Consider the following 72089-nt stretch of genomic DNA (forward strand, 5'->3'; position numbering starts at 1 on the left):
TAGAAGTTTGAAGTGGAATAGCCACCTGGGAGAGCAATCTGTTAGTGAAGAGTGGGTATATCTGCAGAGCAACTGCTGTATAGGTTTATGAGGTCTTGTCCACAGCAACACTGCTTGTGGTAGGAGCTCACTAGAGGCACCCAAGAGTCCACCATTACAGGAATGGAGAAGTAAAAAGTGATGCACAGAATGCATAATTCAGAAGCTCAGAACCAGATATACCTATACGACAAGGGTAAACTGTTTAAACTTGTGCTTCATAAGGGCAGAAAGTAGATCAGTGGTTTCCAGGGCCTGGGAAAAGGGGAATGGGGAGTAACTACTAATGGGTTTGAGGTTTACTTCTGGGATGATGAAACTATTCTGGAATCAGATAATGGTGATTGTTGCACAATGTTTTGAACATACTAAAACCCACTAAATTACACACTTAAAAAAACACTAAAAAAAAAAAATCAGGGCTTCCCTGGTGGTGCAGTGGTTAAGAATCCGCCTGCCAATGCAGGGGACACGGGTTAAAGCCCTCGTCCGGGAAGATCCCACATGCTGTGAAGCAACTAAACCCATGCACCACAACTACTGAGCCTGCGCTCTAGAGCCCGCGAACCACAACTACTGAGCCCATGTGCCTAGATCCCGTGCTCCGCAAAAAGAGAAGCCACAATGAGAAGCCCACACGCAACAACGAAGACCCAACACAGCCAAAAATAAAAACAAATAAAAGTTTTTTTAAAAATCAGTGAACATATCCACTGTAGAAAATACAGATAAGCAAAAAAATTTCCAAAAAGTGAAAAAAAAAAGAAACAAACTGAGTCTATATCTAGGATGACATGTGTAAATTAAAAAACAAATACATGTATACACAAAACATTGTATATCACTAAATGGTACATATATAACCGAGGTTCCATTAAGTATTTTAAAGGGGATGGGGGCTTCCCTGGTGGTACAGTGGTTAAGAATCCATCTGCCAATGCAGGGGACACAGGTTCGAGCCCTGGTCCGGGAAGATCCCACATGCCGCAGAGCAACTAAGCCCCTGTGTCACAACTACTGAGCCTGCGCTCTAGAGCCTGTGAGCTACAACTACTGAGCCTGAGTGCCACAACTACTGAAGCCTGTGCACCTAGAGCCTGTGCTCTGCAACAAGAGATGCCACTGCAATGAGAAGCCCGTGCACTGCAACAAAGAGTAGCCTCTGCTCCCTGCAACTAGAGAAAGTCCACATGCAGCAACAAAGACCCAACACAGCCAAAAATAAATATATAAATTAATAAATTTATTTAAAAAATAATAAAGTGGGTGCCTGGGGGATGGAGGTGAGGGAGAGTAGAACTGGAATGGGAATAGAAATGGTGAATGAAGAAGTGTCATAAAAAAATGACATGATATGACATGACATAAAATAAAATAGGAATGAGGACTGCAGCAGGTAGAATAATAGCACCTCCAAAGATGTCCATGTCCTAATCCTAGGAATGAGTGAATGTTTTACCTTATATGACAAAAGAGATTCTGCAAATGTGATTAGGGATTTTAAAATAGTGAGACTATTCTAGATTATCTGGGTGGGTCCAATGTAATCACAAGGTTATGTAAAAGATGGAAAGGGAAATAAATGAGCCAGAGAAGATGAGGTAGTGATGGAAGCAGGGTCGGAGCGATCCAGCTGTTAGCTTTGAAGATAGAAGAGGTTCATGAGCCAGGAAATGTGGGCAGCCTCTAGAAAGAGGAAAAGTTAAGGAATGGATTCTTTCCTAGAGCCTCCAGAAAGAATGCAGCCTTCATGACATCTTGGTTTTAGTCCCATGTGGCCCATTTCGAAATTCTTACCTAAAGAACTATGTATGTGTTGTTTTAAGCCACTACATTTGTGGTGATTTGCTACAACAGCAATAGGGAACTAATACAGGGACTTGTACAAACCAAAAATAATAATCTGCTGGTCTATGGAAAACAGTTAACTCAATTCTCTGCACTGAAAGCCTCCCCACCAAAGTCTATCTTCCCCCATAAACAATTAGCACTTGGTTCATTCTATGTCTGTTCTAAGAATTACCGTGGCACCTATAATATGAAATTTCTAAAATGTAAGTTCAATTAAACTCATAATTTTTAAAAGATAAAAATACACCTTTTCCACTAATTTCCATGGATATTTGGTTCCTGTTTGTATTAATCTGCTTAGGCTGCCCTAACAAAATACCACAAACTGCCTTGCTTAAACAACAGACATTTATTTTCTCACAATTATGGAGGCTGAAAGTGCCAGATCAACATCCGGTAGAGGTGGTTCCTGGTAAGAGCTCTCTTCTCGGCTTGCAGATGGTCATCTTTTCACTATGTCCACATATGGACTTTCCTCAGTGTGTTTTTGAGGTGATTATAGGAATGGAAAGAGTTCTCAGGTGTCTCTTCTCATAAAGATACTAATCCTGTCAGTTCAGGACCTCACCATTATGACCTCATTTAACCTTAATTACTTCCTTAGAGATCCCATCTCTAAATATAGGCACACTGTGGGTGGGGGTGTAGGGTTTCAGCACAGAAATTTGGGGGGCCTCAAACATTCTGTCCACAACATTGTTTTATTCGATTCATTTTAAGTAACCTTCTTTGAGGACACTGTTGTGACCCTGAACAGTTTTGGTATGAATTTAAAATTTCTCTTAAAAACGTAAGTTGTGTAAGGGAAGAGGAATCATTTGTCTTATTCTCTGTTATATTCCTAGTGCCTAGCACAGAGCTTGTCACATTCTAGGGGTTCAGTAAATATTTATGGAATGAATAAATCAGTCAGTCAGTGAATGGAAATTCTCCTCTAAGCCTTCCTTAGTCAATGGAAAAGAACCAATCCCAGAACTTTCTGTAACACATTACCTATTAAGAAAAGAAAATGGAATATATTAGTTTCCAAGGGCTGTTATAACAAAGTATCACAAACTAGGTGGCTTAAAACAACAGACATTTATTCTCTCACAGTTCTGGAGACTAGCACATTCAAATCAAGACTGATTCCTTCTGGAAGCTCTGAGGGAAAATCTGTTCAATGCCTCTTCCTAGCTACTGGTGGCTCTCAGCAATCCTTGGCATTTCTTGGCTTGTAAATGCATCCCTCCAATCTCTGCCTCCATCTTTATATCATCTTCTCTGTGTCCTCTCCTCTTCTTATGACACTAGTCATTGGATTTAAGGTTCACCCAAATCCAGTATGATTTCGTCTCACTTGTTAAGTAATTACATCTCCAAAGACCGTATTTCCAAATAAGGTCACATTGTGAAGTTCTGAACACTACAAGGAATCTGATGGCGGATAGATTTCCATCATTAAGTAAATAAATAAATAACACTTCGTGCTATGCCTTATATAAACTGTCAAGGAACCAACTACTGAAATTAATATTTTATGTTATTTGACAATTATTATTGATGCCCTTCCATGAGAGATAAGAGAAGAGAGCAAGAGTCTATCAGATCCATTAGCAAATCAAAAGATAGCTTTCTGTGAATAGAAACTTACTGTATGTGAGTGGGATTCAGATATTGAATTTAGCAGGTAAAAACTTCAAAGGAGCTGTTAAGAATATGTTCAAAGAATTATCGAAAAGTATGATAATAAATAGGAAATCAACAACTAGAAGTTATTAAAATTTGGAATTCTAGAGTTAAAAAGTACTACAATTAAAATGAAAATTTCACTGGACACCTCAAAAGTAGAATTGAGATGGCTGAAGGAAGAATCAGCAAGCCTGAAGATTAGATTAGATCAATAGAAATGATCTAATCCAAAGAATACAGATAAAAAGGACTGAAGAAAAATGAACAGAGCATCAGAGACTTACAGGATAATGGTAAGGGTCCCAACATGTGTTAATGGGAGTCCTCAAAGGAGAAGAGAAAGCCAATGGGTAGAAAAAAAATACATGAAGAAATAATGGTTAAAACTTTTCCAAATATCATTTAAGAGAAAACAAAACATACAATCCAAATGTCAACAAATCCCAAGTAGGATAAAAATAAAGAGAACCACACCTAAACTTACTACAGTCAGACTCCTGAAAACCAAAAACAAAGAGAAAACTGTGAAAGCTGCAAAAGAAAAATGACTCACTATGTATGGAAAAAACAAAAGTATAATTACTGGCTGACTTCTCAGAAACAGGAGCATAGTGGAATGACATATTCAAGGTGTTGAAAGAAAAACAAGTCAACCATGAATTCTACATCCAATTAAACTAGCCTTCAAAGATGAAGGTGAAATAAAAATATTTGCAGATAAACAAAAATGAGAGAAGTTGTTGCTAGCACACCTGCCTTCCAAAAAATACTAAAGGAAATGATGCTTGACAATAACTTGGATCTGTGGGAAGGAAAGAAGAACGTGGGAAATAGTAAATGTGTGGGTAAATATAAAAGACTACATAATTTTTCTCTTATTTTCTTTGAAAACCACAAGTTTGTTTAAGGCAATAAATATATTACTCTATTATTTGGTTTATAATATATATTATAATAGCATAAAGGAAGGAGGAGGAAATGGAGTTCTACTGGTGAAATAGTGCAATATTTTATCAGAATCAAGTCAGTATAGGAAGACTGTAGAAGACTCTGATAGGTTAAAGATGAATATTGTAATCTAAAGAGCATGCACATTTGTGTGCACACATATACTCTCATACACACACACTAATCCTCATAAACTCATCTAAAAAAATCAACAGAGGAATTAAAATTGTAAGCTAAAAATATTTAACCAAAGGAAAGCAGTATAGGAGAAACCAAAGAACAAAAAGCACAGAGAAAACAAATCCAGAACAACACACACAATTCTAAGCATATCAATAATTACATTAAATTGTACTGGACTAAAACCTCCAATTAATAGGCAGAACAATCAGATGGGATTAAAAAGCATATTCTGTTTACAGGAGAAATACTTTATATTTAAAATACAACACATCAAATGTAATAGGATGGGAAAAGGTATACCAAGCAAACAGTAACCATAAGAAAACTGGAGAGGCTATATTAGAATAGATTTTAATAACAAAAATATCGCTACAGACAGAGAGGGATATTTCATAATGACAAAAAGGTTAATTCATCAAAAAGTTACAACAATTACAAATATACTTGCACCTAACAAGAGAGCCCCAAAATATGTGAAGCAAAATTTGACAAAATCAAAGGAGAAATAGACCATTCAGTAACTATAGTTGATATTTCAATATTTCTCTCTCAATAATTGATAATACTAATAGATACGACAAGAAGCAAATCAGAAAGGATACAGAATACTTGAATATTATTAAACAGCTAGAATACTCTACCCAACAACAGTAGAATATACATTCTTCTCAAGTACACATGAAACATTCTATAGAATAGACCATATGCAAGGTGATAGAACAAGTCACAATACATTTATAAGGACTGAAATCATACAAAGAACATTCTTTGACCACAGTAGAATTAAATTAGAAATAAAGAGCAGAAGGAAATCTGGAACGTCTCCATAGAGTTGGAAATTAAACAGTACACTTCTAAATAAATCATAGGTCAAAGAAGAAATCACCAGAGATATTAGAAAATATCTTCTACTGAATGAACACAAAATCATGCCATAGCAAAAGTAATGGAAAGCAGGTAAAGCGGTGCATAGAGAGAAACTTATAGCTTTAAATGCTTCTATTAGAAAAGAAATGATTTAAAATCAATAACTTAAGAAATCAACTAACTAAGCTTTCATCTTCAGAAATTAGAAAAAGAAGAGCAAATCAAACCCCAAGTAAGTAGAATGAACAAAATAATAGTGCCCACAGCAGAAATTAAAAGAAAAAAACTAGCAGAACAATAGAGAAAATTCAGTGAAACTGATGGTTGGTTCTTTGAAAAGACCTATGGAATTGACAAAACTTTAGTAAAATGACCAAGAAAAAAGAGAAAAGATACAGATTACCAAAATTAGGAATGAAAAGGAAACATCCTGAACTCTATAGAAATTTAAAAGATTATGAAGAAATATTATGAACAACCTTATGCCAACAATTTGACAACTTAGCTGAAATGGCCAAATTCATAGATAGAAATTATCAAATTGACTCGAGAAGAAATATAAAATCTGAATAGACCTATATCAAAGACATTAAATTATCTGACTTACTAAAAAATCTTCCTACAAAGGAAAGTCCAGGCCCAGATGGCTTTACTGGTGAACTCTATCAACATTTAAGGAATTGATGATACCAATACAACACAAATCCTTTCAAAACTAGAAGCGAATGGAACACTTTCCAGCTCATTTTACTGATACCAAAGTTTCAAAGATATCACAAGAAAACTACAGACCAATATCCATCATGAATATAAATGCTAAAATTCTTAGAATAGTAACTGTGTATAATACTGTATAAAAAAGGTTATACATTATGACCAAATAGGTGTATCCACTAAGGCAGGCTAGTTTAACATCTGACTATCAATTAATGTAATACATGTAGTAGTAACAGACTAAAGCAGGTGTCAGCAAACCACAGCTCAGAGACCAAATCTGGCATGACTTTTGTTCTTTTAAATAAAGTTTGATTGGGAAACAATCAGGCCCACTCATTTACACGTGCTCTATAATTGCTTCCATTCTACAATAAAACAGAGTTGATCGGTTGCAACAAAGATCATATAGCTCACAAAACCAAAAATATTTACTATATGGCCGTTTCTGGAAAATGTTGCTGACCCCTAGACTAAAGGGGAGTATGACAATCTCAAAATATGTAGAAAAAGCTTTCGATAAAGTATCAATATTTACAATACATCAGAAATCAAATCATTTGCAACTGTGTAAATTTAAAATGAAAAAATTTAGATGTGAATTTAAAAAAAGAAAAAGCATTTGATAAAATGCAACAAACATTCATGATAAAGCTCTCAACAAACTAGGAAAGAGAGAAAGAAACATCTTTAATTTGATAAAAGGCAGCTACATAAAACCTACAACTAACATCACGCTTAAAGATAAAAGACATTGCTTTTCCCCTGACACTAGGTACAAAGCAAAGATGTTCACTCTCACTACTTGTATTCCACACTAGACTGGAGCTTCTAGCCAGTGCAGTAAGGCAATGAATACAAAATCAGTACATAACCAACTAGAAATGAAATTAAGAAAACAATTACATTCATAATAGCATCAAAAATTAAAGTATTTAGAATGAAGTTAACAAAAGAAGTGCAGAACTGTACACTGAATATTATACATTGTCAAGAAAAATTAAAGACTGAAATAAATGGACATATATCCCATGCCTGCAAACTGAAGACTCAATATTGCTTAGAAGTCCACTTTTCCGAAATTGATATATAGATCCAGTGCAGGCTACCTAAATCAGCAGGCTTGTTTTTGGTGAAAATTGATAAGCTGAAACTAAAATTTATATGAAAATCTAAAGGATCAAGACTAGCCAATATGATTTTGAAAAAGAGCTAAGTTTGAAAACTTATATGACATAATCCCCAAATTTACCATAAAGATATAGTAATCAAGACAATGTGGTATTAGCATAAAGACAGACATAGATCAGAGGAACCGAACAGAGTTCAGAAATAAAGTCATGCATATATTGTCAATTAATTTTCAACAAAAGAAAGTAATTCAATGGGAAAAGGATAGTTTTTTCAACAAATGATACTGAAACAACTGTAGAGTGTTAGGTAACGAACTAGTTCTTTCTTTGCATAAAAATTAACTTGAAATGGATCATAGTGCTAAATGTAAGAACTAAAACTAAACTCTTCTAGAGAAAATCACGAGAGAAAAATCTTTAATCTTAGGTTAGGCAATGATTTCTTAAATATAATCAATGGCATATTGACAAATTAGACTTCATCAAAGGTAAAAATGTTGCTCTTCAGAAGACACTACTAGGAATGAAAAAAAAAAACAGAACAAAAAGACAAGCCACAGACTGAAAGAAAATATTTGCAAAACATATATCTAATAAAGAACTTATATCCAGAATATATTAAGAATCCTTAAAAATCAAAAATAAGAAAATCAACAACACAATCTAAATAGGCAAAAGAAACTTTAACAGAACTAGGCAATAAAGATATATGAATAGCAACTAAGCACATGAAGAGATGCTCAACATTATTATTCACTGTGAATTATTATTCACTGTTTTAAAACACAATTATTTACTATTATATACTACTACTATAATATATTCTATATATACTATATAGAATGGATAAAATTTTAAAGGCTTTTGACACCAAATATTGGAGAAGAGGTAGAGAAACTGGGACCCTCACATGTTGTAGGTGGAAATGTAAGATGATACATTTTACAAAGCAGTTTGGCAGTTTTGTAAAATGTTATACATAAACTTACCACATAACCTAGTAAGTCTGCTCCTAGGTGCCTACCCAAGTGAGATGCAAACCTATGTCCCCACACATATTTATACATGAATGGGCATCATATTGATAGCAGCCAAAACCTAGAAATAATCCAAATGCTCATCAGCCAGTCAGTGGATAAACAAAATGAGTGGGAGACATCTTACAATAAAATATCCCTGAATAATTAGGTATTTCCATACTATGGAATACTACGCTGTAATAAAATAATTACTGATACATTAAACTTGGATGAACCTCAAAAACATTACGCTAAGTTAAAGAAGCCAGACATATAAGCCTATACATTATTTGATTCTATTTATATGAAATTTCTAGAAAAGGCAAAATTATACAGACAGAAAGCATACAAGCGGTTGTTTGGGGTTGAAGGTGGGAGCATATATTGGCTGCAAATGGGAACAAGAGGACTTTTAGAGTTAACTTACCCCAACTTTTTTGAGTTTATGAAAATGTTCTGAAACTGGATTGTAGTGATGGTTACACAACTTTAAATATTTATTAAAACACATCAAATTGTACATTTAATTGTAAACATTATATATAAATCAAACCTCAGTAAAACAGTTTTTTGTTTTTTAAAAAGATTGCTTTCTGCTTAAAATATACTCCCCATATACTATTTGCACTGCTACCACAGAGGACTGACACATCACGTGCTTTGAATTACTAATTCAGATTGGAATATGTATTAGTCTTGCACAAAATCAACACTAACATGATTTATTCCTTTGCCTCTTTCACTAGCCTTTGTTTTGTCAGTGGTTCTCAAAGTATGGTTCAGGGACTGACTCAGAGTGTCTGCTAGGTTAACAGTACTTTCATAATAATTCTAAGACAATATTTGCCTTTTTTACTTCATACTCTCATGAGTGTACAGTGAAGCTTTCTAGAGCCTATATGGCATGAATTACAACAAACTGAATGCAGAAGCAGCCGTGAGAATCCAACTTTTTTTTTCCACTAAGACAGTAGATTCACAATTCCACTCTTCTAATTTTGGGGAAAACATAGTTTTATCATGATAATGTGTTATGTTAATATGTAATGGGTTTATTATAGATACTTAAAATGAATTGATAACTATTCATTAATGAATGAATTAAAATGAATTGATAACTAGTCCTCAGTTTTTATTTATAATATGGCAAATATTGACAGATAAAACCACATAAATAAAAGCTCTTTGGAATCTTCAATCATTTTTGTGGATATAAGGGGTTCCTGAGATAAAAATTTGAGAACCACTGCCCTTGACTACCTGCCAGTTGTAAGAACTCCTATTTGCCACATTTGACAACAGGGCATTAGAAAGAGAGTTGGGTCAGGTCTTCTTTGAGAGCTAACTTGTTCTGGTGGCAAAAAATTATCTGCTTCAAGATAAATTTATAGCTTTTAATCAGGACATCACTTAGAAATGTAACAAATGTTAATACAAGATTTCTTTCTCTTGGTGATATTTAATGGAAACAAACACAATACAGTACTAGTAAAAGGAGAGGCATAAGCACGCGAAGGACTTGAAGCAATGCCTAGCATAAAAGTAAGCCCTTAATATAGGTAGTGATTATTACTATTTTATTATCAGACTACGACAGTCTTTATTCATTCAACAGGTATTTACTGAATGTCTACTATACGCCAGGCTCTATGATTGGCATTGGAGATTTACAAAACACAGTCGGCCCTCAAGGAGTATAAGTAAAGTGGAGGAGGCAGCAGAATAATGCCATAAAGAAATATGTAATTACAAATTGTGGTAAGAACTTTAAAAGAGGTGATAGAGGTACGAGTCCATAAAGGAGATTTGACCTGATTTTCAGAGTCAGAGAACACGACTTTGAGGAAGTACTAGTTGAGGTGCAATTCGGAATAGGAGCAGGAGGTGTTAAGGAGACACAAGGGAGAAATACAAGTGAAGGCATATTCAAACATCTTTGAAGTAGGAGAAAGAATGAGGAGAGGCAGTGTAGCTAAAGCTGGGGCTAGAGTGGTAAATAGGAGAACTACAGCCCAAGCCATTGGGGCCTTACGGACCTTGCCAAGACTTTAAACCTTTACTGAGTGGCCTGAGAAGATTTGTTTTTGGAGAGAGGGTGTGGGAGGACTAGATTTGTATTTTTCAAAGATTCTTGGCAGCTGGAGCGTAGTGAGACAAAAGCGAAAAGCAGGGAGACTATTTACAGAGCTATAGCAGTATCCAGGTGAAAGATCCAGGTGAAAGGTGAAAAAAAGATACTGCTATAGCAGTATCCAGATGTAAGAGCAGAACAGAGTAATGGTGGGAGAAACCGAAAGAGGTGGATGAATTTGGGATGTATTTTGCAAGCAGGGCCCACAAGAGTGGTGATATATATAAAGTTTAACTAGCACAGTAATGGCCAAGTCGAACACTCTTCCCAGCAAGATCAGCTAAGGGGATTATTGAGAAGTTGCAAAATTTGCCTTCTTTTCCCTTGGCACAAATCCAAAGACCCCGGTGAGAGTCAGGGCCCACGAGGTATTCTGGAATTGCAAACCGCGTGTACAAGGCAGGTATGTCCAGCTCTTGTGCAGAACTCACACGGCTTTATCTCCTGGAGGTCAGTGGCGTGGAACCGCTCTGTTTCCTGGGCAACGCCATTGTCGGGCCCTCCGGACTGGGGAGAGGTAACTAAGGACAACGGACTGAAGAGAACACCGGAAGAGAGGGAGAGTCACAGGGGGAAAATGGGCAGCACGTGCCGCGGCCCGGCCGTAGCGGGCGATTCGAGGGCTCGGTACCAGGGGTGCGTGGAGGGCGGGAGGAGGCGGAGAACGTGCCTGTGATTGGCGGACCGCGGGTGGGGGGGTACCAAGACACTTGTGGTTGGGCGAGGCCAAGACCAAGGGCTGCTTTTTGAACCGCGTAGGGTTCTGGGTAGCAAAGGCCGTGGAAGGGTCTTAACTGAAAGGGGGAGGGGAGAAAGTCGCCAACAAACGTTTGAGCTTACAATCCGGGCCGGGAGTAGGCCGGGGCGTCCCCCTCCCCCCATGGAGAGAGCCAGGCCGGAGCCGCCGCCTCAGCCGCGCCAACTGCCGCGGGCGACCGCGCTGCGCCCCGCTCCGCCCCCGGTGGCTGTCGAGGGTGCCTTCTTTCGGGCAGCGGCCGCGGAGCCCTCTGCGTCGCCGCTCGCCCCGTGCGCGGCCGCCATTGTGACGTTAGGCTCGTCGTGCGGGGAGGCTCCGGCGTCGGGCGTACAGTCCGCGGCACGGCGGGTACTGCAGGTGAACCCGGAGCAGGTGTTACTGCTGCCGCCTGGGCCACCACTGCTTCAGGCCCGGGAGGAAGGCGCAGCCGCCTCTCCCGCGCAGGCGCGGCTGCTGCAGCTGAGGCCCGACCTGCTACTGCTGCCGCCGCCGCCGCCACCCGAGGGCTCCCCCTGCAGGCCTCAGGGGCTGGGGCAGCCCCTGCCGGTGCACGTTAAGGCAGAGAAGCAGGAGCTGGACCCCAGCTTGGATCCGTCAGTGGGACCTCGGAGGGCCGTCAAGGCGGGCCCTAAGGCCTCCAAGGCGGCGAAGGCAGGAGGCCCCGGGCCGGCCATCGACAGCCCCCGAGGGGACGAGAAGGGCAAGATGGAGGAAGAGGAGGAGGTCATGAGCTACACGGCGGCGAAAGGAGGGGAAGGCAAAAGCCTGGCGGCTATCAGCGAAGGAGTCATCAAAACGGAGGAGCCTGAGAGACTCCGCGAGGACTCCAGGCTCGGCACAGAGCCCGCGTCCAGTGGCCTGGTCCATGGCAGCAAGGATGTCATCTTGACCCAGCCGTCCATTGCCTTTGGGCCGCACCAGCAAGACCTCAGGATCCCTTTGACTCTTCCTACCGTGCCCCCTGGAGCCCGGATCCAGTTTCAGGGACCTCCACCTTCAGAGCTGATAGGATTGACCAAGGTCCCCTTGACACCAGTGCCTATTAAAATGCAGTCCTTACTGGAGCCTTCTGTAAAAATTGAAACCAAAGATGTCCCACTCACCGTGCTTCCCTCAGATGCAGGTATTAGACGGCAGGGGAAACAATCTGGTTTTTTAAACTTCGGCTGTTGCCCCGTAGCTGACATGTCAGCTGTTGAGAAGCATAAACTAGAAAAATAAAATCATGGGTTCAGGGCAAAGTCTGCAAAGATCACTTCTGACTTGTACATATACCAGTAAAATACGCTAACACGTTCAGGATTCCCAAACATTAAAAATAATTATTTTTTTTAAGGCCCAGTGGAGGATGAGATTTAGATGTGACTAATGTTTATACACAAAAATAGAAATATTCTTGCTAGATAACACAAAGCCCTCAGTTTATATGCTACAGATAATCAACATTTTAAAATATTGTATTATAGTAGCTCAGTATTTTTACATGTATCAAGAAACAAGAAAAAATAGTGTTTAATGAAAAAATAAACAGGAACGTTTATACTGGATATAGAGGTGATTTATCTTCTTTAAAAATGAAGAGTAAACATTTTCTAGGCGAGAACAGTACATAATTAATTGTAATGGTATTCTAAAAGCTAAGGACTTACAGAAATATAGAAAATGGAAACACTGTAGAATAAGTTGTTTTCAAAGAAATGACCACAGTTACAGTAGTAACAATTACAAGTAGATATTTTATTTCTATCCGTTATTTCCAAATATATAGCTAGAAAATTCTTATTTTAAGATGTAATTCAGACAGAATACTATGGCAGTAAATGTCAATGGAAAGTCATATTATCTTCAGTTCATATCTTCATTGACTTTTATCTTCATTGTTTTCTTATTTTCTTTACTGATTCTTCCTCCCCACCCCACCCTCTTGCTTTTTTTTTTTTCTAAAATTTTATTAGAGTATAGTTGCTTTACAATGTTGTGTTAGTTTCTGCTGTACAACAAAGTGAATCAGCTATACGTATACATATACCCCCTTTTTTGGATTTCCTTCCTATTTAGGTCACCACAGAGCATTGAGTAGAGTTCCCTGTGCTATACAGTAGATTCTCATCAGTTATCTATTTTACACATAGTAGTGTGTATATGTCAATCCCAATCTCCCAATTCATCCCACCCTCCCCTTCCCCCCCGTGGTACCCGTATGTTTGTTCTCTCTACATCTGTGTCTCTATTTCTGCTTTGCAAATAAGTTCATCTGTACCCCATACTCTTGCTTTTTATCGTCAGTAATTTTTAAACTTTGTTTTCATTTTCTAAAGGAGAGAAAGGGGAAGCTTTCTTTGTAATACTTATTTCATCCTTTGTGCATTTTAAAATTTTATATATCAAGTAACCCTAAAATAAAGAGAAACAGTATATGAAGTGTATAGGCAGTGGTTTTTGATGAATTATGTAAGAGATGTGAATTTAAACAACTTCCTTTATTGTAATTTCAGCTGTCTCTGTGATTTTCAAAAAGTCACCTTTCTTATTTTCCTCTTATTTTTTCTCCTGGGACATGGAACTAGTGTTAGTGACCCACCTTGGCAGGTGCTTCACCTTCATAACAAAATATAAATAATATAGTATATTAATATTATAAGTATTTTTGCTTGAATGGGCACTCCAGTGGCATGTAAATGAATTCCTTTAAACATTTAGGGTACACCCACCTAGCGCTGGGATTATAGTCATTAATAAGTCCTAATTCCTGTCCCCCAGTACTAGAATATTTTAATGGGAAATAAACTAAATGTTAATTATTGTTAGAGATATTAATATAGCTCAAAGAAGTAGTAAGCCAGCAGTTTACTGTGTCTTCAACATTATTACTTCCACAGTATCTTCAACAATATTATTCTTTTTGAGGAAGAGAAGAGTCTTTCTAAGCCACAGTTTAGAATGTAGAGTTCAGGGGTTATGAGGAATTCTGGAACACTGGCAGTTCCTTGGCTATATTGAAGTGTATATTTTCTCCAGATATTTAAAAAGTAAATATAGGTGGAAGTGCACTTCACTTTAAAATTGTGTGTGTGTGTGGCACATTAATTTAGTCTCTTAATTTTTGTCATGTAGGAATACCAGACACTCCCTTCAGTAAGGACAGAAATGGTCATGTGAAGCGACCCATGAATGCATTTATGGTTTGGGCAAGGATCCACCGGCCAGCACTAGCCAAAGCTAACCCAGCAGCCAACAATGCAGAAATCAGTGTCCAGCTCGGGTTAGAGTGGAACAAACTTAGTGAAGAACAAAAGAAACCCTATTATGATGAAGCACAAAAGATTAAAGAAAAGCACAGAGAGGAATTTCCTGGTAATCAAATGAAATGAACAAAGCCTCTTTCTAATTTCTTTAAATTTATTTAGGTAAAGAATAGGTTAGTTTGAGACTGAAATACAAAAATGTAATTTTTTTCTAATCTGATATGTACAATAGAGAAAATACTGGCTAATATTACAGTAATGATTTAATTGATACTGGGCATAAGTTTCTTTAAACAGCACAAAGTAGAGGGATATCTGGTCTCATATTTGCCAACTAATGCAAACCTGAGGACAAACAGTTTTACTGTCGTTTTGATTAAATATATAAATATAAACGTAATGAAGGTAAAGCTCCAGAGTTCTAGGCTATAATTTTTCAAATATGCTAGAAAATGAAGTTCAGATCAGAGCAACAGAGAAAATATGCAGCGCATGCTACAGGCATTAACACCATGCTCCATTTTAATATTATATGATTATCAGAATATAGTGCTGCCTTCTGATTGATAAATTTATCCTCATCATGATGTAGTTTGAAATAAATTCTGATTCTCTCCCCAGCAGTGAGGAAATTGATATTAAGCTTGGTAAAAGCACAGTGTATGGCCAACATATTGTGCATGGTGGGAAAAGAATAACTATTTTTCTAAAGTAGTAGGAGAAAGGTTCTAGGGGGGAATCATCAGAGCAGTGGTTACAGGGAACCAGTGATTCTCTTGGTTATGCAGTGGCTACAACTGCCCTAACTCCACTTTTCTAAGTTTGGAAGGAAATTGGGTGGTTTGTGGACTTGGAGACTGCCAAGTCTAAGAGAGTGACTCTTTCTGAAGAAGGCATAAAAATAGTGACTGGTCATTAGTAACCACTTCATCGTAAGATATAGATAATTGTGTCTTATAGAAAGTGAGGAAACAGGAGGAGACAAATAGTATCTTACTGGGGCATTGTTTTATGGGTAGAGGAAAAGCTTTGGGATTCAAACTCAGTGCCTTTAATGTTGATTTTACTATAAATTCATTATGTGTCTTTGGATAAAAGACATTTGCCCTTCCTCTTCCTTTGTATTATGGGTTACAACATTGGCCACTACTTAGGAGCCATATGGATATATATGCTAAAATGCACAGAAATGGTATCATAGAGCTGGAAAAGATACTTTAGACAATGAAGACTTAGAAGTGTTTTGGACTTTTAATGTGCAAAGAACTATTTAAAGGCTAAATAGGATCTATATGTTCAAATTAAAAATAGTTTATCTTCTCTAGGTTGGATTTATCAGCCTCGTCCAGGGAAGCGAAAACGCTTCCCTCTAAGCGTTTCCAATGTACTTTCTGGTACCACACAGAATATCATCTCTACAAATTCAACAACAGTTTATCCTTATTGCTCACCTACCTACTCTGTGGTAATTCCCAGCCTACAGAACCCCATCACTCATTCACTTGGTGAGTTGATTTTATTGTAGATTACAAATTTTTTAATGGCTGTGTGATCATTTTACCTCTTAACTTGAAATTTTGTTTCTGTTAGCTTAAGAGTTTAGGACAACAATGTTAAGAAAAAATCAAAAATAGAGTGAAAACATTAAATCAGGGAAAGAAAGATTTCAGTAGACATCAAAACCCTTGGTTTGCTAGAGTAGCAAATATTCTGTGTCAGACCTTTTAAGCAAATCAGGATGAGTCCATAGATTATGCAGATAATGCAGGAAATGACTGAGGTAATTCAATAGGAAATAGGAATATGTTTTTACTATTAGCATAAAAGAATGCCTTGCTGATGGGGTATGAGGCATCCTGTCCTGGAATATAGTAGTAGTGACTGATCTCTTAAGACCATTTTTTTTTTTGCTGCCCTAGAAAAGCAATGGAAGTTATCTTCTACCAGATATTTCGTTCATTACATTGTCTTTCCCTAAATTTCTCCTCTGTTATCAGTTCTTCACAACATTCCTGTCTTTTGCTTTTAAGAACCCAAAATTGAGAATCTAGTATCTTAAGAACTTGTTATAGGTCTATCCATCATTAGTTTGTTCTTCCAGAGCCTATTTTAGTCATCTCTTAGGCAGAGCTTTGTACGTTCACTACTTGCTATCACTTGTCCTGAAACTACTGTTCTTTCCAGTTTCTGCCTCCTCATATCTATGTGATGAGAGGTTTAGATATCTCGAAAATTAACTTATTAGGATCTTAGACATTTTCAGGTTTTTTCCTGTGTATCATTGTAGCAATGGATACCAACAAAGCCACTTTCAGGGTATCTAGGCTCAAGGCAAAGAAAGCTGATCCTATCACCCTGTCCTCTCCCAGAACAGGCAGGCACTTTCACCCTTTGCTATTTGGTAGTATCTCTTTTAATCCTGTATTTCAATCTAGGCTTAATTGTGCTTTTTTTAAAAACTTACCTTGTTTTATCTGTTATTTATGATTTACACTTTTATCATCTGTTTCTTCTTTTTACCCCTTTTTCTAAGACCCCTCTTCCATGTCATTCTATCCACAGTTAAATGCTGTATGTTTTCTCTCCCCAGAAATATATTTATCAGTGTTCTTACTTGAGACAGCTGACAGTTTTATACAATATATTAATTTTATGCAATTCTGAGCAAAGATTTGGGGAGATAGAAAGTGGTAGAGCTCTCGCATCCATGATGTTTTATTTAAGTATGAGAAGCAGAATTATAGGAAGCATTTCAGAGCCATATACAAAGTAATCAAATCTAAGGAAAATGATCTTTTGTTTGCTCTTTTCTTTTTAAATTTCTCTTATTTCTAGTAATATGTAGTGTCAGTAAAGATTTAATTGGATCTCAAATGATTAAAAAAACCATTATCTTTTAAGTATAAAATTTGGGAATTATTTTCCCAGATAGATAAAGTTATATGTATAATAATTATGATATATATATATATTTAATAGTTATATAATAGTTATGATGAGATTTATTGGCTACTCTGCTGCCCAATCATACAACTTTTGAAATATGTTCTTTTAGTTTGTACTCATCAGTGTGGCATTATATTACTTGGAGGAGTTGTTATCAGTTGCAAATTTGGAAATTTCACTATATATTTTATATTCTAAATCATTTATAAAATTGTTAAGAACAAATTATAGCACAAATCCCTAAGAGAATCTACTTTTAATCGCTTATTACCTACAGATACAAATTTTTACACCACCCCTTTTTTTGTTTCTTTCAATTAATTTTATATTATATTCTAAACATAAAGTCATGGTAATTGTGTTTTTCAAACTTGTTTTGTTTATTCCCATGGAAGAAAGATATCAAGTTAGTGAGGAGTGAGGTATAATTTATCTCTTATCAGAAAAAATTTGCTCTCTTTTTTCCTAGCAACCTTTATACACTAATACATTGTATAGATTTCATCAGCTTTTTAAGTGTAGAAAATAGACTTACCAAACTATAGTTCTCAAGTTCACTACTTCCAATAACAAGTTCACTACTTCCAATAACTTGGAAAATGCTCTGGCATAGCATTTTTGGCAGAGAGACCATTTGTATTTACTTCATCTAATATTTTCTCAGCTCTAACTTTGAGTTTCTCTAAAGTTCTTCAGTGAATGCTACCTAAGATCTTGTGATATTTTGATCTTGTGAGCTTGTCTCCTGTTTCTAGTTTCTGGAAGTACTTACAGCCAGATAGTCCAGAATGCTTTTTAGATACTTTCTTTTATCATATGTCTTTGATGCCAGTTATGCCAGCATTTTCATTTTACATTAAGTGGTCAAATTTATTTTAAAGGATTCTGGAAGTTTGGTAGAAGCTATATTTATTTTAGCCTGGCTTTTAAATGTCAGTTTTATATATTTAGGAATTTTCTGGTGAGATTATTTCATTTTCTACATTTTATTTCTCAAACCTGAAATGGGTTTTCCTTATTACATACAAACTCAGTTGACATCTTTCATTCTTCTGAATTCATACATTTTCTCTAAATTTTTACTTTAAAAATGTTTACTACTATTTTAATTTTTTGGTAGTAAACATGTGATGTGATTTTGGTTTACCCATCTGTTCTTATTTAACAGAAACAGAACAAAAAAAACCCTCCAATGTTCTGATACTGTTATTATAATGCAAAAAAATCTGGTCTTGTCCCTGACTTAAGATCAGTTCTAGCAAAGTTTTTTTTTTTTTTTTTGCGGTACGCGGGCCTCTCACTGTTGTGGCCTCTCCCGTTGCGGAGCACAGGCTCCGGACGCGCAGGCTCAGCGGTCATGGCTCACGGGCCCAGCCGCACCGCGGCATGTGGGATCTTCCCGCACCGGAGCACGAACCCATGTCCCCTGCATCGGCAGGTGGACTCTCAACCACTGCGCCACCAGGGAAGTCCCCTAGCAAAGTTTTATATCCATAAGAAACAAAGATATGGCTTGAAAATTCCTTGAAAAGTGATGTAGCTCATTATTGTAGGTTTTCTTATGAGGCAAGGAAGATGGAATCTTATGGTTCAAACTATAGTAAGTCTTCTTAGGTTCCTCATTACCATTTCTGTCCCCAAAGTCCCATCTTTCTTAGCAGTTGTCTAACTGTTCTTCCCAAGTCTCCATTTCCCATCTCTGTGTCTATGTCTCTGCTCTTACTCTATTTCTCTCTGTCCTCTCCTCCTCTCTCTGCCTCTGTTTCTCTCTCCTCAGCCATATGCTCGTCCTCCTGTTCTTCTTTCTACCTCTATACAACTTTTTCTTGTAGAGAAATTTGGTCTGTCCTCAGTTTATGCCATTCTCTACTCCTTCCTGTTTATCCCAGTCACACAACAAAAGCCTGGTTGCATCCTTCATCCATTCAACACAGGCAGTAGAGTCTTCCTCTTTAGGAGTGGGTGGGAGAGATTTGCCAGAATTGTTGAAAGTTATTAATAACTTTAAATTTTTTCTTTTCTTCTCATATTGTACTATAGATCTAAAATTCTGCTCTGTACCTCATGTAACAATTAGATAATGCTAGCTGCTTCAACACTCATCTAAACATAACGGTTTAAACAGAATCATGGTTTACTTTTTTACGCATGTAAAGTGCAAAATAAGTATTTCTGGCTTTCTTCCAAGGGATTCATGGACACAGTTTTCTTCTAACCTATGGCTTTTCCATCTTTGATATGTACATTCCAAGTGTGCATGACCTGCGGAAGGGAAAAGAGCATGGAGGATCATGCATGAGAGTTTTTTATGGGCCAGTTTCAGAAGTGGTGCATATCACTTCTTCTTACATTCCATTGGTCAGCCTGAGCCACAGGACCACTCCTAACTGCAAGGGAGGCTGAGAAATGTAACCTAGCTCTATGCTAGAAGGAGAGAAACCAGGTGACTGGCTGGTCTTTTCCATACTTTATCTACAGCGTGATACATTAGATCTCTGCCCGTTCCACAAGTCTTCCCTATTCACTGACAGTTTATCAGTGATGACTAGGTGTTGCAGACTTTAACCTCTTGTTTAGCAACATGAATTTTGACATTTAGGACATCTTCATTATACTACCATATAACTCTCTATGCACCTGATTTATCTGATTTTTTACCTCAGGCCAAAATGGTGCTTGACACATGTTAGTTGCTTAGTGAATATTTGTTTAGTTAAATAGATGCATGATTTTATCACCTCATCCCTCACCGGTACCCCTTATTTTATAAAAATATCTTTGGTAGAAAAGAACATTTGTATCAGCTAAAGGATGAGTCCCTTCCTTCTTCAATAACTGAAATAATATCATTGTTCTCTATGGCTCCTATAATTTGTGTTTCCTTTGCCTAAAATGACCATACTTCTTTTCTGAGGACTAAGAGCCTCTTGTACTGTACAGGGAAAAGAAATCTGCATCAGAGTAGATTTTAGGAGCAGATGTCTTGAGTGCAGTGATAATTCAGTGAATAAAACTGAGAGATTTTACAGGTCAGCCTGGCTTCATAGTTGCATAGAGGAGGAGATTTTCCTTATACCAGATGAATGGTAGAGGTTCTGTCAGCTATAGGTTTACTTGTTAGTTTGTTTTTTCTTTCATCTAGTCATACCTTTCTTAACTATTATTAACCAAGTTCTGTGCCAGGTAATGGGGATACAAACATGAATTAAACTGTTCCTGCTCTTGAGCTCCCAGTTTTGTGATTGTGGTAAGGGTGGCAGACCTGCAAATTTACACTATTTTGTGATGTTTGATAGATTTATAGGTTCTGAGGGAACCTGAAGAGGGAAATTATGTTTGATTAATCAGGAAAGGCCTAAGGCCTGTGCCTCACAGATTGGAGGGCTAGTCCATGTAACCCCATTAACTGAGAATCAGTACCGCTTCATCTACACCCTGCTCCTGTGTTGCCTCTACTTCACTGGGTCAGAGTCCAACTTGAAACAGATATACCCCTTAATTCCCTACCTCCAGGTTTAAAGGGGAGGAGGGGTAGTTATTTGACTTATCTGGAGAGAAGGAAGGAGAGGAAGGTGTTATCTGGCCAAGGCTGAGAGAAGATTCACAGTCCTTTTGGCCTCTGACAGAAACATTTCTAACCACAGGGTCTGTTCTTGGACTGCATCTTCTATATTAATAGAGACCTAACTGCATGGAAATAAACTAGATCATGAATCTATTGCTTTGGCTTCTCTCTGTATTTCTGTGGAAAACTTGAGTTAAATTTAGGCTAAGTGTGTCATTTGGATAACTCAGCAACTCGGTCAGCAGTCCTCTCTTCTTCAGGATCAAAAAGATCAAATACATGATTATTTCACTTGCCTCTAAAAATTCTGCTATATCCAGCATGCCCTGCTGCGATAATATTCCTTTCTTATCTGTCACAAATTGCTGACCTATGGCAAGTCTTAGTCTCACTTGGGAATTTCCTTATATATTCATATTGAATGCAATAAAGCAAAATAATTTTACTGATTGTTTCTTTAGTTGTTTCCAATTAAAAAATTAAATGTCAATTATAATTTAGTTTAATATAGAGAAGTATACAAAATAAAAGAAAAATGACCCATACCACTAGGATGAAACCTCTATTAATATGTAAAATAAAATTGATATATTTAGAGAATAGAAAGTTCAAATAGTACCAATAGGTATAAAATGAAAGTCTGGCGTCCCACGGCCCTGTCTCCTCTTCCAGATGACCACCTTTTAAAAGTAACCACTATCAGTAGTTTCATATTATTTCTTTTAGAAACATTTTTATATATGTGCCAGCATTTGTGTGTATTTGTCTTTCACTCAATCATTTTATTCATTTATTTATTAATCCAAAAAATATTTTTTAAGGGCCTATTCTGTGCCAGGCAGAATTTTGAGGCCTGGGGATACAGTAGTGAGCAAAACAGAAAAGGTCTCTCCTCTTATGGCACTTAGAATCTAGGTGGGAAAGAGAGACAAGAATGTAAAATAAATGAACAAGACGGCTTCAGTTTGTTCAAGATGGTAAAATAGAGTGGTGATGTTCTTAGGTAAGGTGGTTAGTGAAGGCTTCTGGTTGTATAGTTTATTAAGTTCTGCTGAAAAAAGAAAAATATGGAGTGACTCAGTTCATGCCTGACCCATGCTATTTTTATTTCCAAAGATGAAGTTCCACCTGCCATCCAGCTGCCCACACCTGCAGTCCAGCGCCCAAGCCCCATCACAGTTTTCCAGCCAAGCATCTCCAGTACTGCCCAGGTGGCTGTCCAGGCTCCAAGTTTGCCCCTCTGTCCACCACTCCTACCCCAGTGCTTTGCTGGGCCCTCTGAAACGGACACTCATCAGCTGCATTCTGGAGCCAGTCACTCTGTGAAGAGACCCACTCCTGTCTTTCTGGAGAGCACCAGCAGGATTCCAACTAGTGCAAGTACTGCCCACGCCAGATTTGCAGCCTCTACCATCCAGCCTCCCGAAGAGTATCCCAGCATCTCCACTTGTCCCAGAAGTGCTCCAATCCCCCAAGCTCCTCCTATTCCACACTCACATGTCTGCCAGCCCCCTCCCCTTGGCCATGCAGCCACATTATTTGGGACGCCACCGCGATTCGCTTTTCATCACCCTTACTTCCTACCTGGACCTCACTACTTCCCATCAAGGTAAATGAACAATTTATTTCCTTTCACCTAAAACTACTTATAGCTAATGAATTTTTACCTCTGAAGGCCTCTCTTATTTACTGAAAAAGGAACTTCCTCATTACTGCTTGGGATCTATATAATTTAGATTAGTGGCTAAATAGGGGCCAAGCAGTTAATATAAATACATGGAGGGGCCAGATGAGGACTGGGGAAGCCAAGGAGAGTGCATGCCCCATCTTATGAGGCAGCTGCTACTCAGTTCCAGCCTACTGTTGCCGCATGAGAATACAGGCGCCAGTGTTGTCAGATCTGATTTTTCTCTTGAAAAAATAATCAGTTATACGTGACCTTAATTTAAGATCATTTAGTCAAACCCCCTGATTGTATAGAGGTGTGGTTCTGAAACTTTCATATATATATATATAAACCACATGTGATCTTGTTAAAATGAAGACTCTTGAGTCAGCAGGTCTGGGGTACAGTAGTTTCCTATACTGAGTTATAGTAAGCGTAATATTCTGCATGTCTAACAAGCTCCCAAGTGATGTCAGTTCTGCTGATTGTGGACCACACTTTGAGTAGCAGGGATATAGAGAGCACTTGATCTAAGAGGTTAAATGACTTGTCTGAAGTTATATACCCTCTCAGTGCCCTTTTTAACAAACCAAAACGTTTCTTACGTAAATTACCAGTAAAGGAATTTATTTTCACAGGGAAGTATCTAGGGAAAACAAATTTGTAACTTTTCATTTTGGAGTGATAGAATTTAACTTCTTTGCAAGCATTCTAATAAAGTGGCATTAACCTCTACTTTTCAGTTGCTGTTAAGTGTGTAGACAGAGATGGTTTCTGTTGAGAATGGAGTGTTACGTGTTTAACACAATCTTTTATGGTTACTTACTTAGAAAGTAAAACTACTCCCCACTTGGGTACCAAGGCCTCAAAGAACTTTTGAGGTATATATTATGTTGCTTCAATTCATAATGGGATTGCTTGCTTTCAAGTTCTTAGCCCAGAACTGGAAGAAAGTGGAACTAGGGGATCAGATCAGGAGAAAGGGAGATTTTGCTATTTGTTGTTTTGTTTTTCGCAAAAGGCTCTTCTTTAATAGCTTTCAGAAGTCTTTTAGTTCAAGAAATCAAACTTCGAGACTCCTAAGGACAGGGGTTGATAATCTCTTCTCATTGCTATTTCCTAGGATCTGAGATGTTGCAGGAATTTTAGAGAATTTTACAGTGTTTTTTTAGTTATAAGAAGAGTGCTAGGACATAGCTGGAATTTAATAAGTGAGTAGGTTTGAGAAGATCAGCCTTAGTTAGAACCTCGAGGTCCACAAACTAAAACTGCGGAAATTTTATCTTTGTTACATAATTCATTTTGTAATACAGGAAAGACTTAGACAGTATTTACTCACATTAAAGGAGAAAAAGAGGCATCTAGAACAGGTTGTGTACCACAATCTCACTCTAGTTGTTATTGTTTTTTTCTTTTTAGCATTTTGAGAACTTGGCATTTTTATCTATAATTCTCACAACAATCCTTTGTTTTAGGCATAGTAATCCCTTTACTTTTTCAGATAAAGAAACTGATCAGCTGTTAAATAGCTTTGTTAAGGTCACACAACTAGTAAATGGCAGAGCCAGTAGTCAAACTTAGATTTGCTGTCCGATTTTGAATTCCATGTTTGTTTTTTTCACTGTATCAGTAAAGGCTTCTCAATATAATGGCTTCTCTTGATTGGTAGCTGTTAGTTGCTAGCAGAGAATCACATGGAAAATACATACTGTATTTTTGAATGGAAAAATCATGTAGTCAAGTAGACTTTTGGGCAGGAAATGTTTCCTTATATAATAAATAGATAAAATCATAGGAAATTTCTCTTCCTTACTCATGACAAGACTTATGGGATTTAGTTGTTAATGTACAAATCATCTGATAGTTTAAAGAACATTTTGAAAAGAAACTCTGAAAAGTATGTCCTTAGAAGACAGAAACTATACCTTTATCTTTACTACCATTATTGCTAATTAATAATAATGCTATTGGGCTTCCCTGGTGGCGCAGTGGTTGAGAGTCCACCTGCCGATGCAGGAGACACGGGTTCGTGCCCCGGTCCGGGAGGATCCCACATGCCGCGGAGCGGCTGGGCCCATGAGCCATGGCCGCTGAGCCTGCGTGTCTGGAGCCTGTGCTCCGCAACGGGAGAGGCCACAACAGTGAGAGGCCTGCGTACCGCAAAAAAAAAAAAAAAACAACAACAACAAAAAAAAAACAATGCTATTAAAGGAACCAAATGAAGTGAGTTGGTAGTTTTATACTGAATTTTATTTCATGTAAGAATTTCAAACAAGTATGTCAGCTTTAAACATTAAGTTGCTCCTAACTTCTACCTGTATGTGAGTGATGATAATTTTCCCAAGGATATGGATGATCTTATTTATGCTTATTTAGATAGTATATTTCAGTAAAATCCAGCCTGGCTAAATAACAAAATTAATTGATTTCCTCTCAATTTTTCTATTGTCTCTTCTCCCAACTAATAATAGTCTTCTATAAAGAATATTTCCTCCCTAATCTATTCCATTTACGTGTGAATTATTCAACCATTTCAATACCATAATTGTAATGACTTTTGATATATATATTAAATATATACCAAATATACATATTTGATATTTTGCCCTGTGTATCTAGAGTAAAAATCAAGGAGGTTAGGCAGTTTAATCAAGGAGTCACTTTATGAAACAGATGGACACTTAGAAATGCTGATCCCTAGCTGTGAGGGCTAATATCCTCCTACCTTCAAATATTAACCATCTTCATACTGTGCTTATTGAGACACTCTCTTTCTGTACTATATTAATTTCTTAGTTATTCTTTTCACTCCCACCTTTTCTTCTTTTTATTTATTTATTTATTTATTTATTTATTTATTTATTTATTTATTTTTGGCTGTGTTGGGTCTTCGTTTCCGTGCAAGGGCTTTCTCTAGTTGCAGCGAGCAGGGGCCACTCTTCATCGCAGTGCGCGGGCCTCTCACTGTCACAGCCTCTCCTGTTGCGGAGCACAAGCTCCAGACGTGCAGGCTCAGTAGTTGTGGCTCATGGGCCTAGTTGCTAGTTGCATGTGGGATCTTCCCTGACCAGGGCTCGAACCTGTGTCCCCTGCATTGGCAGGCACACTCAGCTACTGCACCACCAGGGAAGCCCCACCTTTTCTTCTATACCTCCGCCTTCTTGTAGTATTTATACTTTCATATGCACAAGAGATATCTAGGATCTTCATTCTGTTGGCCATTGAGTAAATAAATGTGTTCAAAAAGTGTATTGCAGGGACTTCCCTGGTGGCACAGTGGTTAAGAATCTGCCTGCTAAGGCAGGGGACACGGGTTTGAGGCCTGGTCCAGGAAAATCCCACATGCCATGGAGCAACTAAGCCAGTGCGCCACAACTACTGAGCCTGCGCTCTTAGCTCGCGAGCCACAAGTACTGAGCCCACATGCCACAACTACTGGAGCCTGTGCCCTTAGAGCCTGTGCTCCGCAACAAGAGGAGCCACTGCAATGAGAAGCCCGCACACTGCAATGAAGAGTAGCCCCCGCTCGCCGCAACTAGAGAAAGCCCACGTGCAGCAACGAAGACCCAATGCAGCCAAAAATATAAACAAATTAATCAATTAATTTTAAAAAAGTGTATTGCAGTTAGGGATATAGAAAAGATACGAATGATAAATGGGAATTTATTAGCTTGAAATGTATAAAAAAATATAATCAGACATAGCTATATCTATGTATCTATTAGGGAAGGTAAGTCCAAAGAATTCTAAATTTGTGGGATTATATAGCATCTTAACTGTAAAATTTTAGACAAACAGATCTAAAGTTAAAAGCAATTATCCTTAACCCTTGTTTGGTTTGTAGACCTATTTAAGAATTTAATTGAAGTTTTGGACCTATTTTCTGTAATAATGCACATCTACATACATATACAATATTTTGCCTAAGCCTTATTGGAGGATAGAATTTATAGTCCCAAAACATGATAGATTTAGCTAATATGGAATACCTTCTGCTGTAACTATCTATAACTGTTGAATTTATATATGAACAATTTAATACCTAGCTGAAATCACAAGAAAGGAAAATAAATCCCCCTTCATCAAAATGACAAACGAGCTGAAAACTAGTACAGTGGTCTTGGGGGTAGTTTGCAGGTTCATATAGTCTCAGCATTTATAAACTTGGGTTTTAATGCCTACATAAGGAGAGGATATGAGGTCATGACTCTGCTCAAGGTGAGGAGCTGAAACTAAAACCTCTTCATAAAGCTAAGACCCTAGAGGACTTCCCTGGTGGCCCAGTGGTTAAGAATCCGCCTGGCAATGCAGGGGACATGGGTTTGACCCCTGGTCCGGGAAGAACCCACATGCTGCAGAGCAACTAAGCCCGTGCACCATAACTACTGAGCCTGCGTTCTAGAGCCCACAAGCCACAACTACTGAGCCCACACACCACATCTACTGAAGCCTGTGTGCCTAGAGCCCGTGCTCCATAACAAGAGAAGCCACCACAATGAGAAGCCCATGCACTGCAATGAAGAGTAGCCCCCGCTTGCTGCAGCTAGAGAAAGCCCACACACAGCAATGAAGACCCAGTGCAGCCTAAATAAATAAATAAATAACTTTTAAAAAAAGCTAAGACCCTAGAAAGGCCTCTCAACCTTGATAAAGTAATAGAAGATTTTTATCATTGACCCAGAGAAAGCACAAAGGAAACTTGTTTTTATTCAGGGCTATATATGGAAAAAAGTCTTCTGTTAGAAATCAAAACCCTAGATTATACTGCACACTGGTTGAGAATCTGAAATCAACCTATCCACTTGATAAACTGAGAAGTTAGGGATTTCCCTGGAGGTCCAGTTGTAAAGAATCCACCTTACAATGCAGGGGACATGGGTTCAATCCCTGGTCAGGGAACTAAGATCCCACATGCTGTGGGGCAACTAAGCCCACGTGCCACAACTACTGAGCTCACATGCCTCAACTAGAGAGCCCATGTGCCACAAAGTACAGAGCCCACATGCTCTGAAACCTGCGTGCCACAGCTACAGAGCCCACGTGCCCTGGAGCCTGTGCACTACAACTAGAAAAGAGAAAAAACCCACACGCCACAACTAGAGAGATGCCTGGGCACCACAACGAAAGATCCCTCATGCCTCAACAAAGATCCCACGTGCCACAACTAAGACCCGATGCAGCCCCCCCATAAAATAAATATTAAAAAATAATAAAAAAAATAAACTGAGAAATGAACATAGAAATTAGTTCTTGGATGACTTACCTGGGACAACTATTCTAGAGGAACATTTCCACCATTCAAGCCACTTGGAATTTCCAAAGGGAGAAAATTGTTATTAAAGGTGAACTTTAGAAAATTATGGAACACGAGGAAAGTATTCATTAAGAACAAGAGTCAGTAGATGGTACAAATAGGAGAATTAACGCCCCAAGAATTTGAAATAACTGAAAATCAGGGAGAGACTAAAAATCAATATTTCAAATGTTTAAAGAGGACTTCTGTACCAGCCAAGATGCAATATAAAGAACTGTATCTACCCTCATCTGAAATGATAAAAAACAGACAAAATATATGAAGATATGGTTTTCAAGACACTATTTACCAGGCAATGAATATGAAGATCCCTGAGAGACAGAAAATAAATGAGGTAAGCCTTGCAATCTAACCAGCTTACTGACCTGGAAACCGTGGCACAAGCAGATCCTTGCAGACACCCTGAGTTGAGGAGATGGAGCTGAGAGACCAGTGAAACCAAGTCAGTTAGAATTCTCAGGATAGAGTACTGGAGAGAAGAAGCTGCACAGTGCAAGAACTCTGGATCTCTACATAGGTTCCATCTTGAGTATTCAGCTGAATACTGATCAGTGTATGCCTGTGAGGAAAATTACCCAAGGCTAGTGGAAACACTACCTGAAAAATCAGAAACAACAGTTCCCAGCAATCACACCAGGCTGGAAATAGTTCCTGTTCTCACCAAACAGATTGGAAAACCTTGATGGGGTATTAAATACTTAGAGAGTCTTGTTTCAGCTAGGCCTAGACTAAAAATTTCTAATCAATTTTTATCTAAAAAATTTTATCTAAAAATTCGTAAGATCTGAAATGATCAAACTGTTTTCAAGTAATTAACTGCATCCAAAACAAAGCTCAAGGATATTAATAGAAATAGTATGATTAAAAAGATAAGTGAGAGGGAGTTTCATTTCTGAGGTGGCAGCATGAGGAGCTCTGTGAAGCTGCTCCCAAGCAAACAAGCATGACTCGTGAAAACTATTTTAAAAAACTAACCGCTTAAATTCTCTGGGCAGTGTCCTAAGGGCATACAGCAAATGAAGAAACATTTATTCAAGAAAACATCCTAAAACTTGGTGAGAACAGCAAGAGTCTATGACCCTTGAGCCATGACAAATACCATCCCTCACTCCCACCCTCAGTTCATCTGGATGGAATGCCAACTCTGGGTGGGTATGGCCAAGAACGTAGCTCTCACTCCCCTCAGCTCCTAATCAAGGGATACAATATCTTACAGAGAATGGTAGCATTTCTCATCCTCTCCAGCTCTTGAGTTAAAGAAACTAAGTTGATGGTGAGTGTGACCAAGAGGTTGTGGGTTCCTTTTCTTCGCTCAGCCCCTACTAACAGGATAGCCACTCAACTCTAAGGATGACAGGCAGAGAATACTGCAACCCTGAACACGCTTGACCCAGGTCACTTGTAGAAGAGATGTTCTATGCTGGCAGAGGCAAGCCAAGAAGACCAGAGATTTTGCCATAAGAACAGAGAGCTCAGAAGCTTTCCCCCAAAGGAATTTGACTTTATCTGAAACAGTGTGGGGAAGTTCAACCCTAAGGACACTCTTGAAAACAATGAGATTTTGGTGATAAGCAAATAAAAAGAGACTCCTCTTAATTGAGACCAAGCAGCTACTGTATGCCAGCTAGTACACCAAAGAGAACTAGGGAAAGAAACAGCTAAGAAGAGCCCTCCTGCAGTCAGAACAAACCTCAAAAACTCCTCAAAATTTACCCCTTCTGAATTTAATTGGATCAGACTGTGGAACAATCTCTGCCCCAAGGCATTTCGAAAATAGAGCAATCAACCAGCAATTAGTGGAATCTTAACAGCTGTATGTGATAACAAATGAGTCAGAGAGCTTAACACAAAAATCAGGGAAAGAGATAGTCAAAGAGAGTCCTGCTAAAACCAATATCATCCTAGGGTGACTGTATTCATGTCCAAGTCTGTGCCCTCTGAGGAGTGACACTCAAGGTTCACACTGCAGAGGAAATAGACTTCACTAAAATAGTCTGTCCCTGGTGGTCCATTGGGTAAGACCCTGTGCTCCCAATGCAGGGGGCCTGGGTTTGACCCCTGGTCTGGGAACTAGATCCCGCTTGCATGCCACAACTAAGAGTCTGCATGCTGCAACTAAGAAGTCTGCATGCCTCAACCAAGACCCGGTATAGCCAAAATAAATAAATAAATAAATAAATAAATAAATAAATAAATAATTTTAAAAATAAAAAATAAAATAGTCTAGTCAAGTCAGTAAACAAAAAACAAGCAAAAAAACCCAAAAAAAGTAGCCCTGGAGAAGTGAAAGAGTCATTGTCCAGAGTTCCTACAGTATATTACCTAAAACATCCAGACTTCAACCAAAAATTATGACATGCACAGAAACAGGAAAGCACGATTTGTACATGGGGGAGAAAAACAGGCAAAAGAAACTACCTGTGGTAGGGCCCAGATTTCAAATTTGACAAAGGCTTCCAAGCCATTATAAATATATTCAAACAATTAAAGGAAACCATTCTTAAAGAAGTAAAGGAAGTTATGATGATGATGTCTCTTCATAGAGATACTATCAATAAAGACATAGAAATTATAAAAATAGCCAAATGGAAATTCTGGAGTTGAAAAGTACGATAACCAAAATGAAAAATTCACTAGAGGGGCTCAACAGTAAAATTGAACGAACACAAGAATGAATCAGAAAACTTGAAAATAGACTGGTAGTGATTATACAATCTGAAGAATAGAGCGGAAAAAGAATGAAGAAAAATGAACAGAGCCTCAGAACACAGTAATCATTAAGTGTACCAGTGTATCTATAAAAGGAGTATCAGAAGGAGAGAGGAGAGAGAAAGAAGCAGAAAAAAGTACTTGAAGACCTAATAGCTGAAAACTTCCCAGATATGATGAAAAATATTACACATTTAAGAAATTTAATGAATTATGAGTAGTGTAAAAGCCAAGAGATCCACAGCGAGACACATCATAGTAAAATACTGAAATCCAAAGCCAAAGAGAAAATCAAAGTGAGAGAGACAGACAGACAGACAGACACTCATCATGTACAAGGAAACCCCAGTAAAATGAACACCTGACATCCCATGAGAAACAATGGAGGCCAGAATACATATTTAAAGTACTGAAAAAAACCTGTCAACTCACATTTAGTGAAGCCATGTTTCAAAAATGAAGCCAAAGTAAAGAGATTCTCAGATAATCCAAAACTGAGATTGCTAGCACACTTGCATTGTGAGAAATACTAAAGGGAGTTCTTCAGGCTGAAAGTAAGTGATCACTAATGGTAGTTGGAATACAAACAAACAAAATGCCAAAGAGCCCAGTAAAGGTAAAAATGCAATTATAAAAGATAGTATAGGAAATCTAAAAAAGAGTGGATATATGTAATGTATACGTATAACCAATTCACTTTACTGTACAGCAGAAACTAATACAACATTGTAAAGCAACTATACTCCAATAAAAATAAAAAAATAAATAAAAGATAGTATAAAAAAGACAGTATAAATCTTCTTTTGACTGGTTTTAAAAGCAGTTGTATAAAACAATATGCAAATAATTGTTTTGGGGGACCTATAACATATAGAAATGTAATATATTTGATAATAAAAGCATAAGGAAGTAGGTGGAGGCAAAGTTGTTTTAGAGTAGGGAAATGATGGCAGATGGTAACTTGAATCCACAGGAACAAATGAAGAGAACCAGCAGTAGTGAATAAAAAGGTTAATATAACAAACTTCAAAGTATATACTTGCTCTCCTTTCTCTTCTCAGCTTATTTAATAGGCATAAAATTATATAAATTAATAATCATACCAATAGATTGCTGGTTTTATAACATATAGCTATAATTTATATAACAATAGTAGTACAAAAAGGGGGAAGAAGGAGTAGAGCTATATACAAGCAACATTTCTATATTTTGGGACTTCCCTGGTGGTCCAGTGGGTAAGACTCCATGCTCCCAACGCAGGGGGCCTGGGTTCAATCCCTGGTCAGCGAACTAGATCCCGCATGCATGCCGCAACTAAAGATCTTGCATGCTGCAATGAAGATCCTGTATGCTGCAACTAAGACCCAGTGCAGCCAAAATAAATACATATTTTTTTTAAATTTCTATATTTTACTGGAATTAAGTTAGTAAAAATCTGAAGTTGATTCAGGTAAGGTAAGATTATATGATTAGCCCTAGAGCAACCACTAAGAAAATAACGAAAAAATAGTGGAAAAGTTGTTAAAGGAACTAAAAAGTTATTTAGAAAATATTTACTTCATGCAAAAGAAAGCAGTAAAGAAGGAATAGAAGGCCACAAGGAAAATACAAGACACATAGAAAACAAAAAATAAAATGGCAGACATAAATCCAGCTGTTTCAATAATCACATTAACTGTTAATGATTAAACAATCAAAAGGCAGATGTTGTATAACTGGATAAAAATCAAGATCTTAACTATATGTTGTCTACAGTAGACACACTTCATAGTCAGACTCTTCCGAAAAATGGGAGGGCCTCATTCCATGAGGCCAGTATTGCTCTGCTACCAAAACCAGAGAAAGACAACATAAGAAGTAAAAACTGCAGGTCAATATCTCTAATGAATACAGAGACAAAAATCCTCAACAAAATACTAGCAAACTGAATTCAGCAGCATAACAAAAAGATTATACACTGTAACCAACTTGGATTTATTCCAGGAATGTGAGTTGTTTAACATTTGAAAATCGATTAATGTAGTATAGGATAAGGGACAAAACCACACAATCATCTCAGTAAACCCAGAAAAAAAGCATTTGACAAAACTGAGCACTTCTTCATGTTGAACATGAAGTATTCCAGCAAACTAGGAATACAAAGAAACTTCCTCAACTAGTTAAAGGGCATCTAACAAAAAAACCCTAACTAACATTACACTTAATGGCAAAGACTGGAGATCAGCAAGACCCACTTAAGATCAAGAATAAGACACGGATGTACATTTTTACCACTTCTATTCAACATTTTACTGGAGGTTTAATCCAGGACAATTAGACATGAAAAGTAAATAAAAGGTATCTAGATTGTAAAGGAAGAAATAAAACTATATTTATATATTGCACAATCTTATATATAGAAAATCCTGAGGAATCCACAAAAAAAGCTATTATAAGTAACAAATGAATTCAGCAAGTTTTCAGGATATAAGACTAATATATATAAAACAGTTGCATTTCTGTACAGTAGCAGTGAATAAATAGAAAATGAAATTGAGAAAACAATTCCATCTACAATAAAATAGAATTTAAAACCTTAGGAATCAATTTAACAAAATAAGTGCAAAACTTATATTCTGAAAAGTACAAAACACCACTGAGGTAGAATGTCACTGAGACTTACAGAATAGGGAGCCCCAAGAATCTCTCTCTCCACTGAAGCAATAATTAAGCTGGCAAAACCTGTCAGAATCAGCTGGAGGGGTGTTTAATGAAGAAAGAAGCTGCTAAATTCTGATAAGAGAGCACTGTGGTATTTTTGCCACAGCCATCTCACATTTTCTACTTCAGTGATGGCCAAGGGGATGGTGACCCATGTTCCTGGTGTGACTTGTTGCTATTAGAGGAGGCAGTACAGACCTTGTTCTTAAAGCATTATGGTTGTGCATTTTTGACCTGTCTGGTGACTTCCTGAGGAATTGGCTCAGGGGCTTACCTAAGTTTGACTCTCCCAAGCATTCCCTTAGAGTTGGAGTGGCCTCACAGCTAGTGTTTGTGGAAAATATTTAAAGGTATGTACTGTCCACAGCTGCCTGGGTTAAGGGACAACAGACAGGACAAGCAGCAGACAGACTGAAAAGCCTAGAAGAGACTGGGAAAGGAGATATATGGGGAATAGAGTCTTTGAAAATCTCCCATGTATACTGAGGAATCAGTACACAAGGGCACAAACATATCCAGAGCTAGCATATCCAGAGCTAGCATATCCAGAGCTAAACACATGTTCAGCAAACACTGGAGAAGACCCTAAGCTTTCACCTCTGACTGCTTTTTAGGCTCTATGTAAATAGGAAATCAAGGCTGAAGAAGACTTGTAAATAGCTTGACCCAAAACTTCCAAAATTTAAAGAAAGATAGGAATCCAAGACGCTCAATGAACACTAAGTAGGGTAAATTCAAAGAGATACATTATAATCATCTGTCAAAGCCAAAGAAGGAGAGACTCTTGAAAACAGCAAGAGGGAAGTGACTAATCTTGTACAGGAGATTCTCAATAAGGTCAACAGCCAGTTTCTCATCAGAAACCAGGGAAGTCAAAAGACAGTGGCATAGCATAGTGCTGAAAGAAAAGAAACCATCAACCAAGAATTCTATAACCAACAAAATTACCCTTCAGAAATGAAGGAGGGCTTCCCTGGTGGTGCAGTGGATAAGAATCTGCCTGCCAATGCAGGGGACACGGGTTCGATCCCTGGTCTGGGAAGATCCCACATGCTGTGGAGCAACTAAGCCCATGCACCACAACTACTGAAGCCTGTGTGCCTAGAGCCTGTGCTTTGCAATAAGAGAAGCCACTGCAGTGAGAAGCCCATGCACCACAACGAAGAGTAGCCCCCCCCGCTCACTACAACTAGAGAAAGCCTGTGTCCAGCAACAAAGACCCAACACAGCCAAAAATTAAAAAAGAAAGAAAGAAAAGAAATGAAGGAGAGGGAATTCCCTGGCAGTCCAGTGGTTAGGACTCGGCACTTTCACTGCCAGGGCTCCAGATATGATATCTGGTTGGGAAACTAAGATCCCACAAGCCACGCAGTGTGGCCAAAAAAAAAAAAACGTAGAGGAAGTTCATCACCAGTAAACCTACCCTACAAGGAATGCTAAAGGAATGCTAAAGGAAGTATTTCAGAATAAAATGAAAAGGCAGTAGACAGTAACTCAAAGCCAGACAAAGAAATAAAGAACACTGGTAAAAGTTACTAAAATAACAGATAGAAAAGCCAAGTATCTTTTTTCTTTTGTTTTTTTGGCCTCGCCAGAGACATGCAGGATCTTAGTTCCCCCGACCAGGGATCAAAGCCATTCCCCCTATAGTGGAAGCACAGAGTCTTCACCACTAGACCACCAGGGAAGTCCTTCTTTTGTTTTTAAAAGCCAAGTATATTGTATTTTTGGTTAACAACTTTTTTCTGTGTGATTTAAAAAGCAAATGCATAAAACATCTATTATAAAATCTGTTAATAGATATAAAATGTATGACAGTAGCAATACGAAGGAAGGAAGGCACTATATACAAGCAGAATTTTGATATGCTAATGAAGGTAACTTAGTATCAATTCAAACGAGATTGGTATAAATTTAAGATGTTAATTATAATCCCCATGGTAACCACTTAAGAAAATAACTTAAAAATATTTGAGGAAATTCCCTGGCGGTGGTGGATAGGACTCCATGCTTCCACTGCACCCCTGCACCCCAACTCAGGAACTAAGATCCCACATGCCACGTGGTACAGCCAAAAAATAGAAAAAAGGCAGAGTAAGTATTTCCTTATCAGTAATCCCCTTAAATGGATTAAATTAAAAGGTAGATTGGCAGAATGAATTTAAAAAATAATCACACTAAATCTTGTCTCTAAGAGACTCACTTTATTTATTTTAAAAAATAAACATGATATTCACTGAGCAGATTTTTTTTTTTTTTTTTTTGGCTGCACCATGTGGCTTGTGGACATCTTAGTTACCTGACCAGGGATCGAGCCTGTGCCCCCTGCAATGGAAGTGCAGAGCCCTAACCACTGGACCACCAGGGAATTCCCACAGGAGACTCACTTTAGATCCAATGACACAAATAGGCTGAAGTGAAAAAATAAAAACAGATATTCCTTACAAGTAGTAACCAAAAGAGAGCTGAGGTGGCTATAATAGTATTTAACAAAATAGGTTTTATGTCACAATTGTTACAAGAGACAAAGACATTACATATTTTATTTATTTATTGGCCACGCTACGTAACATGTAGGATCTCAGTTCCCTGGCCAGGGATTGAACCCGGGCCTCAGCAGTGAAAGCCTGGAATCCTAATCACTAGGCCACCAGGGAACTCCCACATATCTATTTTAAAATGTTAAGAAGGGACTTCCCTGGTGGCACAGTGGTTAAGAATTCGCTTGCCAATGCAGGGGATGGGTTTGATCCCTGGTCTGGGAAGATCCCACATGCCATGGAGCAGCTAAGCCTGTGCGCCACAACTACTGAGCCCAGGCGCTGCAACTACTGAAGCCCACGCGCTCTAGGGCCCATGTGCCACAACTACTGAGCCTGCATGCTGCAACTACTGAAACCTGTGCACCTAGAGCCCATGTGCCGCAACTGCTGAGCCCACATGCTGCAACTACTGAAGCCCGCGTGCCTAGAGCCCATGCTCTGCAGCAAGGGAAGCCACCACAATGAGAAGCCCGCGCACCACAATGAAGAGTAGCCCCCACTTGCTGCAACTAGAGAAAGCTTGCGCGCAGCAACGAGGACCTAACGCAGCCAAAAATAATAATAAAATGTTAAGAAGGTATAACAATTATAATCACATACATATATAACAACAGTACCCCAGAATATATGAAGCAAAAATTGACAGAATTGAAAGGAGAAATACTCAGTTATGCAATAATTGTTGAAGACTTCACTACTTAATTTTATTTATTTTTTATTTAGATATAATTGACATATAACATTATATTAGTCTCAGTATACAACATAATTCTTTTCTTGTGATGAGAACTTTTAAGATTTAATCTCTTAGAAACTTTCAAAAAAACAATACAGTATTATTAACTATAGTCACTATGCTGTACATTACATCCTGAGGACTTACTTATTTTATAAATAAGAAGTTTGTATATTTTGACCACTTTTATCCATTTTGCTCACCTCTCACTCCCAATCTCTGGCAACCACAAACTGTTCTCTGTATCTATGATTTGGTTTTCTTTGTTTTTTGTTTGTTTGTTTTTAGACTCCTCATGTAAGTGAACCCATATGGTATTTGTCTTTCTCTGACTTATTTCACTTAGCATAATGTCCTCAAGGTCCATCCATGTTGTTGCAAATGGTAGCAATGATATCATTGTGGTTTTAATGTGTATTTCCCTGATAATTGTGAGCACCTTTTTTTTTTTGGCTGCATTGGGTCTTCATTGCTGCGCATGGCCTTTCTCTAGTTGTGACGAGCAGGTGCTACTCTTCATTGAGGTGTGTGGGCTTCTCATTGTGGTGGCTTCTCTTGTTGTGGAGCACAGGTTCTAGGTACACAGGCTTCAGTAGTTGCAGCACACAGGCTCAGTTGTTGTGGCACATGGGCTCTAGGGTGCGTGGGCTTCAGTAGTCGTAGTGCGCAGGCTCAGTAGTTGTGGCTCGCGGGGTCTAGACCGCAGGCTCAGTAGTGGTGAGTGGTGCACAGGCTTAGTTGCTCCACGGCATGTGTGATCTTCCCAGGCCAGGGGTTGAACCCATGTCCCCTGCATTGGTAGGTGAATTCTTAATCACTGTACCACCAGGGAAGTTCTTGAGCACCTTTTCATGTACCTGTTGGCCATCTGTATGTTGTCTTTGGGAAGAAAATGTCTGTTTAGCTCCTCTGCCCATTTTTAAATCAGATTTTTTTTTTTTTTGCTATTGAGTTATATGAATTCTTTATGTATTTTGTATATTAATTGTTTATCAGATGTATGATTTGCAAATATTTTCTCCCATTCGGTAGGTTGCCTTTTCATTTTGTTGATGGTTTCCTTTACAGTACAGAAGCTTTTCAGTTTGATGTAGTCCCACTTGTTTATTTTTGCTTTTGTTGCCTTTGCTTTTGGTGTCAAATAAAAAAAAAAACAAACCAAGAAAAAGAACTTGCCAATTCAGTTGTCAAGGAGCTTATTGCCTATGTTTTCTTCTAGGAGTTTTAAAGCTCTGGGTCTTATGTTTAAGTCTTTAATCCATTTTGACTTGATTTTTGTATATGATGTAAGATGGGGTCCAGTTTCATTCTTTTGCATGTGGCTGTCCAGTTTTTCCAACACCATTTATTGAAGCTACTATCTTCTCCCAATTGTCTATTTTTGTTAATTAATAGCCATGAATTAATTAGCCACATATGCATGGGCTTTTTTATAGCTCTGTTTTCTGTTCCATTGATCTATGTGTCTGTTTTTATGCCAATACCATACTGTTTTGGTTACTATAGTTTTGTAATATAGTTTGAAATCAGAGAGTAAAATGCCTCCAGCTTTGTTCTTTCTCAAGATTGCTATGACTATTCACTGTCTTTCATGTTTCCAGAAAGCATTTGGGATTGTTTGTTCTATTTCTGTGAAAAATGCCATTGGATTTTGATAGGTATTTCACTGAATCTGTAGATAGCTTTGGGTAGTACGGATATCTTAACAATATTATTTCTTCCAATCCATGAGCACAGAATATCTTTCCATTTATTTGTGTTTTCTTCAATTTTTTTCATCAGTGTCTTATAGTTTCCAGTGTACAGGTCTTTCACATCCTTGGTTAAATTTATTCCTAGATATTGTATTCTTTTTGGTGCAATTGTAAATAGAATTGTTTTTCTTAATTTCTTTTTCTGACAGTTTGCTGTTAGTGTATAGAAATGCAACTGATTTTTGCATATTGAATTTGTATCCTGCAACTTTACTGAGTTCACTGACTAATTCTAACAGTTTTTTTGGTTGAGTTTTTAGGTTTTCCTAGATATATTATTATGTCATTTGCAAATAGAGACCGTTTTACTTCTTTCTTTCCAAGTTGGATGCCTTGTATTTCTTTTACTTGCCTAATTGCTGTGGCTAGGGCTCCCAGTACTATGTTGAATAAGTGGCAAGAGTGGGCATCCTTGTTCTGTTCTTTATCTTAGAGGAAAACCTTTAAACTTTTTACCATTGAGTATGATATTAGCTGTGGATACTTTAAATAATGAATGGAAGACCATCCATCCAAAAATGATGAAGATCAAAAATGAAATAGAAGACTGTATGATACTTTAAACCAACTAGATCTAACACAAATACATGATCTCCACCCAACAACAGGATATAGATTCTTCTCAAGTGAAAATGTATATTCTGTAGGATAGACCATATGTTAGATCACAAAATGAGTCTCAGAAATTTTTAAAAGATTGGAACCATACAAAGTTTCTTCTCTAACCATGATGGAATGAAACTAGTCATCAATAACAGAAAGAAAAACTGGAAAGTTCACACATATTGGAAATTAAACAACACACTCTTAACCAATGGGTCAAATAATATATCACAAGGAAAACTAGAAAATACTTGGAGATGAATGAAAGTGAAAACACAACATACCCAAACTTAAGGAATTATATAGCAAAAGCAGTGCTGATAGAGGAATTCATAGCTGCCCTAGCCTACATTTAAAAAGAAAGATGTCAAATTACAACCTAACTTTATACCTTAAGGAACTAGAAAAAGAAGAGCAAATAAAACCCAAAGCTAGCAGAAGGAAGGAAATAATAAAGATTAGAATAGAGATAAATGAAATAAAGAATAGAAAAACAATAGAGAGTTTAATGAAATAGAGAAAAAAAGGTCAACAAAAGTTGGCTTTTTGAAAAGATCAACAAAATTGACAAACTTTTATAGCTAAGCTAAGAAAAAAAAGAGAGAAGACATAAATTACTAAAATCAGATATGAAACTGGGTACATTACTCTGACCTCATAGAAAAATGATTATAGGATAATAATAAATAATTGTACACCAACACGTTAGATAACCTAGATGAAATGCACAAATACTTGAATTACCAATACTGCCTCAAGAAGAAATAGGAAATCTGAATAAGTATATATCAAGAGATTGAATCAGTAATTAAAAACCTCCCAACAAAGTAAAGACCTGGACTAGATAGCTTCACTGGTGAATTCTACCAAACTTTTAAAGAAGAATTAACACTAATCCTTCTCACAGTCTTCCAAAATATATAAGAGGGAACGATTCTAAAGCCAGCATTACTCTGTTACCAAAGCTAGAAAAAGATATCACAAGAAAGAAAATTACAGAATCAACAAAATACTAGCAAACTGAATCGAGCAGCATATTAAAAGGATTATACACCAAGACCAAGTGGGATTTTCCCCAGGAATTGTAAGTGTGGTTCAACATCAGGAAATCAATCAGGGTAATACATTTCATTAAAAGAATGAAGGAACAAAACCATGTGATCATTTCAATTGATGCCGAAAAAGCATTTGATAAAATCCAACACCTTTTCATGATAAAAATCAATTCCTGATTTCAAAACTTAGCAAACTAGGAGTAGAAGGGAACTTCTTCTACATGATAAAAGGCATTTATCAAAAACCGACAGTTAACATCATACTCAATGGCAAAGGACCAAAAGCTTTCCCCCTAAGACTGGGAACAAGACAAGGATGTCTGCTTTCACCACTGCTGTTCAACATTGTACTAGAAGTTCCAGCCAGAGCAATTAGGCAAGAAAAAAAGACATCTAAAATGGAAAAGAAGTAGAATTACCTCTTTTCACACATGATACTATATATGGAAAATCCTATATATAGAAAATCCTAAAGAATCCACAAAAATTTATTAGAGTGAATGAATGAATGCAGCAAAGTTGAAGGGTATAAGATCAATATACAAAATTCACTTGTATTTCTGTACACAAGCAATAAGCACTCAAAAAAGGAAATTGAGAATACAATTCTTTTTACAATAGCATCAAAAAGAGTAAAATACTTAGGAATAAATCTAACCAAGGAGATGCAAAACTTGTAAACTGAAAACTATAAAACATTGCTGAAATAAATTAAAGAAGACTGAAATAAATGGAAAGGTATTCGTGTATATGCATTGGCAGACTTATTATTAAGATGGCAATACTTCCCAAAGGGATTTACAAAATCAATATAATCCTTTTCAAAATCCCAGCAGCTTTTTTGCAGAAATGGAAAAGCTGATCCTAAAATTTACATAGAATTTTAAGTGACCTGGAATAGTTAAAACAATTTTGAAAAAGGAAAACAAAGTTGGAGCACTCACAATTCGTGACCTCAAACTTACTACAAAGCTACTTTGTATCAAAAAACATGGTATCAAGAGAAAGAGGAGACAAGCCACAGACTAGGAGAAAATATTTTTAAAAGATATATCTGATAAAGGACTGTTATCCAAATATACAAAGAACTCTGAAAATTCAGTAATAAGAAAATGAACAACCCGGTTAAAAATGGACAAAAGACCTGATCAGATACCTCACCAGAGAACATATACAGATGACAATTAAGCATATGAAAAGATTCTCCATATCATATATCATTAGGGAATTGCAACTTTAAACAACATTGCAATATCACTACACACCCATCAGGATTGCTTTTCCCACTACACCATGATGCTTCTGTAGGTATTCATTTTCATCCATGTAACCTTTTAGGATTACTCTTTTTTTTTTTTTCAATAAATTTATTTATTTATTTTTGGCTGTGTTGGGTCTTTGTTGCTACATGCGGGCTTTCTCTAGTTGTGGCAAGCAGGGGCTACTCTTCGATGTGGTGTGCGGGCTTCTCATAGCGGTGACTTCTCTTGTTGTGGAGCACTGGCTCTAGGCACGTGGGCTTCAGTAGTTGTGGCATGCCGGGTCAGTAGTTGTGGCTCGTAGGCTCTAGAGTGCAGGTTCAGTAGTTGTGGCACACGGGCTTATTTGCTCCACGGCATGTGAGATCTTCCCAGACCAGGGCTTGAACCTATGTCTCCTGTATTGGCAGGCGGATTCTTAACCACTATGCCACCCGGGAAGTCCAGGATTACTCTTATCTTTACTGATCTTTTTGTTCTCCAGATATAACACTAACTTGTTTATACCACACCAATATAGCTGTGTGATGTTTGCATTATAGCACACTTTAGCACATATCAAGTATATACTACCTGGATTTTAGATTTTTTTTAAATTAAATTCTCCACCAAACCTTGTGTAATATCTTGCCTATATTGAGTCCTAAAAGAATAGTTAGTAGGTAAATTGTTCCTAGCTGAAGAGAAGAAGGCTTTGTGAAGGAAGTAGATTTGAGCACACCCTTGAAGTATTTGTGGAATCCAATGGATGAAGAGATCTAAAGGTGGAAGAGCTACCGAGCAAAGTCATAGTAGCTGCAAGTACAATGCATTCAGGATGTATGTATTAAAGTAAAAATGCCTGAATAAGGATGTGGCAGTAGAAATGGAAACCTGAAACGTTTCAGAAACTAGGTCTCATATTTGTGATATTGAACACGGGCAAGGTCCCTAGCACTTGGAGATTTGGGGGTAGGACACCAACCACTGAAGAAACCCTATATTTACAAAGAATTTGAGATGATAGTCTATTATGTCAATCATACTTATATTTTTAAAGGGAAGGAAACAAAGTTGACCTTTTAAAAAAAAATGTGGGAGCATGAAATGAAACACCCAACTTGTCTTGGGTTTTGCTAATGAGCATGGTTATTATGCTTATATTATCTGTCACTAGATGGAGTCCATGAGTCCAGGCAACTTTTGGTTGGACTTTTCTACATACCTCTTCCAATGATTCCTGTTCTGTGCCTTTGAAAAGTGGAGTAATACTTTTTTTAAAAAATTGACAAATGGGTTTGAATGGCAGAATTTTTAGATTTGCCTTACAAGAAAAACCATTAGTTTATAAAACAGCAAAGTGATCTTTTCAATTCTTCACATTCCCACACTCCAAATTTTTTTTTGGAAAAAATCTCTAAAAAACACAGTTTAATATCAGTTCTAAATCTTTCTGGTATTGAGTGTTTTAATATAATTAATTATTGAAAGTGAGTTTAAAAATTAAGTTGTTATCCTCTGTTCGAGTGCCCTCCCCCATCCCCAAGAGCTCTTGATTTCAACCCAGTTACACATTTCCCCCCACCTCCTGTAAATTTTGCTTCAAATACTAGTAAGAACAATTGTTACACTGCTTACTAAGTGTCAATATTTAGCACAGCACAGCAGGTGTCTGCATTTCTAAAACCTTACATGGCATAAGGCATCATGAGAGAAAGGCCCAGATAAGTAATTTTTCTTTATTAAGGCTGCCAAAGGTAAGAAACCTGAGGCTGATAATAGGTAATAGTTATAAGCTTACTTTGCTTTATGTTGTTTACTTTGTTTTATGTTGGGACTAGGCAACATGTGGATGAGTACATGAAGTAGTTGCAGAAAGTTATCTTGGGAGCTCTCTAGGCCCCAGTTAAACTTGCTCAGTTAGTCTGTATACAAGGCAACATGTGGACAAGTTATGATCGAATTCCTTTTTTGTCTTTCTGATACAGCACGTGCCCTTATAGTCGGCCTCCTTTTGGCTATGGAAATTTTCCAAGTGCAGTGCCAGAATGCCTTGGTTATTATGAAGACAGATGCCAGAACCATGAGGCTATGTTTTCAGCTTTAAATAGAGACTATCCTTATGGAGACTACCCAGATGAACGTGCTCACAGCGAAGATTTTTGGAGTTGTGAGAGCATGGATGGGACCTCTTACTGTAACAGTCATAGCCACAGTGGGGAAGAATACTTAAATCTCGTGCCTCAGCTGGACACTGGAGCCTTGGAAAGGGTCTTCACAGCCCCGACATCAACTCCCTCTAACATCCAGCAAGTCAATGTCACTGACAGTGATGATGAGGAAGAAGAAAAAGTGCTCAAGAATTTATAATTATAAAAGAAATATGTGCAGAAAATAAATATTTCTTAAAATATATTCTGGGTCACTTGATGTGAAAAAAAGAGCCTAGAATGCTTTGCTGAGAGTTTTCAGCTGTGATCTGAGGAGTCAAAACCAAATGCAATTTATGCCTTCATAAACTTTTGATTAGTGAAACTGGAATCCTGATGTTTCATCGTAGGAATATTTAAGATATGAAGTAGTTTATTTTTATGGCTGAAATTTGCATCAGCGTATATTATCATTACTTTATCTTGGAACGTGCAAAACACTGAATCCTCACAATTATATGTGAGGGGAAAGGGGGTGTGTAATCTGGCATGACAAGTGTGATTTGTATTTTATCTCAGGATACATTTATTTTTCTTTATATGATGTTTTGTTTGGTGTTTATGTAATACTTATGGATGTTTCACTTTTTATGTAACATTTTGAAAATATTTTGATAACTTTTAGTAGTAAATTGGGACTCAGTTACTAAATTTAATTTACACTAATAACTAATTATAAGTTGCAAATATGTTTTAATGGAACCTGAGTAATTCCTTCAGCTAAATTAGTCATTTCTGTTCCTAAACATTTTCATCATCTTTTTTGGATATCTTTTTACATTTGGTATGCATTGTTCTACTTTTTTTATAATTAAATAAACATAGAGAAAATTGTTCTTGTTGGATGTTTTCTGTTTGGGAGACAGAAATAAGCAAAATGAGTATTGCTCAAATGAGAATGGGTTCCATACCACATGCGATATTCATTTTAACTTAATAGTCTCTAGAATTGTACAGATCCTATTAGCTTACTTGAAACTGTATCAACAAAGATGGTGTACACATATTATGATGCCATTTCCAAACTCTTTACAGATGTGTACCTATGACTTAAACACTCCCTAAATGGAAGAGCTCTTCCAGATTTGGTTCAAGCAGCTGTCTTTAAAACCATGGAGTTCATTTAAGAGCACATGGAATTTGTTTAATTCATAATGAGTAAAAAAATCCTATTTGCGATGTGGCCTCTGGGTAAATGCCCACTTATGGATGGAGAGAACCATATTAGAACAGGATCAGAACCACCAGAGTTGGGATCAGGGTAAAAGAGATCTACAAGACACAAAGTGAATTGATGATCAGAAATCACCACAAACCAATACACTTTTCTCTCAATGATCTGTATAATTTATGCAAATTGAGATCTTTTACTTAAAACTGCTTGGCAATTATGTATGGAAACCTATACTAAGCTTCCAACTTCTTCCTTTACTAAACCTGTTCCTTAAGCAAAGGCTGTTACTGTATGATACATTTCATCAACCATATACTTAATTGTATGTAACATTTCCTCTTCCCAATAAAATTTTTATTTTCACATTTTATATTTATTATTACTCTGTGCAATATCATCTGAATGTGGTTAAAGACCAAAACTTGAATTTCTTGGTAGAGAATAAACATGTAACTTCACATTGGAGCTACAACACATTTGATGTCTACACCATGACAGATGTCTACACCGTTGTATGTGACAGTTTGAGCCATTTTATCCCATTTCATTTTAATCGCACCTTAGTGACTGAACTCGGTTTTGATCACAGACCTTATTCTTTTTTTTACTGAAGTATAGCTCATTTACAATTTATATTAGTTTCAGGTGTAAACAGTGATTCAATGTTTTTATAGATTATACTCCATTTAAAGTTATTATGAAATAATGGCTATATTCCCTGTGCTGTACACTATATCCTCGTAGCTTGTTTTATACATAGTAGTTTGTACCTCTTAATCCCCTATCCCTATCTTGCCCCTCTCCCATTCCCTCTACTCACTGGTAATCACTAGTTTGTTCTTTATCCTGTGAGTCTGTTTCTGTTTTGCTATAGTTGTTTGTTTTATTTTTTAGATTCCTCATATAAGTGAAAACATACAGTATTTGTCTTTCTCTGTCTGACTTATTTCATTAAGCATAATAGGGAATTTCCTGGCAGTTCAGTGGTTAGGACTCTGTGCTTCCACTGCAGGGGACATGGGTCCCTCATGGTCGGGGAACTAAGATCCCCCATGCTGCGTGATGTGGCCAAAAAAAAAAAGGCATAATACCCTCCAGCTCCATCCATGTTGTTGCAAATGGCAAAATTTCATTCTTTTTATGGCTGAGTAATATTCCATTGTGTGTGTGTGTGTGTCTTTGTCCATTCATCTATTGATGGACGCTTAGTTTGCTTCCACATCTTGTATTTCCCAAAATTATTTGACCAAATATTGTCAGAATATCTAAAAGGCTTGGGTTCCAACTAACACCTTTAGAGAAAGACTGCTCTTGACTTTCTAAATTTGATAATTCAGCTACTTGAAAGTTGGGACTAAATCTATTTTCAGTCTATTTGCAGTGAAAAGAATAATGCTGCTGTGAACATTGGGGTGTGTATATCTTTTCGAATTAATGTTTTCCTTTTCTTTGGATATATACCCAGGAGTGGAATTGCTGGATCATATGATGGCTCTACTTTTAGTTTTTTGAGGAACCTTCATGCTGTTTTCCGTAGTGGCTTCACCAGTTTACATTTCTAAAAACAGTGTACTAGGGTTCCCTTTTCTCCACGTCTGTGCCAACATTTGTTATTTGTAGACTTTTTGGTTATAGCCATTCTGAGAGGTGTGAGGCAATATCTCCAATGCACCTTGTTCTTATAGACAAATTCACTGGGGGAATCCCTTTGTAAGGCAGTGGAATAATATAGAGGATAGTTCAGTGTGTCCTAACTATCTGTCTTCAGGCTAGTCCTTCCCCAATCTTCATTTTAATGGCTGTTGAGTCAGGGCTACTCTTTTAATCTTCTTCCTTCTCTCCCTTAATGCTGGGATCAGAAGTCAGTTTAGATTGTTTACAGATCCACAATATAATTTGGGCTGGGAAATATGGGTATCTCTTAGGTGAAACAATATCCAATAGCAGTTAAGCATGCCTAGCTGCAAATGCCCATATCTGCTCATTTATAGCTCTTCAAACCACTGTTAGCTCTGAGTAGAGACCTATAGACTAAACAAAACCCTGCCCTATTGGAATGAATTCATTTGCCTCTCCAAGTCATCAAAGTGAAATTCTCTAAGCTTGAAACCACAAGCACTTTCTAATAGGTTTCAAGACCTTATTTGTTCTTATTGTAAATTGGAGGTAACCATATTTGTGATAAGAATAACTTCCTTTCAAAGTGTGTTGAATGTCACTCAGACTGTTCTGTGCTTTGGACAAATCTGCCCTTCTTATTTGCAAATAAAAATTCTTTTCACTGCAAATAGACTGAAAATAGATTTAGTCCCAACTTCAAGTAGTTGAATCATCAAATTTAGAAAGTCAACAGCAGTCTTTTTCTAAGGGTGTTAGTTGGAACCCAAGCCTTTTAGATATTCTGACAATATTTGTTCAAATAATTTTGGGAAATATATGCTGTGTTCCCACCTTGGAGAGTGCCAATGCCTATTGTCTTTGCAAAGCTTCTCAAAAATCTTGACATGACATGTTGAGCTCTGTTTATCTCAGTGCTCCCCTACCTGAGCGTGAGTATCCTTTTTTCTTTTAACATAATGTCTACTAACAGAATTCACTCTGGAAAATGCTGCTTATGGCTGTTGCTTCGGTTTTCAGTCGTTGGCTTCACATATGGTTTTCTGCATTGATCGGAAAAAATCCTTAAATCATTTACTGAAAGAAGGTGGTGACTAATTAACCTGTATTCTGCATTAAGTATCTGATGGTCTTAAAAGACAGAAGAACTGAAACCTAGAGTTGTTATAAATCTGGTTGTCCACTAAACTGACTTTTTAATGAAAGTTGATATTGCACCCAAGAATTTGAGTGGGCAAATGTGCTAAATTCCCATATAAGTGTATTTTTCACAGTGAAAACCAGCTGTCAGAAGGATTATTCCTGAGCCAAAAATACAAGCTACTTTTGAAAGTTCCATTTTGGAAATGATTTCAAAATGAAATTCTGGGGATTCTATGCATTACTTGCAATATTTTAAAGTAGTATAATTTTGATGTGAACAGCGTAATTCTGAAAAATCTGTCCTACATGTTAGAACAGACTCTGCTGAGGAACATCCTGTTCCAGCTTTCTGAATCATCTTAACTTTTTAGGATTTTAGACAAATTCCAAGAGTTTCACAATAGAACTACTTTTCTGAAAACAAGTGTGGAAGGAGTTACTTTCTAATTCTACTTGATGAAAAATTCCACATCCTCTAGACAGATTTACCCTTTATCTCTGCTTTCCTCATTCTAACTGCCTGACCGAACCCTACATGTCTCTTTTCTGATGGGTAACACACACAAATCTTAGTAAACTTTTCATTAAATGATGAATGCTTGCAGGAAAAAGGGGGAGATGGAGATGTAGGAGGAGGACCATTTACTCCACCTTAAATCCCTGGCTCCTCTGAAACCACTTCAGGGAAATGTTTTATTTCTAACAAATAATGAACAGCATTTTATATGTATTCTTTTTCAGAGGAAGATCTTCCAAAAGCTATGTTCGTGCCTGGATTCCTTGGGACACTGTCTGTGGAGGCTGATAACCCCTCCTGGAAAGGGTCTTTTAAGCTGTGTGTAATTACATGGGTCACAAGCAATGGAAAGGTATGGGGGTGACCAACCGTCCTGGTTTGCCCAGTACTGAGGGGTTGCAGGGGTGGAGGTCATGGGACCTAGGACCAGTGATAAAACCAGAAAATTCCTGGGCAAACTAAGATAAACTGATCATTCTAGTGAATACAGTGAGTACAGAATCAACTGGATCTATGCAGATCTATGCTTATGCACATTGTGCAATGCAGATGTCGAATTTGAAATGACTGAGCTTCACTCATGAAGGCAGATTATAGCTGAACTTGTGTTGGGCCTATTAGAAAGGCATGGAGTAAGTTACAGGATACATGGGGACTGTAAGAGAACTGGCGATACATAACTGTTAGTGCCTGGGTTGCTTTTATTAGGTAGCTTCAAGTTTGCTTAAAGACAAAAGAAAAATGATCAAAGCTGTACCTTTTAGTGATATTTCACTATATAAACCAGGGAGAGAAAACGTTTTTGTGAATATGGAGTCTTTGTTTTAAACTTTCTTACTGTTTCCCCAACAATGATAGTGGAATATTGGCCAGAGTCCTTAGGACAATGCAAAGCTGGGCTGTCTTGGCACACATAATATTCCAACTCTATACACTTTTAAGTGTCTCTGAGACACTAGATATGGTGGTGTTTTTCAGATGTGGTCAGTGCACTGCTTCCAACAAAATGACCTGGGATGCTTGTTAAAAATGCAGCCATTCCCTAGATCTATAGAATTAGAATCTCTCTGGCTAGAGCCTGGGAATATGCATTTTTAATAAGCTCCTCAGGTGATTCTTAAGCACTCCTACCTTTGACACCATGTAAAGTTTGCAAGACATTTAAATTTTTGTTATGAAAACAATATAACTGTATTAAAGGGAATCTTCAGAGAAGAAAAACCTGTAATCCATCCAATAATTGTTTTTATTTTATGATGGTCTTTCTATATTTGCCCATATACACACATTTTTCACACAGTTGTAATCACAACACATACACAATTTTGCATATACACAAATTTGCATTTCCTCAATATTTTATCACGAGCTGTTTTTCATACTCTGTAGCTTCCTAAGTGATGACTTTTCTTTTTTTTTTTTTTTCGGTGGGTGGGCCTCTCACTGTTGTGGCCTCTCCCGTTGCAGAGCACAGGCTCTGGACGTGCAGGCTCAGTGGCCATGGCTCACGGGCCCAGCCGCTCCACATGTGGGATCTTCCTGGACCGGGGCACAAGCCCATGTCCCCTGCATCAGCAGGCAGACTCTCAACCACTGCACCAGCAGGGAAGCCCCTAAGTGATGACTTTTCATGTTTGCATAATATGGCTTCAGGCAGATGTGCCATAATTAATCATATGAAAGTGTTAGGTTTGCAGTTTCAGTAATTTGTCCTAGTAAATTTCAATAATGAGATTTCAGAGTGAGCACTCGTACAGACTAGAAGCTTTTATATGAGAGAAAAGTAAATTTTCAACTAGTTTAATCCACTATAATTTTGTGTTTTCTGTCACATGCAGCTGGAGCAGATTCTAACTCATTCAGAATTCTTCCCCTCCAGAAAGTTTTCTCTAACCCTCAAAGACTTAGTTGTTCCTGCTTTGTATTCCCACAGCACCTTCATTTATATCTCCCACTACATTCTAAGTTCCTTGAGGGCCAACCAGGGCAAGTATTTGAGAAATTAGAAAAATAAATATATGGTGGCCAGCAGACTAACAGACACAGCTCTGTATTCTCAGCTTCAGTGACTAATGGAATTCATAAGTTGCCTGACAAGCACTGCTTCCCATGATTGATTGCCCATAAGAATTACCGGTGAACTTAAAAAAAAAAAAAAAAGCAACAACAACAAAAATTCCTGGATCTCCAGAATTTGAATATTTGAGGATGGGAACTAGGAGTCTGTATCTTTTTTTTTTCTTTTAATAAATTTATTTATTTTATTTATTTATTTTTGGCTGTGTTGGGTCTTTGTTGCTGTGCGTGGGCTTTCTCTAGTTGCGGTGAGTGGGGGCTACTCTTCGTTGCAGTGTGCGGGCTTCTCATTGTGGTGGCTTCCCTCATTGTGGAGCGTGGGCTCTAGGTGCGCGGGCTTCAGTAGTTGTGGCACACGGGCTCAGTAGTTCTGGCTCATGGGCTCTAGAGCACGGGCTCAGTAGTTGCAGCGCACGGGCTTAGCTGCTTCGCGGCATGTGGGATCTTCCTGGACCAGGGATTGAACCCGTGTCCCCTGCATTGGCAGGCGGATTCTCAACCACTGTGCCACCAGGGAAGCCCCGGGAGTCTGTATCTTTAAAATGCTCCCCAGGTAATTCTGAATCCCACCAGGCAATGATTCACAAATAGCATTTGGGAGCTATGGTACAGCTTCAGGATTTTCCTCTCACCAACATTTCATTTTTCTCTCTGTCTTCTTCATGTCGCTTTAAGAGTCAATAGTTCAGTGAATTTCCAAGCTCAATTAAAGTCATTGTTGAGCTCTCTTTAAGTTGAGAGTGGCTCCTAAAACATAAAGGAGTAGAGAGAGATTGACCAGGAAGGTTTTTACACTAATAGTAAATATAACCACAGAAATAATTTTCTTTTCAAAGCACTTATCACCAAATGTAATTATCTCATTTATTTGTTTCCTTGTTTATTTTCTCCCCACCAACCATGGCTAGAAGCTTCAAGAGAACAGGGACATTGTGTTTCTTGCTTGACGAATTATCCCTAATACCTAGCACTGTGCCTGCAGTGTATTGCATGCTCAATAAATATTTGTTGGATTAATTAATAGATAGGAGCTACACTTTACTGAACACCTACTATGTGCAACTGTATCTGGTATGTTATGGGATTATCTCAGTCTTCATAACAAGCTTGTAAATAGTTGTTTTCTTTATTTAACCAATGAAAAAACTGAGGACTTAAAGAAGTGAAGTGACTTATCCAAGGCCACCCACCAAGTGAGTGGAAGAAACTGAGACTCAGGAACAATTGACTTGTCCCACATCAAACATCTCCTCTGTGGAGGAACAGAACTCAGGTCTGCCAGGGAACTGTTCAACTTTGTACAGAAATAGAGTGCATAAATTGGTAGTTATGACGTATTCAAACATTTTCTTAAAATATCTGTGATATTATGATTTATAACAATAAATGCAGATTTGGTCTTTGTCTCTGGCACAGAGCTTCTAAAACCCTTGGAATCTCCAAAGTGATCAGAGGACTAGGAACATCTTTTTTTCTAATAGTTGGTCTTTGACCCTGGTTCCTGATGCAGGGCTCCTGAAACCCTTGTAGTTTTCTGGGTGATAGGAGCATCTTTGTTCTGATGAGGTGACTCTGGGTGGGCTCCTGGATGACGGCTGGATGAGTGCTCGTCAGCCACCAGAAAGACCAAGCCATGATTAGAAGCTTGGAATTTTCGGCCCCGCCCCCCATTCTCTTGAGAAGGGAGAAGGGCTGAAAATGGAGTTAATGATCTATCATGCCTATGTGATGAAGCCTCCATAAAAATCCCCAAAGTATGAGGTTCAGAGAGCGTCCAGGTTGAATATATGAAGCTGCTGGGAGAGTAGCATACCTGGAGAGGGCATGGAAGCTTCATGGCCTTTTTCCTATACCTTGTCCTGATGCATGTCTTCATCTGGATGGTCCTGACTTATATCCGTTTATTACCATTCATAATAAACTGGTAATCTAATAAATAAAATGTTTCTCTGAGTTCTGTGAGCCACTCTAACAAATTGGTTGAATCCTAGCAGAGGGTCACTGGGAAGCTTCATTCTCTACCTGGTCAGTCGGAAACACAGGTGGTAACCTGGGGATATGACTGGTGTCTGAAGTAGGGTGGAAACAGTCTTGTGGGACTGAGTCCTTCACCTGTAGGGTCTGACATTATCTCCAGGTGGATGGTGTCAGAATTGAGCTACATTGTAGAATACCCAGCCAGTGTCATGGAGAATTGCCTGTTGGTGGTGTGGGAAAGGCCCCCCTGCCCCAGGTTGGAATTGGTGATCAGAACCATTTCAGTGCCCTAAAATGAAGCCAACTTTTCTTTGTTTTAAATTTCTTTTTATAAGAAATTTTACTCTTTTCAGTGAATTAGGAAAACACAGGAAAGCCCCAAATCCTAGAAGACTATCCTCCCATAACTTTTCTGTGCAAATATAGTTATGCATATATTTTTTCTAATTTTAAATATATTCATTGTTATTTCATGCTTATATATGAGTAATAATGATTATTATAAAAATTTATAGCAGTGAACACACTAAAAAAGTATAATCACTGTAATTCAGTCATTCAGAATTAATCATAGTTCATCAGTCATTTTGGTTCATATATTTTTGCAGACTTTTTCACACATACACACAGTTACAAAAATGAGATCATAATAGTACTTAAGATACAACTCCCTCTTTCTTTTAATGTAATATGCCATAAACAGTTTTCCATGACACAGATTTCTTCCACAACATGATTTCCAAAAACTTTTTATTATGAAAAATTTCAAACTATATAAAAGTAGCATAAGACTTCCCTGGTGGCGCAGTGGTTAAGAATCTGCCTGCCAATGCTGGAGACATGAGTTCAAGCCCTGGTCCAGGAAGATCCCACATGCTGCGGAGCAACTAAGCCCGTGCACCACAACTACTGAGCCTGCGCTCTAGAGCTTGCGAGCCACAACTACTGAGCACACGAGTCACAACTACTGAGCCTGCATGCCACAACTACCGAAGCCTGGGTGCCTAGAGCACACGCTCTGCAACAAGAGGAGCCACCGCAATGAGAAGCCCGTGCACGGCAACGAAGAGCAGCCCCCACTCACCACAACTAGAGAAAGCCCACGTGCAGCAACGAAGACCCAACACAGCCAAAAATAAATAAATAAATAAAATTATTAAAAAGAAGCGTAAATACTATCATAAAATTTCTGTACCTATCACTCACATTTGACAATCACCAATTCTATACTTTCCTACCCTCCCGCCCCCACCCCCCATGGAGTTTTAAAAAGCAAATTGCAAATATTATTATTATTTTTTTTTTTTTTTGCGGTACGCGGGCATCTCACTGTTGTGGCCTCTCCCGTTGTGGAGCACAGGCTCCGGACGCGCAGGCTCAGCGGCCATGGCTCAAGGGCCCAGCCAGTCCGTGGCATGTGAGATCTTTCCGGACTGGGGCACTAACCCGTGTCCCCTGCGTTGGCAGGCAGACTCTCAACCACTGCGCCACCAGGGAAGCCCTGCAACTGTATGTTTGAGTCAGGATTCAAGAAAGGTCTTCCCATTGCATTTGGTTCAGATATATCCTAAGTCTCTTTCTCTGTATATTCCCATTTTGTCTTTTATTTTTCTTGTATATTTTATTGTTGAAGAAGAAACTAGGTTTGTTTTGTAGAGTAGTTGCATTCTGAATTTTCCTGATTGCATTCCCTTGCTGTCATTTAACATGCTTCTCTGTCCTCTGAATTTTCTATAAATTGGTGGTTAGATCTAGAGTTTTGATCAGAAAACTTCTTGGTGGTGGGTTGTACTTCTACCAGGAAGAACTAATCTAGAATACAACTTTTAATGGTTTACTTGTATTGATATAACGTAATCCCTTTAATCAATCCCTTTCTATTGGAATTTAAATTATTTCTGACATGTATTGTGATTACCAACATGGAGAGGACAACAAATTCTTTTGTTTAGAATAGATTCCTGTAAGTAAATTCAGTGCCAGAGCTTAAAAAGTTTGACCTTGTAAAAGTTTCCATGGAGTTAAACTTTATTTTTTTATATATATATATAAATTTATTTATTGGCTGCATTGGGTCTCCGTTGCTGTGCGCAGGCTTTCCCTAGTTGCAGTGAGCAGGGGCTACTCTTTGTTGCGGTGCACAGGCTTCTCATTGCAGTGGCTTCTCTTGTTGTGGAGCATGGGCTCTAGGCATGCAGGCTTCAGTAGTTGTGGCACACAGGCTTAGTTGCTCTGCGGCATGTGGGATCTTCCCGGACTGGGGCTCAAACCCGTGTCTCCTGCATTGGCAGGCGTATTCTTAATCACTGCGCCACCAGGGAAGTCCCGGAGTTAAACTTTCTAAGAGGCTCTCTTATTTCCTCTGAGCTAGGCCAGAGCACAAAGGCTGGTTGTGTCTGGGAATAACTGAGAAGATGTGCCATTCTACTGAGGTCGCTCTCACTTTGGTTCACTGTTGCCAATGCCAGCGAGCAGGGCAGAGGCTGCACATAGAACCAGGGCTCCATGATGGCAGATGCAGCCACTCTCCACCTCAACCCCAGACCTCACTTTGTCTCAGGCCAGCAGCCCACACATCTCAGTCTCAGCCCCTTCTTCACACTGAGTGAAGAGACTCAGCATGTGGAGTGAAGGGTCTGCCAGGCCAGAGGAGTGCTTGTTCCCTTGAATCCTTCATTAGGTTTATAATGCCTGGATTCTGGGTTCATGACTTCTGGTGACACCCCAGGTACTTAGCTTAGCTCCTCCCACATGATAACTTGTTTGCCATTGGGCCTAGTCAAGGGATCAGTGCAGCAGGCCAGCCTAAGTCTCCCACACAGCTTTTGTTGGGAACCAAGACATCTGAATCATTCTGAAACCTCTAAAAGCTCAGTTCTTCACCAGAAGATGAAGCAGCCCCTTCTCCACTCTGGTTTGTAGGAGAATGGAGGGGCAATCCCACCCCACTTCCAGCCTGGGAGTGTTGAACTCTTGTCATATAATGGTGCAAGCCTGTAACAGGCAAGATAGAGCAGGTCAACTTCTGACTCCCCTTGGCCTGGGAAGACAGTCCAAAGCACTGATGAAGACAGAAGCACTTCACACTTGCAAGGGATCTTACTGAGAAAGCAAGAAGACCAAGCAGGTGACTTTAAGGAGCTGGGAGAAGTGACTCGAGCAGAGGCCCTGTGCTCCGGTTGCCCCAGTCTCGGGTGAGACCACACCTTGCAACAAATGGGCAGAGGTCGGAGTAGATCTGGAAGTAGGTAAAGATGCTGAATATAAACAAAAATGATAATAGAGCCTACTGATTCAGGACATTGAATTCTGCTGCCTTGAGAGGAACTTTGTAACAACATTCCAGCCTTGTTTAGCTTATCAAACCTGGATGGAGCAAAAGCCCCAGGATCCACCCGCTCCATCAGAAACAAGTCTGAATAAGCCAGGCACTGTCCATCAGATACCCAGGCATTCTGATGGTTCAGTTCTGACTGCCAGCCAAATGTAGATCGAGAGCTCCAAGTCATCCATCATGCTTTAGCACGCGTGAGGTTAATACCCTGTCTTTGAGAAGCACACAAAGGGCCATTTGAGTAGGAAAGTCCCACCTAATCCCACTGAAACACATAGCCCACATTTGGATCATCTTTCCGAACAACGTTTTGGTTTGGAAGGCACAGCTGTCGCTGAGATGCCTGAATACAGCCTGCCGTTCTCTGTGGAAGTGAGGGTAGACTAGCGTGGTTAACTTGAGCTGCACTAAAGCCCTCCAGACTGCCCCTTCCTCCAAATAGCCAGGCTGCTGGGAGCCAGATGCTGGTGTTTGCCATAGTGTTCATCTCTGCTTGCCAGTGGGCAAAGCTGGGTAGTAGCTGAACTTTTCGTAGGACTTTAGGAATATCAGCACCCCTCTCAGGGGTTTGGTTCCACTGAACCAAGGCACAAACGGGCTCTGCTTCACGCTGGAAAGTCCCCTCAGGAATAAGCACTCAGCACTTCTGTTTTCTGGGAGGCTGGTGATTAGGAGAAGCGGCCTTCTCTGACTCAACCCCCAGAGCGTGGCTTTTGGTGAGTTCCATGAAACATGAGACGTGGATCAAGGACAAAGCCAGAATCAGGTTTATGCCTCTAACAGCTGTGGTTTTCAAATTGTTTCAGATTGCAGAAGTTCAAACAACAGCTGCAGATTTATTCCTTCTTCTTGGGATGGGAGGTGATGGGTGCAAATACAATGGAAACACAACTGCCGTGACTATTTTCTATGTCAGTAAATCCCAAGTCATGCCTTGGGTTCTGTGAAATAAGATGGAAAATTAGTGATCTGCTACAGCCTAACTAAACTGAATACATGGAGTTAGGTACCCCTAACCCCTATGACTTTCCAAATTCAGATTAATATTTTCACTTAAAGATGCCCCAGACTCCTGGGGCTCTAAGAGACCTTAAAGTTTTCTAGTCTACATACAGAAATGGCATGGTCCTCCTGTGTCAGTCCTCCATGACAGACAGATTGCTTTCTTAAGGACAAACACATTTTAAACGCTTTTGACACACACTGACAAATTCCTCTCCAATAAAGCTCAAAGCAGGGGGCCAGCAGTATCTGAAAGGCTAAATTGCACGTTTCTTAGCAACTTCACTAACGTGAGATTTCATTACTTCTGTTGTTCTTTTATTCTCCTGCCTGTATGTTTTGAGTGTCAAAATGGAATATAGAATTCCCAAAGGCAAAACCACACTTTTGCTAGTCCCCATGGTAAGAGGCATGAGTGAACACATAATAATAATGAATCAGCATTTACTGAGTATTTACTAAGTGCCAGACATTAGGCATTAGCTCACAGGGTTCACAATGACCCATTCTGTAGAGGAAGCACAGAAGGGCTGAGCAACTTGCCTTATGCAACACAGGGACCAAGCTCAGATCAGTCTGATAAGAGTCTGCAGATCAGCCCATTGCCATGCTGCTTCTACATGGTCACTACAAATAAATATTTATACATAGGTTGATTAATTGGTTGTTTTCTTCTGGTAGGACAGACCTGAGCAGCTCAGAAGGGAACAGCCATAAGAATGGGCTAAAAATGCAATCCTAATTCTCCCAGTCAGTCCTGACTGGAATAGTCCCAACGGATTTCAACAATGCTGAGCTGGGTTTGAGGGTACGACCTGAGGTAGTATTTTTATTAAGGATTTCTTATGACTGGAAACTCTAAGAAGGAAGCTTGAATTATCCCATATAAAAATACAGCCATCTAAGATCATCAGTGGCATTTCCTTTTTATAGTGTGTGGTGCTAATAATAACCCCAAACTCCTCAACCCAACTTTCCAGCTTTTTAAAAGAACAGTACTTATGAGAATGTTTGAATGCTTGTGATTGGCGGGATTTATTCCATCCAATGTGTCCTGTGGCTTCCCTGAAGGAGAAGGTAAAGGGTTCAGAGTTGATGGCTATTGCAGTCTCTGTTCTGCCCAAGGACCTGTGAGGGGCCCCTGGCTGCTGAGTGAGAGCTAGAGACAGAGACAAGCCCTCTAAGGAAGTGAGGCAGAGATGTGAGCCCAGAGGAGGAGCAAGGCCGTGAGGGTTTTTGTGGGGAACTCAGAACTAAGTCAGATGATGTGTCCTAGGTTCAGGGAGGTACCTGGAAAAAACAGTCCCCTTTCTCCATATTGTTGTCCTTTGGGCAGCCCTGCTCCTGCCGGCCCAGCACTCCATGTCTGACAGGACCTGAGGAGGGACTGCAACTTCTAAGAGTGTTAAAGGTCTTGGCAAGGTGGAGAGTGACTTATAAACTAAATAATTTCCGGAAGGTTTCCCGCCCATGCCAACTCCACGTCTTCCACAACAAGTCTACCTGAGGAGGCCCTCTCCCCGCCGCAGAGCCTGTGGAACAATTCGCCATGTTTTAAGGTTCTTTTAAAAACTATTTCTGGAGGTAGAGTTTACATACAGTGATATGTGCCCATTTTAAATGTACAAATAGCTCAATAAATTTTGACAGAAGTGTGCACCAATACAACCACCACCACAATCAAGATTTAGAAAATTCTTACCTGCCCCTTCCAAGCAATGCCCACCCCCCAACTCCCCACCCCAGGCCACCACCGATGTATCTTCTGCCGCTGCAGCTTAGATTTGCCTTTTCCAGAATGTCTTTTACATCGAACCACGGAGAATGTAGTATTTTGTTCCCGGCTTCATTCGGCAGAAATTTTGTGAGATTCATCAGTGTTGTTGTATATATGAATAGTTCTTTTTTGTTGCTGAGTAATATACTATTCTATGGATGTACAATGATCTGTTTAGCCTTTGAGTTAGCCATTTTTTGATTATTATGAATGAAGGTTCTGTGCACATTCATGTAAAACTCTCTTTGTATGTGCACTTATTTCTCTTGGGCAAATACCTAGGAGTGAAATTGCTGTGTCATAGAATAAGTATATATATTTTTAAAATATTTATTTATTTATTTGGTGGCTGTGTTGGGTCCTAGTTGCAGCATGCAGGATCTTTTATTGCGCCGTGTGGGCTCTTCGCTGTGGCGCGCGGGCTCCAGAGCACGTGGGCTCTGTAGTTGTGGCACTTGGGCTCTCAAGTTGTGACGCAACGGGCTTAGTTGCCCTGCAGCATGTGGGATCTTAGTTCCCCGACCAGGGATTGAACCAGTGTCCCCTGCATCGCAAGACGGATTCTTAACCACTGGACCACCAGGGAAGTCCTGTATATTTTCAACTTGATAAGAAACTGCCAAACTGTTTTCCAAAGTGGAATATCTGAAAGTTCCAGGTGCTTCATCACATCCTCCCCAATGCTTGGTATTGTCAGTCATTTTAAATTTAGTCATTCTCAGGGGTATAAAGTGGTATCTCACAGTGGTCTTAATTTGCATTTCCCTGATAACTAATCATGTTGAACATCTTTTCTTGTGCTTGTTATCCATTCATGTATCATCTTTTACAAACCTTCTGTCCTTTTTAAAAGATTGAGTTACCTTCTTTTTATTCTGGTTGCAAGCCCTTTATCTGATATTTACATTGCAAATATTTTCTTCCAAATTGTGGCTTGCTGTTTCTGCATTCTTTCGAAATGCAGAAGTTTGGTGGCTTTTTTTTGAAGTCTAATTTATCATTTTTTTCTCCTATGGTTTATACTTTTGTATTCTGTCCATGAAATCTTTGCCTACCTCAGGTTGTGAATATATTCTCCTGTGATTTCTTCTAGAAATTTGTAGTTTTAGCTTTACTTTTAGCTGTATGATTTATTTCAAGGTAATTTTTGTATACAACGTGAGGTAAAGGCCAGGATTCCCTTTTCTTCGTACAGATATCCAGTTGTTCCAGTACCACTTATTGAAAATATAATTTTTTTCTCCTTCTGTCAACAATCTGCTAAACATAAATGTGCATTTACTTCTGGCTCTGCTACTCACCAGCCTCATGACCTTACAGAAGGACTTAGCCTCTCTGAGGTTCCATTGCCTTATCTGTAAAATGGGATAATAGCACCTACTTCTAGGGTACTTTTTTTCCTTCAAAGAATATGTATAAAAGATTTGCCACTGTGCCTGGAACAGTAGGTCCTCCATAACTTCTGGTAGGACAGACCTGAGCAGTGTGGACTGAACACTAACATCAGTTATATATACAAAGCTGTTTACCATTGCTAAAGCACTTTTGAATATATTATTTGGTATGATCTTGTCTGATTCTTCTGTCTCATGCTTTAAGACCCTCTAAGAGAAAGAACTGCAAGATAGTCATCCTTGCACTTCATCTGTGCTCAGTAGAAGTTGTAGGTGTAATTTCCTGAAGGTCAGAGGTCGTGTTTACTCTACTTTGCATTCTCTCCTGGTGCCTAGGCAGTGCTCAGCCACACACACTAGGTGCTCGGTGGTAGTGTGATTTCGTTTAGTGGGGCAAGAATTTATCTAAGTTCTTCTTGAAATCAGTCATATTTCCAGTCTTTTCTCTCATCTCTCTTTCCCTCCCTAGAGATGTCATGGGTTCTGAACCATCTTTGATGATCAGCCTGTGACTCCCACATCCTACCCTCTGCCTGGCTTGCTTCCATCCTCCCTTGCGTTTCCAGCACCCTCACACTCAATATGTCTGAAACCACATGCGTTGGCAGTATCTGAATCAAAGCTCTTTTGGCTGCAAGAAGCAGAAGCTCACTCAAATTAACTCAAGTAGAAAGCAGTGTTTATTGAAAGGCTGCAGGAGGACTGTCTCACAAATGAAGGGCGGGGGGCTTACAGGAGAGCTTCCTTGACTTGAGTGATCAAGGACAGTCTCATAGAATAACAGCATTTGAAACAAAGTCAGGCCATATTTGAAGAAGTGAACATGGTGTGAGACATCTTTTCCAGTAGATGGAACAGCTTGGATAAATTCAAGAAGATAGGAATGTGATACTCATTCTTGAATACTGCTTGGTACTGTGGTTATTTGGGAATCCAGCTTATTTTTCCAACTGGAATCTGAGTATTAACCTGATCTTATATCTCTTCATATTGCTTTAGGACAAAATAATAAAGGTTATCACAACCACCATCATCATCATTATCACCATTACTACCACAACTATTTATCTAACACATGATGTGCCAGGTACAGCACTACATTCTTTTCCACATTTTTTTTCCAATCCTCAGAGTACCTTTGAATTTTTATAGCTGAGATATTTGAGGCTTAGAGAGGTATGTTCTTTAACTTGACCAAAGTGATTACTTAAAAGGTATAGGGGAGAGAATGGAATCCAACCCAGGTCTTGCTCCCAAAGTCCCTTAATCTTGAACCTTAGCTTTCAAACATTGTCTTACTCTTGGCTTGCTTTTTTTTTTTTTTATAAATGTATTTATTTTATTTATTTATTTTTGGCTGCATTGGGTCTTCATTGCTGCACACAGGCTCTCTGTAGTTGCGGCTAGCAGGGCTACTCTTTGTTGCGGTGCACAGACTTCTCATTGCAGTGGCTTCTTTTGTTGTGGAGCATGGGCTCTAGGTGCGTCGGCTTCAGTAGTTGTGGCGCATGGGCTCAGTAGTTGTGGCTTGAGAGCTCAGTAGTTGTGGCTCGCAGGCTCTACACTGTAGGCTCTGTAGCTGTGGCGCACGGGCTTAGCTGCTCCACGGCATGTGGGATCTTCCCGGACCAGGGCTCAAACCCGTGTCCCCTGCATTGGCAGGCGGATTCTTAACCACTGTGCCACTAGGGAAGCCCTTGGCTTGCTTTTTGAATGAAAAAGGCTCTATGTGATTGGTATTGGAAATTCCCCCCACAGTCATCTATAACTATTAAATTATTGTTAGTGCAGTCCTGAACTAAAGATCTTTAATGATGACTTCATTCATCACAAAAGATTCTGGCTCTTTGAAAATGACAGAAAATCATTATTTCTTCTGACCAGCCCTTCTTCAAATGGGATTCTAATCCTTAAACCTTGCAGGAATATTGACACTGGGAGGAAGTAATTTCTCAGCCCCAGTTAGCATTGCTAATATTTGGGCAAACAACTCCTTTTAGAGTTGTTTCCTTGGCTTGGCTTTTTGCTTAGAGAACTTTGGTTACAGAGAACGCAAGAGAAGGGCTTTGCAAATGATACTGGTCAATAAGCTTCAAGAGGCAGGGAGGATATGATGGGTTTAAGTGGTCCCTGGCTACCCTTCCTGAGCCAAACGCACTTTCAAGGTATCTAAAGCAGTGGCTTTTTAAAACCCAGGTCCCCTAATCAGTGAAGAAGACTACCTTGTGCATTTGATGCACTCTCTTTGAGAGGGAATCTTCAAACCCTCTCATCTCCAGTCTCTGAATCATGGTCTCAGTATGCCACTGAAATTACTCACGGTCTGTTAAAGAGGAAGTGGGGCTATGAAGGGGGACCCTGGCCCAGGAAGTATTATGAATCATTCCAGTGGGGTGTATGGGGCACCACCCACTGTTGGCATTATATCCAAATTCTACTCTGCCCTCAGCATCCCCTCCCCCTGCCTGCTCTGGTGATCTAACACAGAGCCTCATAAATCCAGCTCTGAGTTGGATGCTAACAGCAATTGTTTGTATCTGTATAACTCTTTGTAGTTTGCAACGCATTTTGAATCATTTATCGAACGTCCATCTATTCATTCATTCAGTAAATACATACTTAGTAATAATAGTAATATTATGGGCCCACCATAGGACAAGTATTGTGCCAGATATAGAGGCTATAGTGATAATCAAAAGAGTCATACATTTTTGTCACTGCCATCGTGAATTTGATAGTCTAGGGAAGTGTTTTTCTTTTTTTAAACATAATTCAGTTGAATTCTGTTGTAAAAGGTATTTCTTACTGAGGATCATGGTCAAAAACATGGAAACACACTGGTTTAGCGGAGTCTATTATAAAAGATTCCTCAAAGTATCCTCCTCACAGTCACTGGAGAGTTCATGAAGGCTAGTGCAGGAGAGAGAAAATATTATTAACTATTCTTGCTTATAGTAGTATGCATCGGGTATTGTACCTTGCAAGGTAAGCAAAGGTGATCAAACACATTGGTCCTTGCCTTCAGTTCTTTTGGGACACCCCATTATCCTCAGGATGAAGGCTCAGATACCTTAGCCTGATACAGAAACCAATTTCGGATGATCTGGTCTCTATCTATCTCTCTGGCTCCCTTCACCTCTGTTCATATCACTCCCTCCCTCCTCCTCAGATGCCCTCCTGACCCCAGATACCTGGAAACACCTCTTCACCTTGGAACATTCAGCCTAAGCATCACTTCCTCTGTGCCTTTGCCGTGCTCCTCCAGGCAAAATTGACTGCTTCTTGTCTTGTCATTCACTGTCACCTTTCTCATCCCGCTTCTGTTCATGGTACTCTCTTTCCTTTGGGAAGATTCCCCCCCAACTCTCCATGTGGTGCTGATGACAGGCAAGGCTCATAGAGTGACCTCATGATCCTGGCCTAGAACCCCATATTCTAGCAATTGCAGTTGGTCCAACTATGTTATTTAACCCAAGCAGGGCCAATCACAGCCCATGAGCCTTTTGTGTTAAGATGCTGCATCTCTAAATGGTCCTGAACATACAATCTCTAACTTTATATGCCCTTGTTTGTCTGTAGTCTGTCTCCTTCTACCACCCTGTAAATTCCTCAAGGCAGGGACTTTTCTTTGATTTAAATAATATGCGTGTATGAATTTGTGTGTATAAAAGTAGTATGTTCTCTTTGTAGGAAATTTGTAGGCAATTTCTCTATAGAAAATTTTAAAAACACACAAAAAGATTGTTAAACACTTGTAATCCTTCCTCTCCCAAACACACTTTAACACCAGTTTTACAATTCAGATACACACAAGACTCACACTTTAACACCATTTTTATAATGCAGATACACACAAAACTCACACTTTAACACCATTTTTATAATGCAGATACACACAAAACTCACCTTTTACACAATTAGGATATAATTGAACATACGATTTTATAACTCATTTTTTTCACTTAATTATATATTGTGGAAACTTTCCCATGTAATTAGCTATTTTTCCACGTGATTTTTATTGGCCATCTATTATTCTGTCAAGTGGATAAAATGTATCATGATCTATTCATCAAAAATCTATTAGAAATTTAGGTGGCTTCTACTTCTCATTATTATAAAAAATGCTGTGTCTGATTTATGCCAGAGGTGACACTGCAAAGAATGGTATTTTCATTAAATGAGGCTGGTCAATGTGATATCCACATGGCGAGTGTATTAGTTACCTATTGCCATGTAACAATATTACCACAAACTTGCACTGTAACACAACACACACTTATTATCTTATTTTTTGCTTTTGTTTCTGGCTGTGCCACGTGGCACATGGGATCTTAGTTCCCTGACCAGGGATCGAACCCGTGCCCCATGCAGTGGAAGCTCAGAGTCTTAACCACTGGACCGCCAGGGAATTCCCAACACACATTTATTATCTTTTTAAAAAAATTAATTAATTTATTTATTTTGGCTGCATTGGGTCTTTGTTGCTGCGTGCGGGGTTTCTCTAGTTACAGAGAGCGGGGGCTACTCTTTGTTGTAGTGCAAAGGCTTCTCATTGCGGTGGCTTCTCTTGTTGCGAAGCATGGGCTCTAGGCACGCGGGCTTTAGTAGTTGTGGCTCACGGGCTTAGTTGCTCCTCGCTGTGTCGGATCTTCCTGCACTGGGGATTGAACCTGTGTCCCCTGCATTGGCAGGCAGATTCTTAACCATTGCGCCACCAGGGAAGTCCCCACACTTTTTTTTTTTTTTTTTTTTAATTGGCTCTGTTGGGTCTTTGATGCCGCGCGTGGGCTTTCTGTAGTTGCGGAGAGCGGGGGCTACTCTTCGTTGCGGTGTGCGGGCTTCTCATTGCAGTGGCTTCTCTTGTTGCGGAGCACGGGCTCTAGGCACGCGGGCTTCGGTAGTTGTGGCATGCAGGCTCTAGAGCGCAGGCTCAGTAGTTGTGTCCCATGGGGCTTAGTTGCTCCGCAGCATGTGGGATCTTCCCGGATCAGGAATCAAACCCATGTCCCCTGCACTGGCAGGCAGATTCTTATCCACTGCACCACCAGGGAAGCCCCCCCATACTTATTATCTTTTTTTTTTTTTTTTTTTTTTCCTGGTAAATATTATATATTCAATATGAAACAGGAGGAAAGGGGGCAGGGCACAACCTTTAAAAGAATTACATAGCCCGAGAACACAACATAAACTGATTAGAACAAAATAGGTCCAAGATGGCGGACGAGTCTACTTCCACTAGACCTTGAGCCTCAGTATACACTCATTGTAACACATCAGCAAGCTAAGCGACACACCCACAGGTGCCACGACAGTTCCAAGGATGACCATAAAGGTCAAAAAGTGGGCGGTGGCTCAACTCCTAGAAATCCCCACCCCTTCCCCAAAATAGCTGGAATACTCCTCCCACTCATCAGCGTATGAAATTACTCACCCCTATAAAACTAACAACCCCATACCCTGGTGCTGCCCTCGCCTTCTTTTTTTTTTTTTTTTATTTTTTTTTATTTTTTTTTATAGGTATACCTGGATTTAATTCTCACTTCTACCGCTTGGTAGCTGGATAGCCTTAGGCAAGTTTCATACCTCCCTGAAATTCACTTAATTCAGTCTGTAAAATGGCATAATAACTTATTATAGCATCCTTTTAGGAATTTTAAATCAGTTCTTGAAATAAAAGTACACAATATATAGACAAGTATGGATTCCTCAATAGATGTTTGACCTTTCATTTCTCCAGTATCCCACCCGCATCAAATAAAGAAAAATACTTTTTAAAATTTACGAATATTTCATTGTTGTAAAGTTAAAGCCATAAAAATAATCAAATGGCCTACTATTATACCGTTAGAAGAAAAAAAAAAGGTGTTCATGAGAGTTCCATATTAGAATACAAGTTTTCCTTAGGCACCTGTTTATGTATGCTATTCTGCTCTTTGCAATAAATAATTAAATTTAAAAGACTTAATTCCTCACTTTTAAGACCTTATTAGTTTACAAATTACATATTGACCTATGCTAAATTTTATACCGACCCATGCTAATGAATTCAGTACAGAAAACAAAAAACACTGCACTCAAGCAAACTACATATATATATATATATATATATATATATATATATAAAACTTATATGAGAATTGCTACTCCAGCTTTCTTTTGGTTTCCATTTGCATGAAATACCTTTTTCCATCCTCTTACTTTCAGTCTGTATGTGTCTCTAGGTCTGAAGTGGGTCTCTTGTAGACAGCAAATATATGGGTCTTGTTTTTGTATCCATTCAGCCAATCTGTGTCTTTTGGTGGGAGCATTTAGTCCATTTACATTTAAGGTAATTATCGATATGTGTGTTCCCATTCCCATTTTCTTAATTGTTTGGGGTTTGTTATTGTAGGTCTTTTCCTTCTTTTGTGTTTCTTGCCTAGAGAAGTTCCTTTAGCAGTTGTTGTAGAGCTGGTTTGGTGGTGCTGAACTCTCTCAGCTTTTGCTTGTCTGTAAAGGTTTTAATTTCTCCATCAAATCTGAATGAGATCCTTGCTGGGTAGAGTAATCTTGGTTGCAGGTTTTTCTCCTTCAACACTTTCAATATGTCCTGCCACTCCCTTCTGGCTTGCAGAGTTTCTGCTGAAAGATCAGCTGTTAACCTTATGGGGATTCCCTTGTGTGTTATTTGTTGTTTTTCCCTTGCTGCTTTTAATATGTTTTCTTTGTATTTAATTTTTGACAGTTTGATTAATATGTGTCTTGGCGTATTTCTCCTTGGATTTATCCTGTATGGGACTCTCTGTGCTTCCTGGACTTGATTAACTATTTCCTTTCCCATATTAGGGAAGTTTTCAACTATAATCTCTTCAAATATTTTCTCAGTCCCTTTCTTTTTCTCTTCCTCTTCTGGAACCCCTATAATTCGAATGTTGGTGCGTTTAATGTTATCCCAGAGGTCTCTGAGACTGTCCTCAGTTCTTTTCATTCTTTTTTCTTTATTCTGCTCTGCAGTAGTTATTTCCACTATTTTATCTTCCAGGTCACTTATCCGTTCTTCTGCCTCAGTTATTCTGCTATTGATCCCATCTAGAGTACTTTTAATTTCATTTATTGTGTTGTTCATCGTTGCCTGTTTCATCTTTAGTTCTTCTAGGTCCTTGTTAACTGATTCTTGCATTTTGTCCATTCTATTGTCCATTCTATCTCCAAGATTTCGGATCAACCTTACTATCATTATTCTGAATTCTTTTTCAGGTAGACTGCCTATTTCCTCTTCATTTGTTAGGTCTGGTGGGTTTTTATCTTGCTCCTTCATCTGCTGTGTGTTTTTCTGTCTTTTCATTTTGCTTATCTTACTGTGTTTGTGGTCTCCTTTTTTGCAGGCTGAAGGTTCGTAGTTCCTGTTGTTTTTTGTGTCTGTCCCCAGTGGCTAAGGTTGGTTCAGTGGGTTGTGTCGGCTTCCTGGTGGAGGGTACTAGTGCCTGTGTTCTGGTGGATGAGGCTGGATCTTGTCTTTCTGGTGGGCAGGTCCACGTCTGGTGGTGTGTTTTGGGGTGTCTGTAGACTTATTATGATTTTGGGCAGCCTCTCTGCTAATGGGTGGGGTTGTGTTCCTGTCTTGCTAGTTGTTTGGCATAGGATGTCCAGCACTGTAGCTTGCTGGTCGTTGAGTGAAGCTGGGTGCTGGCGTTGAGATGGAGATCTCTCGGAGATTTTTGCTGTTTGATATTATGTGCAGCTGGGAGGCCTCTTGTGGACCAGTGTCCTGAAGTTGGCTCTCCCACCTCAGAGGCACAGCACTGACTCCTGGCTGCAGCACCAAGAGCCTTTCATCCACAGGGCTCCTTAATTTGGGATGATTCGTTGACTATTCAGGTATTCCACAGATGCAGGGTATATCAAGTTGATTGTGGAGCTTTAATCCGCTGCTTCTGAGGCTGCTGGGAGAGATTTCCCTTTCTCTTCTTTGTTCTCACAGCTCCCAGGGGCTCAGCTTTGGATTTGGCCCCGCCTGTGCGTGTAGGTCGCCGGAGGGCGTCTGTTCTTTGCTCAGACAGGACGGGGTTAAAGGAGCCGCTGATTCGGAGGCTCTGGCTCACTCAGGCCGGGGGGTAGGGAGGGTCACGGAGTGTGGGGCGGGCCTGCAGCGGCAGAGGCCGGCATGACGTTGCAGCCTGAGGCGCGCCGTGCGATCTCCCGGGCGAGTTGTCCCTGGATCCCGGGACCCTGGCAGTGGCGGGCTGCACAGGCTCCCCGGAAGGGCGTGTGGCTAGTGACCTGTGTTCGCACACAGGCCTCCTGGTGGCGGCAGCAGCGGCCTTAGCGTCTCATGTCTGTCTCTGGGCTCCGCACTTTTAGCCGCGGCTCGCGCCCGTCCCTGGAGCTCTCTCAAGCAGCGTTCTTAATCCCCTCTCCTCGTGCACCAGGAAACAAAGAGGGACGTAAAAGTCTCTTGCCTCTTCGGCAGGTCCAGACTTTTCCCCGGACTCTCTCCCGGCTAGCCGCGGTGCACTAACGCCCTGCAGGCTGTGTTCACGCCGCCAACCCATACTTATTATTTTAAAGTTTCTGTAGACAGTAGTTTGGGCATGGCTTAACTAATCCCTCTGCTTCAGGGTCTCACAAAGTTGCAATCAGGATGTTGGCTAGGGCTGCAGTCTCATCAGAGGTTCAACTAGGGAAGGATCTACAAGCAAACTCCTGTGGTTATAGGCAGAATTCGATTTCTTGCAGGCTGCCAAACTCAGAACCTGTTTTTTGCTGCTGAGAACCTGAGCCCGCCCTCACCTCCTTGCTGCATGGTTCTCTCTATGGAGTAGCTCACAAAATGACAGGTTGCTTCATCAAAGCCAAGGAGGGAGAGAGAGAGAGAGAGAGAGAGAGAGAGAGAGACCTTTGAAGTTGAGTGTTACAGTTTTAAGTAACATAATCACGTACACATAATCACATATATCTTATAACTTTTGCCATATTTTATTGGTTAGAAGCAAGTCACCAGTACCACGTACACTCATGAGGAGGGGATCACACAGAACATAAACACCAGGGTGGGAATCCTGGGACTGCTCTAGGCTCTGCCTCAGTGAGGGTCCCGAACTTTCTTGATGCATGGAACATTTAATGGCTCAGTCATTTTTTTCATGGCACCTCTAGGCCCAAATACAAATACCTAATAATTCTGTTTATTAAGTAGCTAGATCCAAACAACTTAGTATTTATATAATACACATAAATTAAAGGAAAAAATAACATTTTATTTTACTTTTAAGCAACCACAATATTTGCGAATGGACTTGTGCTCCTATTGGGCACTGCAGAGCTTATCATGTGTTAGAATCAGATTGAACACCATTACTCTCATCTCCTGATTTCACGTGATATTTATTTTATGTCACGGCAACTTTGAAAAACGCAGTTTTGCAAAAATATGATGTCATTGAAGGGAACATAGTACAATTTTATGATGAAACTGTGAACTACTTCAGGTTAATAGTTTATATGGTACCCAACAGATGTCACTGTGCTGCCTTCAAAAATGTAAAATATCCCATGACACCCCTGTGAATTCACTGTGGCACCCAAGGTACAACTGTGTACTTGGTACACAGTTTGAGAGCCATGGCCATATGGAAAAAATTTCCTTGACCTCTACTTCACACTATAAACAAAATGAATTTCAGATAAATTGTAGATCTAAATATAAAATAAAAACAGTAAAGTTTTAGAGGAGAACATTTTTCTGATCCTGGGGTAGGACACAGTTTCTTGAATAGGACTCAAAAAGTACTAACCATAAAAAAGATTGATAAATTTGGATATATTAGTATTATATTAAGAATTTCTTTTCACCAAAAGTGAGTGAAAAGGCACTTCATAAAGTGGAAGCAGATATCTGCATACATATATCCGACCAAGGGCTTATGGACGAGATGTTTAAAGAACTCCTGCAAACCAATAAGAAAAAGAAAGACTACTCAGTAGAAAAATGGGGAATAGACTTGAACAGACTTTTCAGAAAAGAGGATATCCAGTGGCCAATAATCATATGAAGAAGTTTCAACCTTGTTAATCATTAGGGAAATGAAAGTTGGAACCACAATTCGATACCACTACCAGATGGCTACAGTTTTTTAAAAGGGGAACTATCAAGTGTTATCAAGGGTTTGAAGAAACCCGAACTCTCTTACAAAACAGGTGGGAGTGTACATTGGTGGAATCATTTTGCTAAACTGTTTAGCAATATCTGCTAAAGTGGATCATATACTCTGACCCAACATTCTATGGCCCAGCAATGTCTCTCCTAAGCATATACCCCAAATAAATGCAGACATACATCAACTAAAAGAATGTTCACAACAGTATTATTTATAATAGTCTCAGTCTAGGAACTATCCATATGTCTATAAATTGCAGAATAGATAAATAATTTGTGGGACATTCCAGTAATGGAATATTATACAGAATGAGCAATCTATAACTACATGAACAATATAGTAGAATCTGACAAACACAATGTTAAGCAAAAGAAGACAGGGCATCCCAACTACCCCAACCCCGCCACCCAACTGCAAATCACATACTGTGTTATTCCATTTATATAAAGTATAAACAGAGGCAAAATTAATCTATACTGTTAGAAGTCAGGCTAACATTTACCCTTGGTGGGAAGGGGATTTGTAACTAGAAGGGGGCAAAAGGGGGCTTCTGGAGTTCTGGTCTCATATTCTTTTTCTTGATTTGCATACGAATTATGTAGGTGTATCTAGGTTGTGAAAATAGTTGAATTGTATATTTATGATATGTGCACTTAACACATGTATGTATGTTGTACTTCAACAAAAAGTTGAAAAAATAAGTAATTCTGTAATGAACATCATTGTAGCTATATCTTTTCAGACATTCCTGTTTTTTTTTTCTTTTGACTAAATTCCTAGAATTGAATGGTTTGAACATTTTTACATCTTTCAGTGTATCTTGCCAACTTGTCAGAGACTGCTTTTATTTCCCTTTGTCTCCCAGTGCCTAGCACCATGTCACTGCCTACTAGATGTTTGTTGAATAGATGAACAGATGAACAAATGAAGACCTTCCTTCAGTCCTTGAATGAATCAAGCCCTTTGAAGCCTAAAAGCAGTTCCTGTTTGCTCTGCCCAGAAGTCTTTTCCCTCTGTTCTTCTTATTGCTGACTCTCAGCTTAAAATACACTCAACCGAGAGCCTTTCCCAACCATGCTAAGTAGTCCTCCTTTCTTATTCTCTTTCTTAGCTCCTTTTATTTACAAATCCCAGTGTGTAATTATTATATTTTATTTATTTGTGTAGTTGCTTGCTTATTGCCATTCTCCCACTGGACTCTAAGTACCACGAAGATAGGAATGACATGTGTCTTGTCCACTATTGTAATCCCAGCACCTTGCACAGTGCCTAGGATGGAGAAGGCCTTTATGTTAGTGAGACATTTTCAGCCACAAAGGACAGACTCCTAACTCAGACAAGCTTAAGCAAAATAGAAAATTTTGGCTCAGTAACTGAGAAGTTCCGGGGGTAGGTTCACTTCAGACATGGTTGCATCCACAGGTTCAAATAATATTATTAACACCCCCACCCCCCCTCTCTTTTTCTATCTTTTGCCACTATTTGGCTTAATTTTCAGACAGATTCTTTCCTGACGGGGTAGTAAAAGGACCACCCACAGCTCCAAATTTACTTTGCTCACCATCTCAGAAGAAAAAAAAGCAACTTTTTGGTAGGATTGTCAAGAGTCTTGGGGAGGATGCTCATTGGTCCAGCTTAGAACCACATACCCATCAATGAGCCAAACACAGTGGGTCTGGGGATGGAGCTGTACATACCCAGGTCTCGGTTCCTTGACCATCTGTGAGAGGGTTAACGTTAAGTGTGGGGTGGCTGCAGGATCAGCCACATGATTTGCACGTCCTTCTGCAAAATGAAATTGCAGTTTCCTTGGTCCAAGAATTATTAAGAATTTCAAGATAGCAACAGCAAGGTATTAAGCCAAGTATGGGGACCTTTTGAGACAGGGGTCCTGTGCAGACTGCCTGAGTCATACTTCTGTGAAGCTAGCCCTGGGTGGCTGAATTAGTCAGAGAGGATTAACCAGCTATGCTCATGCCCCTCCTCAGAAGTGGGCCTTATGTCTCTACCATGTTTTACAGGAATAGCAAAATCGAATGCCTATAACATAAATGAGTGATGTGGGCTAGGGGTGGTGGTGACCATGGGAGAATGTAGGTTGACTATTGCCCAACCTTCTAACTTTTCAAGAGAAGCCAGGATCAAGACTTTAAAAAAAAAAAAAAAAAAAGCTAACTCCTGATTTTTTTTTGTGTGGTTACAAAAAGTTTATTATCTTGTACACCCATACAAGTAATATGTACTCATTTATACCAAATTAACAACATGAACGTATTGGTGGGTGACATGTGATCACACACAGGCACTGGGCAAAGTGCTTTATATACATTTTCTCGTGTATA

General features: G+C 39.0%; 1 protein-coding gene and 1 long non-coding RNA gene across 5 annotated transcripts; one reads left to right on the forward strand and one right to left on the reverse strand.

Moving 5' to 3' along the window:
* Positions 1-2335: 2335 nt before the first annotated feature.
* Positions 2336-11504, reverse strand: LOC125963941 (uncharacterized). Its single transcript, XR_007476406.1, has 3 exons — positions 11397-11504; positions 10988-11091; positions 2336-2883 (listed from the first exon to the last, which is right to left on the reverse strand). It is a non-coding gene; the product is annotated as an uncharacterized LOC125963941 (long non-coding RNA).
* SOX30 (SRY-box transcription factor 30) lies at positions 10236-48512 on the forward strand. 4 transcript variants are annotated; one of them, XM_049707801.1, is made up of 5 exons: positions 11063-12436; positions 14428-14667; positions 15884-16063; positions 22186-22678; positions 48273-48512. In XM_049707801.1, the coding sequence occupies exons 1-5, from the start codon at positions 11437-11439 to the stop codon at positions 48334-48336; spliced, it is 1977 nt and encodes a 658-aa protein (XP_049563758.1). In that variant the 5' UTR covers positions 11063-11436; the 3' UTR covers positions 48337-48512. The 4 variants fall into 4 exon arrangements, with proteins under 4 accessions (XP_004281027.1, XP_049563758.1, XP_004281026.1 ...); XM_004280978.3 differs by lacking the exon at positions 48273-48512 and adding an exon at positions 43376-45134 and having other exon boundaries at positions 11073-12436; XM_004280979.3 differs by lacking the exons at positions 22186-22678; positions 48273-48512 and adding an exon at positions 43376-43494 and having other exon boundaries at positions 10236-12436.
* The last annotated feature ends 23577 nt before the right edge of the window (positions 48513-72089 follow it).

The sequence above is a fragment of the Orcinus orca genome, chromosome 3 (assembly GCF_937001465.1).
Source record: "Orcinus orca chromosome 3, mOrcOrc1.1, whole genome shotgun sequence".
Classification (NCBI taxonomy): domain Eukaryota; kingdom Metazoa; phylum Chordata; class Mammalia; order Artiodactyla; family Delphinidae; genus Orcinus; species Orcinus orca.

What these genes read in the sequence shown, in the direction of transcription:
- SOX30 (XM_004280978.3), top strand. Translation starts at nt 11,437, where the DNA reads ATGGAGAGAGCCAGGCCGGAGCCGCCGCCTCAGCCGCGCCAACTGCCG. An exon ending in GCACAGAGAGGAATTTCCTG is followed by an intron (nt 14,668 to 15,883) that starts GTAATCAAATGA and finishes TATCTTCTCTAG; the next exon opens with GTTGGATTTATCAGCCTCGT. An exon ending in CCTCACTACTTCCCATCAAG is followed by an intron (nt 22,679 to 43,375) that starts GTAAATGAACAA and finishes TTTCTGATACAG; the next exon opens with CACGTGCCCTTATAGTCGGC.